Below are 72,089 nucleotides of genomic sequence, written 5' to 3' on the forward strand. Positions count from 1 at the left end.
TTTGTTTTTTATTTTATTTACACACAAAATAATTTTAACAAGCTGCTTTTAAATCCAATAAAAAAACAGATTGCATAATATTGTTTGAAAAAATGTAAAAATATTTTTAGTGAAATCATTGAAAATAGGTAAAAAAAATATTGTCAATTTTCACTTATCACCGTTTTTACAATTTTTCTGGAAGTATATCTACACTATAGTGTAGCAAATCAATTTTATTTTGATGTAATTCCTATTCTTTCCATACATTTTTCATTTCCTTACTTTAGCGTTTTCCTCAGTTTTACACTTTTTTTTCTTGTTTCCTTGAAAAACGTAAAAAGGGGTTTTACTGTATTTTTATTTTATTTATTTTTTAAAGAAGCGTTCTGATTCTATTGCACACACATAACTGTATTATCTATCAGCTTGGACACAGATATCTTTAGTACCTACATACGGAATGAAAAATATGTTTTATATTCATAAGAATTGATTCAGGTCCGAAGGGGTGTTAATTAAAAATTTAAACTCACATCATTAACCCTTTTCGTGTACTCTTTAAAAACATTGATGGCATAAAGATACGCTGCCTTTGTTTCTAACAATTCCTTAGCCGCAACAGCACTAGAATCTTCCTTCTCTTTCGGTGGCTCGTTAATTTTTTGTTTGGTATTGACAATGGGATCTAAAAGGGGAAAAAAGAAATACACATTTATAATTATTCAAGAAAATAAAACAAAAAGGAATGCAGCGGACCCTTATTTTACACAGCTTCAAAAAGTAAATTTTGTCCAAGGTATCTTGTTGATATAAATCAGCAAAAACAAAAAAATACTTTTCAAATTTATTCAAACAGTATTTCAAATTTCTGCAGAACCATTAGAGGCAAATTGATTGATTTCAAAGTAAGTGATTTTCTTTAAATTATTGAATGTAGGTGTCATAGGGCCATACTAATTATATTTCCCTACACCAGGTTTAAATGAAGAAATAACTATACCCGGTTTAACTATTTATAACCGATATAAAAAAAGCTTACTTATAAAAATATTTATTGCCTAGAATAACAATTCTCAGGTTATTTCATGCTTATTTTTTTTTAACAGTTAACACTGATGTGTGCGCGTTCGCAGTAACTTACAACATCAAACAAACGTCAAAGTCAAATCGACACTACGGTCAGTGTAATGGGAACATGGAAAAAACCGTTAAAAAAATAAATCAAAATTATAAAGAAGAGGAGAAGGTAAAAACGAGTTCTTTAGTTTATTTGTGTTTCTTTTTTTTATCACAATTAATTAAAACACATACAAACATAAAACATTTCAGATATTATTTAAACAAATAATTAAAAGTCACTTGAATCGCATTGAGAAGGTCGCGGGACTTCGATATTGTTTAAAATTGAAAGAAAAACTGATATACTATCCATTTTGATTACCGAAAAATATGACATTTGACAGATCACGTGCTTATTCCAGCATTATACTATATAATGTGCAGGTATAAGTTTCTATGGTCGCTATCCTAGATTTAAACCGAGTTTAACTCTATGCGAGGTTTATAAGTAATACTTTTTGCTATACCATCATTATTCTACCACTATTCTCAAGCTTAACTTTAAAGCCGTATAAGTAAGGCCCATATCAGTCAGTTCAGATCCCAACTAAAATCCCACTTCTTTAAACTATCATACCCTCAATTTTAAATCTGGAAATAATAATATATCACTTAAGTTTAGTTAGAATGTAAGTTTAGATATATAATTGTAAAGCGCCCTTGGGGTGATTTTTTACAAAAATGGCGCTATATAAATCAGCCAGATATTATTATTATTAATATTATCTTCTTTGAAGCTTTTGGGAAAAAAAAAATTACAAGCCCGCCTTACAACTACAAGATTCAGGTACATAATTCATATTGAACAATTTGCAAACAAATTTACATAGACAATTAGAAAATAACAAAATCAGTTACATTTTATATGAAACCTCTATGTAATAAGTGAGTACGAAAATATTAATATTATATTAAAAAAATAATAATAATCTGTTGGTGTTATAACTTACCTGGTTTTAAAGGTTCTTCAAATTCATTTTTTTTCTTGGCAGGATCTTCATTGCGTGGATAGGGAGTTCCCTGCATTTCGATAGGAGCTGTAGAATTAGATCGCAAAACGAGAAAGCTGTTAGTACTGAAAACATTTAGTTAATAAATCAATTACTTGATAAGCCTTTTTATGATTTGAACTATTCTATAATCTCGACTGCGATATATGGCAAAATGTTATTTCATTCGTCTCACGGTATGTTGTTCTCTTTATATGACATTAATGTTCCAATTTTTTCGTGAATTTGTATCCATTAACAAGAAAAAAAAGGGAATTCTGATTGAGCAGCTTAAAAGGAAAAACACTACTGTCCATGATCTGTTTTTGGGCAGTTAATCTAACTTCAATGTTCAAGTTCGCTGGGAGCTATATCGTCACGTCCTTCACTAGGGGCCAAACAACTCTATTTTTTCTCTACAAAATGAATGACCAGAATCTGATACAAACATCGAATGTTAAGGATCTAGGGGTTAGATTTGTGAGCACCCTGACATTTCATGAACACAATCAGTGGTAATCCATTGAAGAGGTTAGGATTTGTTCTGCGTACTGCCAGGGTTTTTGAAAATACCCGCGTACTGAGAACTCTTTACAACTCCTTGGTGCGAAGTAGACTCGAGAGTGGCTCGATGATTTGGTGGCCACATAAATTGAAGTACTCTCTTATGATAGAGAATCTATTGATCTGTTCCATGTACCCGAAGGGGTTTTCCGGAGCAGGATTCTCCTACTACTTTGACATAAGTCTCTTTCATAATTTTTTATCTTTTTTATATGTACGTATTGAATATATGTTTATAATGTATATGTTATATTTAAATAATTGATTTGAATATGGCAACTCATGTTTTACAGATACTGCTTTGTATCAAAATGATACCAGGGATTTTATCTACAGAAAACATCAACATTATTACTTTTATTTTATCAATTACGATAATGAATAAGTAAACAAATCAATTTCAGCGTGTGGAACTAAAATACAATAAAGATGTGATATGAATGAATATATTAGTGAAATATTTTGTAGAGATACAAAGCATTTTTAAAATAGTTTTTAATGTTTGATGATTGCGTCAAACTATGAATACTGATTATCTTAAAATACCTTGGATTGGTCCATCAGACTCAAAATGCATCTTGCTATGTTTGTTTTCAGGAGCGTTAGAAATATCATGTGAAACTGCAGAATTAGATAAGTTAAGATGTAAAAAAAGCTGTTAACAACCGAAAGATAAAACTTTTTGTTATCATTTGTGAAAATTGATTTAAAAATAAATCATATTAATAAAAATACTTTGAATGTTATTTGTAATAAAGATATGAGTCTCGAAGATGTCGTAAAAACGATGAAACCAGTGTGTGGTTAATATAAATTTGAAGATTAGAGTATTACTCGTCTTTTATTTTTATAATAAATTACAATTAACTTCAACCACGAATTTTTACTTAAAGATTTGTATTAGGTGTTAACAGAAGTTGTGTCTGTTTTTTTTCCAAATTTAAAAATGAGCACCAAAAGTAAAACAGAATACGTCATTCGAAAGAAAATTTTCCGCTCTACAAGATGTTGCGCTTGCTTTTACGTAACGTATATTATTTAAAAATGTTTATTTGTATTTTTGTATTTTGTAGTTTTTTTTTTTTTTTTGCACTACAACAGGCCAGGAAGCCCAATTACAGTGGTGAATTACATCACAGAACACCCAGGCTTGAGAAAAATCACATTTAATTTTTGTGTTCTCACCGGGAATCGAACCCGGAACCTTCCGTGTGTGAGTCAAGCGTCTTGACCACTACACCACGGAGGCCGCCCGCATTTGAAGCACTGACTTTGTGGTTACTCATTATAATAAAATAAATATAAATGAAACTGAATTCGCCAACCATCCGATAGAAAATAATCATAATTTCAATAGACACTGGATTAAAAGTTCTTCATTGTTGAAAATTAAATATCAAAATTAGACAACCTGGAAATCTTAGAAATTAAAAAAGCGATTCATAATAAGAAAATATTAATAAATAACTAAATAAACAATATTTCCTTTAGTCCACTCCAGTCTAGTTTCGAACATATCCATCTCACTTTACAATTCCCATCTTTACAACAGCAACATGATTTACAATTATATCTTCATTGCAGACCTGAAAACACCAGCAAAGCAATAGAATCGATGTCTAATACACTAAATTGCGTGTCAACATGGACAAAAGAGTATGGTTTACTAATAAACCCGTCTAAAACACAAATTATGTTTGCAGGTAGTCAAAGATTGCTTAGTAAGCTAGACATACCTTCACTTAATCCTCTTATTGTCAATGGTACCAATATTCAGTACAGGAAATCCGTAAAAAATCTAGGAGTACTAATGGATGAACATCTCTGCTGGCGAGCTCATACTAATGAATTAAGCCGCAAAATATTTTTCAGTCTACACTCACTTAGAAGGTTGCAAAAATTCTTACCCATTAGTACTAAATGCACTCTTGTACAAGCATTACTACTACCCATTCTAGATTACGCTGATGTTTCCATGACTGATTTAAGCTGTGAGCAACTCGATAAACTTGAACGACTTCAGAATACATGCATAAGGTACATTTTTGGTCTTAGGAAATATGACCACATTTCTGATTATCGTAGGCAACTGAAATGGCTCAAAATTAGACAGCGGAGAGACTATCACTCCCTCTCACTTCTGTTCAATGTACTTCATAGTCCTAACGCTCCTATATACCTGCGTGAAAAATTTCAACGCTTATCAGTTCATGGTTTACCTCTTCGTTCTCATTCTCAAGGCACTCTCTTAATACCCATACACAATTCCTCTTTCTTCTCTAACTCATATAGTGTCCATGCGGCTCGACTGTGGAATCATCTCCCATCCACCATCAAAGATGTTACTACATTATCTCTGTTTAAATCACGTCTGAAGAAACATCTCCTTTCTCTTCCTTAATCTCTCCTCCTTTCCTTTTTCCTCTTTCCGCTTTTTTCCTTTTTCCCATTGAGTAATAGTTTTGACTTAAGGTAATTTATAAACAAATACGTTTATTTCTATTTTTATATATTTTTCACTTTTTAATCTTTTTTTTTTTTTTTCTATTGAATATGTTCTGTAACTTGAATTATAAAAATAAAACTTTTATTTTATTGGTTGGTTGGAAGAAATTGCCATTTGGCAATAAGCCCGCCAATGTACAAATAACATTATGTACAAAAAGTTAAATAAATAAAAAAAAACATGACAAAAAGATTTGATTTATAGGCTCCATGTTTCGATGTATACTTATTCAATAATATTCAGTAATCACTGTTATAATATAATATGATAAGATTAATTAGTTAAATATAACTTTATTAAGAAGCTTGTGTAGCTTTGAAACCGGTCGGTAGAAAAAAAAAATATAAGGGATCATTTTCGAAACCACTTTTTGTTCGCGTTCAATTGAGAAAATAAAACTGCTAAAGCTACCCGCAATATTTGCACAGAGAACGGTTAAGATGCTATGAATTATTGACTAATTCATTATGAAACAGTTAAGAAAAATATATTATTGACTAATTTGTTGCAATTTTGCCTTTATTTGGAAAAAAACCGATGTAAATGTTAACACCCAATATTATTGCGTAGTATTTTTTGTATCCTTTACTTGATGTTATAAACACGTTACTGTTATCAAAAGTAACAAGTCCCATAGTAATTGCAAAAAGCGGATTTTTATTTGTTAAATTTGGAAACTCTCCATTACGCACACAGAAGTAAAGGCTATTAAAGATTTGGATGCACTGTACGTTAATATTCATAGTAATAGGTCTTACGTGGAATTGGTGCCAGGATATTGGAAGAGGACAGCTCCTTGCTGGGTTTGGACTCGCCGAATACCATGTCTGACGCTGAGGAAGCCATGTCCTTGACCTGCGTCACCCAGGATCCGAGGAACTTGTCCGGGTCCATAATGGCCAGGGCATCTTCAGTCCAGGGAATATACTCCTGAAGGAGTTTCCGGAATTCTGGATTGCTACTGCAAAGACCAAAAAACAGCTAAATAAATCAATTGAATTCTTACATCGTCAGAAATAATCGGAGCATGCGCATAAGATTATGCGCGAATATAAAGGTTTGTTTTTATTATTAATTTATTTTGCATATTTTCAGAATGTTCGCAAGTGAAAACTCCCATTATAAACATGCAATAAGTATTTTTTTGGGTGATCCACGCTTGTGATGAACGCTTCAGCTACCATTGCAGGAGCCATCTTCAGGGAAAACTGTGTGTTTTATAGAAAAAAATATGTGTTTACGTTCTAGTAATTTGTATAGTATTGCAATCGGCAGTAGGCACATTCCTTGTCATTTTTGTAGTGTGTAGTGCTGGGAACCATGTTTCTTTTAATTTAATTTAATTTATTTTTAGTTACATTGAGAACATTACAAAGTATCCAATTAATTTTTAACACATTACAAAATATACATTTCAGATTTATTAAATAGAAAAAAAAAGTCATGTAAAATTGACATACATATTACAATTTGAATTGAGGGGATGGCCATTCGATGGATAAGATAGCTAATTTTATAGCAGCAGGAGTGGTGTGGAGCAAGTCCAAGAGCTCAGCATAATTATTAGCTGTTCTGTGGATGCTCACCAGGGGAGGGGAGAATGGTGGGTAATATTTATACTTTACCATACATACTGGATAGCTAAAAAAATCTTATAAGCCTACATTGTAAACATTTTTTTTTCTTCGCCTTATGCTGACCGCTGGAATCGAGTACCTACTTGACAAAATACAAGGTGACGAGTTCTATGAACGGGTACCCTGTGTAAAATGTTTTCAATAATTATATACGCATAGTTATCATAGTTCTTACTGGGCATATGCGAGGGTTATTCCAGTCGTTCCTAATACTGCTAGGAGCAATTTGCTTCCAAGACCAGCCTGTCTAGGCTCTTCGTCAAAAGGCTGCTTGGGCGGTGGCGGAGGGGGTGTAGAAGTGGACGACTGTGACGCCAGCTGGCAGACATTGTTACTTCGGCACGCATTTAGCTGTAATAAAAATAAAACATTATTAACAAATAGATAGGTACCTTTTGGACATGTTCCTTTCTATAGATCCCATGGATCTGTTTGTGCCGCTGTTTCCTCTTGGGACGCTGATTGCCAGCTATCGCGCTACCTATTTTGGGGTCTGCCTGGGAGTCTTCTTCCTTCGGGGTTCTATTGAAGTGCGATACATGGACGTCTGTCCTCCCCCATTCTGTTGACATGTTCATTCTAGTACCGCCTTCGTTGTCTTCTCCATCTTACAATGAATTCCATACCGCACGTGCTCGAATATCAGTGTTTCTCATGCGGTCTTGTGGCATGTTTCCGGTTATGAATCAGAGAGTTCGCATCTCGGAACTTCTCAGCCGAGATTTTGTCTTGGAAATGTCTGCCCTTGCCTCTATTTCATAGGCGGCTATTGGTCTAACATCTTTCTTTATTTTGCTAACCATAGTGTTAAAACAGTACTTTGTTTATTTTGATTTTTATTAATATTGACGTTTTTTGTAGACCTTTCTTGATAAAACTCCACAGTTAATGATTTTGATAAAAATATCAATCAAATCATTTGGTCTATTTTTACTTTGCTTAATTTGACCAATGAGAACTTTCGAGTAGGTAGGCATCTTAGGGACTGGTAAATTGTTTACAACATTTTCAACTTTTACACTTCTTTTTTTACAAGACATTTTAATCAACATTGTTAGTTTTTTTATTGTTCACTTCTAATCAGAAACACTTGACAAACTTACTACTCTGCTCAGTGTTTATTTTTTTGTAAATTTATTGAAATAATTTTTAAGATGCTAAAATTCAACTCATCCACTCGCTTTGTAGCTGCAAGACGATTAATAATCTAGCTTCCACATGTAAATGTTATCAAATACCTAAATTTGGTAAATGGGGTCTATAATTCCAATCGTCCATGCGCTCAGTAGCTGCAGGACATGATGTAAACTAACTCCTACTTGTATAAACGATTTTTTCAATATTTTTTTACACTTTATAGTCAACAATATTTTGATTATGTCCAAATATTTAAAGACTGGCTGGATTTCCTCCCTAGGGAGTTATTAAGATCTAGATTTGTTGCAACAGGGAAAACATTTTTGAGAAGGGAATATGGAAGTTTAGTCATTTACAGGGCTAATGAACTGGTTGAACCGGATGAATCTCACCCTTATGATAAAGGTTTCAGCTCTTTTACTTCACAAATGTCAACAGAGCCGTTACCGTATTTTGTGACACAAAAAACTAAGTACTATAAGTGATTACTACTATAGTACACTTTTGACTTGTAATGATATATTTAAGAGACCTCTCCTCAGACGGTCATTGCATAAAGTGCTGAATGCTGAGTTATGACCAAAATAGATGAAAATATGTAATCAATATTTTAAATAAAAATACTGAGGAAGATATTTGGTGTTGTAAACAAAAATGGAGTGTGCAGGAGGCAATTTGATCATGAATTAGAGGCACTTTGTGTGGAATGCAAGATTGTACAATTCAACATTATGAGATTACAGTGGTTGGGCAAGGTCCATAAAATGAATGATGATTGTGCCCCCAATAAAATTCTAAACCTCCGTCTTCCAGTCTCATCTTTATTAAAATGTCTGTAACTTATTTACAAATAGATTAAATTAGTTTGTTTTTAAAAAAGACAAATTATGCAGGTAAATTGAATACGCATACTTTATAAATTAAAGCGGTGACAACGAGGCGTTGCACTTTGTGGTAGTGATTAAATATATATATAATATATTAAATATATTTTTGAGGGAACTTTTGAGGTTATGTTATTATGTAAGTGTATTACAAACTGGCAGTATTCGCAGGATAACCTTATAAATTGACTATATTGTTTACTGTGTTAATTAAAAATCATTCTAACTCATGTCATCCGTTCAATATTCGTTTATTTTTAGTGTTGACAGATGTACGAGATTCGAGAGCCGTGACATAATTGAGGGAAACTCTTGGGATATGAACCGGCAAGGGAAAACGTGGAATAATTAAAAAATAGATATTAGTTACCTTAATGACCTCTTTTGTTGTTAATTTCACTGGAATTCTAAACATTTCGCCTAATCAGACACTGCCGAAAGACGATTTATGATGTTCCTCGTCACTCCTTTTCCTCGATATTTTGAAAAGGTCTTAACCCCTAGCGGCAAACCGTGAAACTAACGATTACCTGTCACAATTTTGAATAGCAACACTAGAGAACAGAGCTAAAAAAATTAAAAATAAAATTGTACGGGGTATTTTGTAATAAGCCTTTTTGACTTTGGTGAAGTTCTTTTTATATCAATATTATTTATTTATGAGATAGACCAGCGGTCGGCAATTAGTTTTAGTGACAGACCGTATTATGTGTTATTTTTGAGGCCCACGCGACCGTCGATGTCGCTCGTGCGCGTGAGGGCAAAATACAACATAAAAAAAACCAATAAACCCAATATGCAGTTTAAGAATTGCTGTGATGAAATAATACAATTTAAAATGCCTTTTTTATACAAATCATGCCGGCTACAATATGCGTTACCCTGAACATTCTAATTTACGAAAAAATAAAGTGAAATCCTTGATTGGAAGCAGAAACTGAACAAGAACTCAAAAGCCAAAAATAAGCACTTTGCGGGCTGCCGATCGCCGAGATAGATCATCCTTTCGAATTTCATTGTCGACCGCTACGCTTGCAATAATATACTATACTAATACTAGTATTTATAATATTTTGAGTATGTCCAAATGTTTCTAGACTTATAAAAGAAATGAATTATCTTAGAATTTTATTTAAAGAGACCAATACCTCAACAAAGACGAAACAAATAACTTTTTGATAGATTTGAATTTATTTATTGGATACGTTTATGTATATTACAAAATATTATATTGCAAGGCATACATAGATAACACAAGAAAAATAAATTGGCAATAGAACTTAAATGTGAATGTGAAAAATGATAAAACGCTCAGTAATTATTAAATTTAAAAAAAAACAACTTTCTTTCTTTAAAGATATATTATGGTTGAGTAAAGACATTTTTCTTCCTAATGGCATTTCCATTGGCAGGCTGGTTTTGGAAAATAAGTTAAAACCACTTAAGCCGCCAATGTCTAAGGTAGTCATTAGGAACATACAGAGAAATACTCTGCGTACATCTAAGTTGATCATAATCCACAGATTAAATTAAAAAAAATACTTACGCAAATATGCAACAATATCTCAAACAAGATGTAAAATCTATTGGGGAATGGTGAACTTTAAATTTATTTCAACAGAGAGAGAAAACATTTTTGAGAGGGGAATATGGAAGTCTAGGCATTTACAGGGCGATTGACCTGTTATTGGCTGGTTTAAGTGGCCACTTTACGCACTGTGTAACATTCACCACTCTGCCCACGTTTGAGCATCCACATTTCCTCAAATCTTCTACCTGTTGACTTTTGTAAAGTAAAAGAGCTAAAACCTTTAATGCCAGCCAATGACAGGTCGTAAGCCCTGTAAATACCTTAACTTCCATATTCTCTTCTCAAAAATGTTTTCCCTCTCTGTTGAAATAAATTTAAATATGATTAGCTCTCTAGGGAGGAAATCCAGCAAGTCTGCAAGCATTTGGACATACTCAAACATTGTTGAATGTGGAACTTGATTAGATATACAAATGGTGAATGTTACACAGTGGTAATTATTTAAATTAGCCAATGACAATTCATAGACCCTGTAAATGCCTAAATTTACACATTCTCCAATTCTCAAAAATTATATCCTTTGTCTCTGTTGAGACCCCTGTCTATTTTGGTGAAACCCTAGGGTTAAATCTCAGTATTAGTCTAAACACATTTGGAAATACTCAAGATATTACATCAAGCAATCTTGAATGTAATTGTTTTTTTATCATCATCCGATGTCTGTTCCGTAATTAAAGCATTTGATGTCCACGAAGAGCCTCTAAGCATCTGTTGGCTGCCAGCTCCTGTACATCCTCCCAAATCTTCTTAATTATTCTCTACTCAGTATTTTGGGCCCCAGCGAGGTGCAAGGATTCGCATTCGTAGAGAATGTTATGCAGGCGTTCAATAGACAGCATTTACTTATTACTGAATGAATATCCGATCTCCAGACAAGCAAAGCTGCTATTTTCTGTAACATATACTCTCAGATACTTTAAACTCTTGAACTTTTCGATGACTTTGTTTCAAGGTACGAAGGACGTGGGTTTTTGTAAGATTAATTTTTGAACCCATGCATGCGGAGTAGCTATTTAGCCTTAAGAGTGACTTGAAGGCCCCTGTCGAAGAAGAATCTCAAATTATAACTGCATCATCGGCATACTCTAGATCGCAGAGTTTTCGGGAGGAGGATATGGATATTCCTCGATCTAGTGAAATCGACATCCCAATTGAGGTCCACAAGGATGAAAAAATAATAAAAAACCAAATTTTTACATAAATTATTTTATTCCTTAAATATTTTTACAGGTAAACATAAATTGCTATCCACGAGCATTATGGTATTTATTATAAATGACTGTTAGAATACATTGACAGATAAGGCAATGACTATTCAAAATAAATACATATTACATTATAATGGAATTATATGAAATACTAAATTTAATGAAGATTCCAGTCAACCATTACGATGGCACACTAATCAATATATCGAACGAAAAAGAATAACAAAATGTAACTCACGCCATTAACGATACTCAAAGATACACAAAAAATACACTGGAAAAAACAGGAATAAAAAAATTATAAAGAAGTTCATACAATAGAATATACTAAAACATTCTTGTGATAAAAGCATTTGTGACGAAGTTTTAGAGAATTATACAATATAAAACATTCATATCAGTTAAGTTCATGGTAGACTATATCTACTTTAATTTGCAGATTATATACCAGTTTTATCTCACTCATAACATTAGCAGATGCAAACTTGTATATATGTAATTTGTCAATCCGTCATTTAATTGTGTCAATTCGTTTTTAAACATTACACATGTTACTATTTGAATTGTTTACATTTAAATTCATTTTATTTTGCATATTCACACAAAATATTATATGCATGTCATCATTAGATGGATTCAATTAGACCCAGTGGTATTAAAAATTTTCATGATATAGAAAAACCCACAAAAAATGCAATTTTTAATATTGGGTCCAATCCGACCCACCACGGGCATATTTTTTCAACCCAGAGGGCTTTAAGAGTTAAAATAAACTCATAAATGCAAGTAAAACTAAGGCTGCCATGTGATGTAGATTAAAAATATTAAAAGCGGTACAGAGTTGTACAAACTGTAACTGTAACAAAACAGCAAAAATTTAAACTTCAACTAATTTTAATGCTAGCAACACCAATTTAGAAGTGGCTTGTTTTGTGATTGGTTACTGCAAGGTGAGAGTGGTCTATTTCTGAAGTGATGTTTTAAAGTGTTACCATGAAAAAGAAATCATAAGAACATAAGCGCCAGTATAGAAATATTTATTTTAGTTCTGAAAAAAACCTAAGAAAGTACTTACTCAGAATATTATTTCATAGAAAATAGTATTGTGATGTTACTAAGGTTAGGTGTGCATTTATATAAATAAATAAAACAAGTTATCCTTTTTGTCATTGTTGAATAGTTAAAATGAATTTAAAAAATTACAACTGCGAAATGAAAATAACTGTATTTCAATGAAGAAGAAAAAAATTTAAGAGAAAAGACTACATAATACTTATGTAAGGAATTCAGTCAGTGTAAATAAATCTCCCATCCACTTTCGATAAAATAAGTCGTGTTTCTTTAGTTTCAAGCAATCACAATTATTGGTAATTAGGAAAAAACTTATATACGTGTTAAATATTCAGTTGTGTACCACATTTTATTTTAAAATGTATAAAAAACAGTAGATAAAATACCATAAATATAGTAAATGTATCGACGGTTATAGTGCATCATCTCACAAAAGAATACAACAATTACTGAAAAGAATAGGCACTGTCTGGGAATTTTGATAAATAGGTATTTGACACGCCAATGGCAAAAAAAAGCTATAGTGCGTAAAATAATCACTGCTCTAGCATAATCCAGGGAGAAATTTTTAAAAGAGTTTGTATGAAGAAAAGCCAGACTGCCTTTCCTCTTAAGTATGCAGAAGAGCTTAGAAATGTATTCTTCGTGTACTGGCAAAATGTCGTAGCCCACAAAAAGCCTTTGACCTAAAAGAAATTTGTCATAAGACCAGTGCTCCAAAAATTAGAACACAATACGCATCTCCAGCATGGGCTGCCTTTGGTAAGCTCTCATATATCCTGAAATCTCCAAAGTACTAACATTACTTAAAGAAGAAACTTTTTGATGCTTGTGTTCTCCCTGAACTGACATATAGCTGTGCAATTTATGTGTTTTTACACAAATTATCAGTGACACAGAGAGCCATGGAAAGGAGAAGCGAGAACAAAGGTCACCGGTGTGGTCCACAGGGCTGACAACCAGAAATGGAGCAGGGCTGGTCATATGGCTAGAACCACAGACTCTAGATTGACGAAAAAAGTCCTGGAATGGCGACCCAGAACAGGTAGAAGAAGTGTCGGCAGGCCTCAGACAAGGTGGTCTGATGACATAAGACGAGTTGCAGGAAGTTGTTGGATGCGGTTGGCTCAGGGTAGGGAGATATGGAGACTAAAGGGGGAGGCCTATGTTCACCATTGGACAAGAGACGGTTGATGATGATGTATCTCCAATCTCACTTAAAAGCAATATGTCTACGTCGGTAATGGTAAATCCTTTTTTATTCAGTTATTATTAAAACAATGCTAACCAATGATTACAAGAATTGAATTAGGGTCATTTACTTATTAAGATAAGAGAGAAATCGTTTTTACCCTCTCCTGTAAAATTAGGTGAGTGTGGGTTGAGAAATATTGCACTACAACAGTCGATATAATGATTAATTAAAAAAATAAATTGAGTTTACTTTAATTCATGGATAAGTAATATTGAAGATTAAGTTCTAATTTCTAAACTGTAGCTAACTTAATACCCAATAGTCATAGAATGGTTTTCCTACATTTGGGCTCCTCTATAGCTTGGCGCATTATTACTCTGAGACTTTATTGGTGTTAACATGTATTGATGAGAAATAAATGGTCTTTTTTTATTTGAGTATTTCTGTATATTACGTATTATTTTTCACCGTTTGTAAACAAAATAAATAAATAATAAATACCCTCAATTTTAAATCAGAAAATACAATATGTAACTAAAGCTTAGTTACAATGTAAGTTTATGTATAAAATTGTAAAGCACCCTTGAGGTGATTTTTCACAAAAATGGCGCTATGTATATAAATTGCCAAATACTATTATTATTATTATTACTAAGCGAGGTCTGAATGCAAAAGTGATATGGCGTTCTATCCTCTCTGCCTTTCCCTATGGGAAAACTGCAGATTTTTTTAGCATTAGGCTAGATTTAAAATGGTAAATTTATGTTATCAAGAAATACTATTTTTGAAAATATTGAATTACATATATGTACAATTATGACGAAAAACAAAATGAAAAATTTTGAAATGGTATTAGAAGTAACAAAGAATTAATATATATTTTTAATATCTGCACTTGAGCTTAAGCTTAAACTAGAAAATCAAAAGCAATAATTTGAAAAATATTGCTCTACATACAAAAAATAAAAATAACACTCTTATGATTTACGTAAATGTTTAGATTTCTGGGCCATTTCCAGTCAGTTGGAAATTAGCCGGAAAATGGGAATCAAGTTGTGGTAGAGCAGGGTTTCAACCTTGGACTGATCGACTAGTCCGTGACACTACCATAGGGTCACAATTTGATTGTTGATGAAGAAAAGCATTACATTGAAAAACAAAATAAATGAAAATGGATTTTCAAAGAATTTTAGGGTTCATTTTTAAAAATATTTTTAAAGAATGATACTTGATAGTATAAAAAAACCTAGTGTCCAGGGGAATGACGAATACAGTTCTGCATGTGAAATAGAACCAGAATCCTAATGTTTTCAATGCGATGTAAAAATCAAGGTAAAAATCCTGAATAAGGAAATCGAGTAGAGGTAAGTTCGCCTCGTTGTGCAGTGGCTACTAATCATGAGGTCGAGGGTTAAATTCAAGGTAAGAATGATCAGCTCACCTTCATCCAACAGATGATCGAAATACACATCTGGTTTACTGATTCTGTGTCCAATTCACCACTGGGCATGGAGAGGGGGATGATGACGGTAAAAAAACCACATTGTGTTCTTCTTATTGTCATCATCCCATTTGACTACAAAGATTTCGGGTTCGATTCCTGACATGAAATCTTTTTTTATGTGGTATTTTTATCGGCAATTTTTCTTTCGCACTCTAACCGTAAGCCCGATCATCTAACCTTCATGTAACAAAAAATAAAAGATATGCGCCAATCGGAGGACACATGCAGGGCCCTATGCACCACTAGGCGCATACAATGATGATGATATTTTTCAAGTAAGGCCTAATGTAATGACAAAAAAATACATAAATCCAAATCATACAAAAAAAACCTCTACACACTTAAAACATTTCATTTCAATCATAAAAAAATATGTCATCACCCTAACTTGTAAAACTCGTAAATCCACAAATGGTCAACAATAATATTTTGGCAATTTCAGTTAGGACGTCAAATAATCTATATGTGTGTAAAACTTCTATATACGTAAAGAGTTACATTTTATTTTTATTATAGAAAAAAAACTTAGCTACTGAAATCTCCAAAATATGTTAAGAATAGTATAAAAACTGTAAATGTTGTAAACAATTCACCAGTCTTGAAGATGCCTACTTAGGCGAAAGCGCTCGTTGGTCAAAATAATAAAAAGTAAAACTAAACCAAGAAGTTTCATTGATAAGTTTATTTATAATTTTATGATAATCATTAACTATGGAGTTTATCAAGAAATATCAACAAAAAACATCAATATTATTAACTACTGAAGTAAAAACTGTTTTTACCTTAGAGTAATAACCTAATAGTCACCCATATGGAGAAAACCATTCTATGATTATTATATCTATGCAATAGAGCTTAAGGGATCCCAAGAGAATTATTATTGAGGGTTTTACTCTCCCCTGAAAAAAAGTAAGTTGAGGATTCACGAGTTTTACAAGTAAGCCTGACGATAGACGATTTACATATTAATCAATGGATTTTAGCAAAATACGAGCGATACAATAAATTGAGATAATTTTGTTCTGGATCAGTGAATAATTTTCAAATTTAAAAATTCACTCGTTTTAAAATTGGAATACCCTTTCCTTCGTTTGTTTTCTCAGCTGCAACTCTTTGTTTTCTTTTTTTAGTAAAATCTTTTTCTCGTTTTCTCCTGGTGCTTTTGATAAAATATAATTCCGATGACTACGCACGCTATTAACGCTATGGATCCCACAAGCAACAGAAGGAATATTTGGAAACCGGACATGGAAGATGGCTTCGTGTCTTCAACGTGGTCTCTTGGAGGCTCGAAGAGAGTCGCCGATGGGAGAATATGAGATCTGTCACCTTGGTTGAGAACCTGGAATATTAAAAAAAAAAAAAAAAATGTCATACATATAAAAGGAATATTTCAAATTAATTCATTGATAGATAGTGCGGCGAGATATGCGGAAGGTTCTGGCGATGAAAACCACGTTGCATCAAATGTGCGTACACAGGTGCATCTATTGTCTGAGAGTGGTAGTAAATCATCGTAACAAAACCTACATATTTTTTAACTAAATAAATTAACGATGTAATGAACAATAATTTAATATTGATATTCCAGGGCTTTAAGCTGGCTTCATTCATCTTTCAAATCATATGCGACTTCCGTAAATTGACGAGTGACAGCATTCTTGAACCACACATGCGACAAAAGTCGAGTGAAACCAGTTAACTTTATCTTAAGTGCCCTGAAGCACTCGACATTGACAGCCGAGTGTGACATCGTACCTTCAGCCATAAAACTTTTCTGTTCTATTCTTAGAGATAGGTTAAAAATTGTATAAGATTTAAATTTTATGTACTGCACCTACTGATGAACTGCAGATATGCAATTCAGTAGGATGTATACAAATACTCCCTAGTGGGTAAAATCCTGTACTTGTCTTATTGAAAAAATTGCTACCTAACAATAACTTACATCATGAGGCTCTTCCAATTCATACATCTTGATAGACAATATATCGTGGTTGTCACTCAAGTCTCCTGTAGTGGCCGACACCCCTAAGTAATAGCCGGTAGGCAGGAACACTCCTTGAACTGCGAAGCATTCTTTCCACGAGTTTTTACCTTCAAAATCTGTCGACACTGTAATCAAATGTTTAAAAATTTTAATTCCGACAAATGAGCGAGTTCAGTGCTATGGAAAATCGGATATAAAAATGCGGTAAAAAAAAAGAGCATTTAACTGTAGGGTGAAGTTTCTCGAGGTATCAAGAGGTCGAAGCTGTACGAGGCAATGGTTTAATTGGGGATTCCTAAAAAGATAAATCGATTTACAAAGATGACAATGTCTAAAATATAATGCTCGGTGAAGGTACAAAACAGCAAATCAGATCCATTCCAGACGTTCAACGGTCTAAGGCAAGGTGATGCACTGGCATGCCTGTTGTTTAATATTGCTCTTATAAAATCCATACGAGATGCAGGAGTAGAAACAACAGGCCTATGCAGATGACCTAGACTTAATCTCCAGAACTATCCCGGGATTAAGAGATGATTTCTTAAAGCTAGAGATGGCTGCAAGTGACATGGGTCTTAAAATAAATACATCTAAGACTAAACATATGTTAGCAAGAAAGTCACAAATAAATTACGAACAACAGGCAATTGACCTTGGGTCACACCACATAGACAATGTCAACTCCTTTAAAGATTTATGTACTGAAATGACTAAAGATAACAATTATAGTACCGAGATTAGAGCACGGCTATCAGCAGCAAATATATGTTATTATGGCTTGTTTAAACATCTGGGATCCCAATTGCTCACTAAAATAACTAAGACCATTATTTACAAAGCTCTCCCAAGACCGGTCATTGCATATTGTGCCGAATGCTGGGTTATGACCAAAAGAGATGAAAACATGGTATTAGTATTTGAAAGAAAAATATTAAGGAAGATATTTGGTGATGTCAACCAAAACGGAGTGTGGGGGAGACGGTTTAATCATGAATTAGAAGCACTGTACGGCGAACCCAACATTGCACAATTCATAAAAATAAGATTACAATGGTCGGGCCATGTGCACAGAATGAATGATAACCGTACCCTAAATTTTTTTCTTTATACCACTCCGGAAGGCAGACCAGCAGAGGCAGACCAAAATTAAGATTTATTTTATTTATTTATGTATGTATTTCACAGTTTTAAAATGTACAGAGTTTCTTTGTTTCAGGTCCCGACTAGCTAGGAAATTCCAGTGTTTAGGAAGGACTTTCTTTTTTACATGTGTTTTTTTATTTTATTTCATTAAATGATGCTTAATAAATTTAAAGAATAATAATAACATTAGAAAAAATCAATATAAATATAAATTAGAAAACATACAAATTGAATCATAAAAATAAATTAGCCATTAATAGTAAAGAAATGAGACGTAATTATTATAAATTAGAAAACATACCGATAACAATAAAAATTGAAGCATAAATACACATTATAAAATATATCATTAGTAATAAAGAAATTAAACAAAAATATAAATTGGAAAACATACTGATAATAATAAAAATTGAAGCATAAATATAAATTTGAAAATATATAGTTAATAATTAAAAATTGAAGAACAAAAATAAATTACAGAATATACCATTTATGATTGGAAAATTAAAGATACGTGAAAATACTAGTATTAAAAAGAAAAATAAAACATATGTAAATGAATAAACATAAAAAGTAAAAATAAAATATACATAAAAACAATAAGGAGATATTTGGCAATTAAAAGCAACACAATTTTTAGTCATGTAAATAATTACAGGATATAAAAAGGTCTACCCCTTATCCACTTGCTCACCTTCTTCTTATAAACATCGTAACTGACGGACGCCTTTATGTCAGGGTCCAACATGTTAAAAAACCTAGGGCCCAATACTGCAAAATGCCTCTGAAAAAAGGCAGTTCTACTTAGAGGTACCCCAAAGTTTATGCTCATTGCATATCTTGTTTTAATATTTTGTTATGTACTATTTTTTATTGAAGACCGGAACGACCAGAAGATGGCTGGATAATGTGGAAAGTGACATTAGAGCAATTGGCCTGACGAACTGGAGAAGAGCCGCGGGGTGCAGGGAGGAATGGAGACAGATTCTGGAGGAGGCCAGGGCCCACAACGGGCTGTAGTGCCACTGATGATGCTGAAGTTTCCCGAAAATGTATAAATTGAACTTTGAACTGGACTTTTGAAATAAACCATTGAACTTAAATAAATTTTTACAATTCACTTTCTAATGATCTAAAAAATATACACAACATGTACATACTTAAAAAACACCTAAATAATAACAGTTCTCACAGCCCGTGTGACGAGTGATATGTGATGTTATTTAATTGAATTTTTTTATTTAAACTATTGTGTTATTATATATAATATCCCCTCGTACCAGCAATTTTGCTGATTGGGAATATATCATACGAATAAAATATGTAATAAAATGTGATGTAATAATAATAACTTATTTATTGAAGTCACTGAAATTTAAATCACATTTTAATTGCAGAAGAACTCCGTTTATCCGAACTTCAGCCATCCAGATTGCCAAATATCTGTAAGAAAAGTAAAGGAAACAAAATTCTTCGTCAAAGCAATTAGCTTTGATGTTACATGTTTAGGTAAGTTTTTAATGTGATTCCAATTGGCTATATTATTTTGAAAGCAATAAAAAAGCGATTTTGGAGTAAATTTTGCACAATCTTTCAAAACATTGCTTTAATTTCATGGTTAATCAAACTATCCGATTTCTGCATATCCGTATAACGTCTGGCACTCACTAATCCCGTATTTGGAGTTTTATTGTACCCTTTTTTTAAAAATAAGTAAATGACGTTAATCACAATAAACTAAATGATTAATTTCTAGAAAACAAATAACATGGTTTTGTCATAACTGGTATACAAAAATTAGTGAAAGGAAAAACAAGACAGCGGAATTTGGATATTAGAATCGCGGATAATGTCATCAAACTTTGCCTAATGTATTAACAGGCGTTGCCTGTGAATTGGTTCAGCCGGAAAAATCTCACCCGTATGATAAAGGTTTCAGTTTTTTTTTTTCTTTTATTATTTATACTTTTACATTGTTTGTATTCTATTTTTTTATACAGAATAATGTTCCCTTACTGGGGTGTCCCGTGCCGAGGGAAACATTTTACAAAATGTGAAACATGCCTTAAATTAGTTATTTAACAAAGTTAACATAATAATAATAATAAAAATACGTAATTAATCTAATCAACCTAATTATCATTAACATAATAAACAATATAAACTAAAATAATCATAACAAACATAACCAATTTATACAGACCAATAGAACAAATTTCATAAACAGTACACACATTTTACCTATTTGGCTTGATCCACTCATCGATCTGTGCGCAACCCACCTCCACTATCCATTTCTTAATAGCAATTTTATATTGAGAGTACTTACTAATTGTCCTAATGGATAATGGAAGTAGATTGTATACTTTAACCGAGTAGTAGGCCAATCCTCTTTGACCGAAGGTTGTATTATTTATTTATTTTTTGCAGCATCAGGGTGGAGTATCTAGTAACTCTTGTATTTGTAACGGAAGGTGGAGAATAATTTTTACGTGCGTATAGTAACAGAGTTTTTACATAAATTTAAGATTTTCGAATATACCGAGGAAGCTAGTTCTGATTGGGACTCTTAAGATAATTTTTATTGAAGCTTTTTGTGCAATTATTATTTGTTTGATCAGTGTGTCATTTGCACATGGAAAAAAGGCAACAGATGGAAGAGTTGAGGAAATGTAGATGTTTAAACATAGGCAGAATGGTGAGTGTTAGACAGTGTGTAAAGTGGCCACTTAAACCAGCAAATGACAGGTCATAAGCCCTGTAAATGCCTAGACCCTCTCAAAAATGTATTCCCTCTCTGTTGCAACAAATTTAGATCTAAATACTCTCAAGGGAGAAAATCCAGCCTGTCTGCAAACATTTGGACATACTCAAAACATTGTTAAAATAATGATGAATTATTCTGGGAAATATTATTGTTAACGCATCGGTCAAGTCACTACATTGATTTTACCAATGTTTAAAAAAAAACGAAAGCACTTTAAAATACTTACCAGTAAGAACATCATTCTCGTACTTAACAGATAAATGTGTATCTTGGTCCAAATTACGGAATCTGGCTTCGCAGCCAGCCAGCTGAGTATGAGTACCGTCCCTATCATGGTCATAGTGAAGAGTTCCATTGTTCACCATCGCAGAAATGTATGGGTGTTGGTGCTGAAATATTAAACAAACATATTAATTTTATTAATAGGCATAATCCCCCAGTCTACACACGTGCGTTTCCAGAAATTCTCCAGCAGCCTAGTGGACCACATGGTGACGATATCTACCTACTGTCTACAAAAGATTCTCTTCGGACATCTATCTCCCTTTGTTAACCATGGAGTTGATACAGTGCTTTATTTATTTAGTTTTTTATTGCTTAGTTCTTGGCATGAACACTTGACAAACTTACTACTATGCTCTATTTTTTATAAATTTATTGACATCATTCTAACTTTGCTAGAATTCCACTCGTCCATGCGCTTTGTAGCTGCACGATGATTGGTTATCTAGCTTTTATATACCAACTTAAAAATACCTAAATTTTATAAATGGGGTCTAGAATTCCAATCGTCTATGCGCTTTGTAGCTGCACAATGATTGGTTATCTAGCTTTTATATACCAACTTAAAAATACCTAAATTTTATAAATGGGGTCTAGAATTCCAATCGTCTATGCGCTTAGTAGCTGCAAGACGTGTTGTAATCTTACTCATTTTTATTATTCATATTATTTTTATTTATTTTTTTAGTATCATTAATACACTAAATTTATTTGTCAATTTTTAAAATGTGTAAATGGGGGCTAAATTTCTAACTGTCTATGCGCTCTGTAGCTGCAAGACGTCCTGTAATCTAGCTCCTATCTGTTATAATTTTTTATTGATCTTAATTGAAAACGAGGAACTAGAATCCCAACCGTCCATGCGCTCTGTAGCTGCAAGACGTACTGGGATATTTATTAATTGTACAGCGCCCTTGAGGTGATTTTCACAAAAATGGCGCTATATAAATTATCCAACTATAGATATATATAAACCCAAATCCGCATCTGGTGGTGCACCGGGCACTGCATTGGAAAAATACACGCACTGTATATCGATCATGTGTTACAGGACGGTAAGGTGATCAGTCTTACACTTCAGGTGCCAATCCAGGGACAGTGAAATATTGCAGTGTAAAACCACCTTATAAATGAATATTTAGTGTTGATCCTCGCAGGAATCGAGCCCAGGACCTCAACCACAACCACTACCCCACGAGGTGGACTTTTCTCCATTTGATTTTTACTACGAATTGGCCGAGGCTGTTATTACTGAGTTACACAGTATATCTGTGGCTTGTGGTTTATTACTATGATTGTATGATTTTTTTCCATTGAAGTGGTATTTTTTGGTCTCTTGAAAAATGAGAATTGTGTCTTATAATTGATGGCATTGTAAAATCTAGGAAATGTGTGAAAATTGAACCTTTCCCTTACTGTCCTAAAAACATCCGCGCGTTACGGTGCTGTGTAGGCACTACACATGCAGAAAATGAGAGATTTTAAATCGTAAAAGTGTAATATTCATCGGCAATTACTTCAATTACTTATAGTTTGACATAAATTTGTTTTCTTATTTAAAGTTTCTTTAAAGATTCCTCTCATTGTTTCTTTTAATCCCTTAAAATATGTATGTGTATATATATGTTTTTCCTTTTTAAAAAAATGATATTATTTTATTTTATTTTTACATCTAAGCATGTTTTTCATTCTTTATTTTAATTCTTAACTTTTAATTTTTAAACAACCTCTATTTATCAACAAATTACAACAGGGATGGAGAATACCTTAAATAAGGGAATATGGAAGTCAAGGCATTTACAGGGCTTATGACCTGTCATTGGCTGGTTTAATGGCCACTTTACACACTGTGTAACATTCACCATTTTGCCTATGTTTGAACATCCATATTTCTTCAATTCTTCCATCTGTTGATTTTAGTGAAGTTAAAGAGCTGAAACCTTTATTGTTGTGAAGAGATTCATCTGACTGAATTATTTCACATACTAGGTAACGTCTGAAAACAATCTTCTTGGACCAGTTGGTTTCATTACAATATTTGAGTTTGTCCAAATGTTCATAAATAAAAGACTGGATTTCACCCCCTCGGGGGTCATTAAGATTAACAAATTACAACAGGGATGGAGAATACCTTAAATAAGGGAATATGGAAGTCAAGGCATTTTGTCTATGAGCATTTAGACAAACTCAAATATTGTAACTTCTATTTATGTTTATTTTCCTTCTCTTTTTTGTACTTTAATTAATAACCTTACATATAATTATTATATAATATGGAAACTTCACTGGTCCATTAGAGTTAAGTTTAACTGTGTAAAATATAAAACAATGTAACTGCATTGTATGTTAGTTGAAGTCAAAAGTGATGATATTTTTAATCTAATTGCTAAAAACATGTAAAAAAAACATTAACTCATGCTCTCAGTGCGTGCAAAGGAACCGCCCCCAACGAAAGCCGGGCAGCTACTGACGCATCTAACGCAACCTGACCGGCGTCTAGGAGTACAAGAAACTTTGCTGTTCGTGCAAGTGACGCATAAAAATTGGCTCTCTCGCTCCCAAATATACCGGTATTATCGAGAGTGAGACGTTAAGAGTGTGCAAGACAGTTATATATTAGGATTACTCTTTTACTATGAACGCAAGATGCGACACATTGGTAAACTTTCTATTGTATTGGTGATATCTCCGATTTTTGACACAACGCTTTTTATGTTCCCAATAAGCATTAATTTGTTAGTAAAAATAACATTTTTACCGCTACGTAAATGTATAACGAAGGAATACCGAAAATCTCAACCTATCATTTATTATATTTGTGGAGATATTAAAGTTATTAGATGCAATGTGTACTAGATTTGTGAAGATCAAGTGACGAAATTTAACTTTTTATTATAAAACAATTTCTGTATGATATAGTGCTACCTATTTATGTTCATTTAAAAATACAAATGATACCTTTTTTCCTGTATCACGTAAAATTACTCGAATATCAAAAGTAATACACAAGTTTATCTGACATCTTAATCAAAGTGAAATAATAACAAGTAGAAATTTTAGGCGGGAAACGTGCGTATAGTAATAACAAACAAAATTAAAAAGAAGCGGATATATTCCTTGGTACCTACACTCTACACTACGCAAACAGATGCGTTTCTACTATCATCTCCCAGGGAACAGCCAAATGTGAACCAAGTGTTTTTACAGCTATTTACTAGGAAAAATACAATAGATCCTGTTTACTGCATACCAAAATAAAATAGGGACGAGTTTTAGTTTGGGTATCGTCTATTGTCTTCTTAACCTTAATAATAAGTTAAGGAATGCTATCTTTGTTTACTTTTTTATATTTTACTTTTTGTGCTGTTACATGTTCACTTAATTGCCATACTTACTAGTTCTTTGCTCAATGTATTATTATTGCGTTTCTTAAAATAATTTTTTATTATTAACTTTTTAAAATCATTCTTATGTTGTTGAAATTCCATTTGTCGATGCGTTTTGAAGCTGCAAGACTTTTTGTGATGTTAGCTATCATATTATGTAAATGTTATCAACTATCAAATATCTAAATTTAGAAAATGGGGTCTAGAATTTCAACCGTCCATGCACTCAGTAGCTGCAAGACTTGTTATCTAAATTCTAATTTTATAAATTTGCTTTTTATTTCGTTTTTTAAAATATCACTTAAACTCTAAACTTCATTGTCAAATAAAAAAAAAAATTAAAAAAATGTAAATAGGGGCTAGATTTCTTATTGTCCATGCGCTCTGTAGCTGCAAGACGTTCTGTTATCTAGCTCATATATATCATAATTGGAGACGAGGAACTAGAATCCCAACCGTCCATGCGCTCCGTAGCTGCAAGACGTGTTGGGATATTTATTTATTGTACAGCGCCCTTGAGGTGATTTTCACAAAAATGACGCTATATAAATTATCCAAACATTATTATTATTATTATTATCACCGGAAGGGAGAGAATGATGATCTTACATTGTGTTTTCCATTGTGGTTACTGTAGGTGTCTAGGATGATGGCCAGTCCAACGAAGAAATCCACATTGCCAAACACCGGTCCCACTTGCATTCTATCTCTCGCGTACCACACTGCCATACCATCCCCGAAAAGGTCTTTCCCTTTGCCGTGGACTTTAAATTGTATCTGCACCTCCCAGTTCCTAGACATGCATGGCTGAAAACAGAATTACAAACATAATTTAACCATTTAAAAATGTATTGCTTAAAATATAATACCACGACCGGTTATATAGTTTTCACGACATTAAATATTGTATTTGTCATGCGCGGTCTGTCGATATAACAAAATATAGCCAATAAATTAATGTTTACAATATATTCAATAAATTGATTATAGATGTAGTACCTTATAAGTTAATAATTTGAAAATACTTGGTACACTTCCACTCATTTGTTTGACCAGTTAGCGCTTTCACCCTTTAATGGGTATCTTCAGACTGGTGAATATTACACAGAGTAAGAATAATTTATATAAAACTAAATATTATCTTAAGTGTAGGTACATTTAAAAAATATGTTGAAAGAGATACAATATGCAAAAAGAAATATTATCAGTCATAATACCTAACATATAATTTTCAATTTTTTAATTTTGTTTATTCATATATATGTACATTACAAAATGGAATATCTTAATTCATACATATAGGAATAATTAAAATAATAAGGTAAAATTAGTTATATTTAAAAATAACACATAATTATACATAATATCCAGAGAATAATATGTTAAAAAAGTAAGAGAATCTTGTAACGAAAACTCCCTTAGAGACATGAAAAATATCAATGTCCAAAGTAATATTGTTCAACATAAAGATAGCTCTTCCAACAGGCATAACCATTGGCAAATATAAATGACTCTTAAGAAATAATACAATAATAAGTTCACAAGGGAGTCCTGGTCCCGTCCCTGATGTATGGGAGCGAAGTATGGACTTGGAAAAACAGGGATGAAAGTAGGCTGAATGCTGTCGAAATGCGATCTCTCAGGCGAATGTGTGGTAAAACTATGTACGATAGATGCACAAATGTTGAGATCCGTACATTATGTAAGGCTGAGACAAGCATTATCGACAAAATCAAGAAAGGAGCTCTGCGCTGGTTTGGACATGTAGAACGAATGGACAGCGAGAGAACGGCTGAGAATATTTACAATGCGAATGTTGATGGATGCAGAAATAGAGGAAGACCGAGAAAGACATGGCATGACCAAATCCAACAAATACTTAAAGATGGACATGTCAAAAGTCGGAATAATCGGTGCGCGTGCATGAGAAGATGTATGAATGTAGAGGAAGCGAGATCTGTATGCAAAGATAGAGTGTTGTGGCGTTCTATCCTCTCTGCCTACCCTTACGGAGAGAAGGCGTGATGGTTTGTGGCGGCCTCCGTGGTGTAGTGGTCAAGACGCTTGACTCACGCACGGAAGGTTCCGGGTTCGATTCCCGGTGAGAACACAAAAAATTAAAACTGTGATTTTTCTCAAGCCTGGGTGCTCTGTGATGTAATTCACCACTGTAATTAGGCCTCCTGGCCTGTTGTGGTGCAAAAAAAAAAATGTAAAAAAAAAATGTAAAGAAATGTTTGTTTGTAATTCAGTGAATAAGCGCAATAGACTGCGGAGTCATAAAGGCAGAGAGTATCTTGTCATAGACGCCCTTCAGTTCTGTCTGCTTTTGACATGACCAGACTTAAGATTTTGATTTATCATGCCACGTCTTCCTTGGTCGTCCTCGTCTCGCATTACCATTCATTTTCGCTGTATATCCTTATTTTACCATTTTTTCGTCGTCTATTCATTCTACATAACAAAAACCATCCCAGGAGCTCAATCACAGATGGCTATCGACATGCTAAAAAACGTGCTAAGTATTTGAGCGATCACCACGAACAATCATGAACACGCTGAACTTATCGCGGTCGCGTTGCAAAACGCCATAGATAAGTTCCGTATCCGTAGTCCGTGGTCAAACGTCAAATCAAAAAAGTCAACACGCGTGTAATCTCGTGCCGGTTTGTTATTTCGTTTTCAAGTTACAAACAATTACTATGGCGACTGCTTTTCTTAACATTTGGCTTGCCGACCGCCGGCTAAATGCAATACGGCACTCGAGAAAAATTGAAAGAAGGCGTGTGCGAGATTCAACCAATCCTCTTGAACTGACCGAAGTTGAATTTCGTTTTGCAACGCGACCGCGATAACTTCAGCGTGTTCATGATTGTTCGTGGTGATCGCTCAAATACTTAGCACGTTTTTTAGCATGTCGATAGCCATCTGTGATTGAGCTCCAAAGGGCCTTTCCTTAATCTTATCAATTATACGTGACTCAGATTTACACTCTCGCCTGATTTCATCATTCGTAACCCTGTCATACATTGATTTCCCACACATTCGTCGAAGAGATTGCATTTCAACCGCGATCACTCGGCTTTCATCCTTCCTCTGCCAGTTCCATGTTTCGCTTCCATATATAAGTGTTGGGACTAAAACTCCGCTGTGCACTGCCAGTTTAGCTTCGATTGACATATTTTTATTAGCAATTACTGTGCTTAGCGCGCCATTCATTTTGCTGCCCGCATTCACTCTCCTTCCATCTCTTGAAAACATGGTTCCCAGATTCACAAATTCTTCTACTTGTCCGAGACATTCGTTGTTTACATTTATTACGCAGTCAGTAACCTCACTTCCCCTTTCGAATACCATCACTTCTGACTTACTTTCGTTCATCGCCAATTCGCTCTCCAGGCATACATCATACATTCCAGATACTATTTGTTGCAAATCCTCGTTGCTGCTTGCTAACAGAACTGCATCCTCAGCATACAACAAGCAGCTTACTGAAAAATTACAAATTTTTGCTCCAATACCCATACATTTTATCTCTTTCATACAGTTGTTTATATATAGATTAAACAACCATGGTGACATTACACATCCCTGTTTCACACTTTTTGAGATCGTAAACCAAGATGTGAATCCCCCATTAACTCCTAAACACGCTACTCAACTATCGAAAATTGTCAGTCATAAGATAATACTGATAATTTGAGCAAATAAAAATATCATTATTCTAGTCGATATTGTACTAACAATAACGTCAAATAAATGACTTATTTCTAAACAAATTATTTATTTAGCTATCTCAGAACAGGTCACTTTACTTTAAATATTTTTACATAAATAAATAGATTTAAAAAAAATAAAACGCAAAGAATTTACAAGAAATAACCTTCAATCCATCAAAAAATGAATGCTGAATTTGTTGGAGTAAAAAAAATTTGGAAAATATTTAATACATTTTTTACGTAAAAAATCAAAGAAACAAGCGTTGATCTTGAAGTAAAAGCTAGTCTATCGTTCATGGTAAAGTTGCTAATGATGTTTACAAGGAAATATCTATGAATAATGACTTACCACTGAATTCCAAATTGCGCCGCTTTTTGACTGCTCATCTGGCGTTAATCTAACTTGTTTGGGAGTCACCATTGTGCTTCCAACTAGATCCCAAAATGGGATAGTTAACCCAGTACCTTTAAACAGGCGAAATCGTATATTAGCAGATAAAAAAACACTTGACAAAAAAAGCCTAAATTACACCTTGTAATCAGAAAACACATAACCTTACCTTGATACGGTTTTATAAGAGAATGTTCTCGTTTTTGATAGTCCTTCGTATTCCATTGCGCTTCAATTCCGATAATGGATACTACTAAAGTGATATATTTAATAACGTTTTTACTAAAATTGAACATTTTGACAGCTAGACCACTAATTACAAAACACACGTCCTTTAGATAATTTTACAAATTTCTGGAATGCAAGAAGGCATCAGAAGAGTTTGAAAATCAGTTTAGCCAATTTAATTTAATTCGATCAAAACATAACTTCGCGTCTATTGGTAAAGCAGATTGAGTAATGGTAATGCAGAGATCTGCATTAAAGAAGTTCACCTACTGGTTAACAGATGACGGTATACTAAACAAATTTATATAATTATTGTTACATTATTGCTTATTTATAAGCAAAATAGAAAGATTTTCTATATTTTGTTAAATTAATTCTAAGTCGCCGCAATCAATAAACAATATAATTTCCTCAATACCCAAGTATAAAATAAAAAATAACTCTATTTGTCATTAAACGACTTTAATACAGAAAACTATGCTATTTACAATCTTGCGAGAATTAATTATTAAAAGGCATTTCATTGGCCAATGTGCGCATTTATCTTAGGTGCGCTTATTTCAAATTGTACGCTTATGTAAATTTAATGAAATTAAGATTTTTTATGTAAATATTTTTTAATTTGTGAAAAGCTTATTATTAAATTGACGACTTTGATCACAAATAAGTTGATAATGAAATAAAAAAACAATAAGAATGTAGGAAAATGCATAAATAAATATTTCAATCAAACAATTCGGAATTCACAAATTAAAAAGTTTTTCAAAATGCGAGCGATATTTTGTCTCGCAAACATTGCAAAAATGCAGGAACAGTAGAACTCCAATTATCCGAACTCCGACCATACAAATAGCTTATTATCCGAATCGCATTCAGAATTTCAGAAAAAACGTACTGCGATTGATTTAGGTATATAACTAGAGTGAGCACGAGCGTTCGAAATATGGTCCCTCAACCTGCAGCCAATTGTCATGTCCCCGGCTACTTTTGAACTTTTGTCTCCTCGCAATTACTAAAATCTATATGTACGCTAAGATACTGCACAAATCGACCTGGAAAAGCGATAGTATAACCTTTCACCGGTAAGTAATGTTCTTATCTCATTCAATACTTGTTTAAATAGCCATTTTAATGTCAAAAAACGTCTAATTCATATGTTACCAGTACTGATTATTTGTGATTTATTTTCTGTCTCTGTCCTGTTCAGTTAGTAGGGCAAATAGTGAAACGACAAACAATGGTGACGCGTATGCAGAAGAGAGCGACAAACTGAATATAATTTACAGTAGACCGATGTAAACAGAACGTCCTTTTTACTGTACTACGTGTTTTGCTTGCCAAAGTCGACGTGATATGAAGTGAGGATATTTGCTCCCTCCGCTGGTTATTCACTTTCCTTTGGGGACGACTTTTTAGCTCGGAGTGTCATCTTTATATGTTATATCTCAATGTTGCGATTCGCAAAATTATGATTCTATCTACGTGGGCTATTGTCCTTCTTTGACCGACATGTTCAGCAAGCAATGAGTTTCATTAACAGTACGGTAGGTACATACTATACCAATGTACAGCACTTGTAACTACGCTTAACATGAAAAAGTATTACCTTTTCAATTAATTAATTTAAAGCTGTTTTTCTTTAAAACTAGTTTTTTTCTCCCATTTTCACATGTAAACAGTAATTCATTAAAAAATACCCATTTTTTTGAAAAAATTCACCTCTAAATTTTCAATTATCCGAATAAAGTCCGGTCTTAATTGATTCGGATAGTTGGATTTCTACTGTATTCAAAATACTGAGTATTTTTTTTGCAATTTATAAGTAACAATTTTATTATTTCAGCATTGGTAGGCTGTAAGTCAAATGTTTAACCAGCCATAATGATTTCAAATGCATATTTTTTTTCGTTAAATCAAACGGCCGAACATGTGTTATGGTTTGCGGCATTGTCCCTTTCAGAATGAGGAAAGGGAAGTAATGTTGGACGGTCTGATGGATGTTACCAGACCAGTCTGGAATCCTGACTTAATTAAAAACAGAAGGAATTTCAGATTATTCACTCAGTTTGTTCACTCAGCTCATGGATTGAGGAATGGGAGATTCTTGGGACGCCTCATAATAATATATAGTGACCAATACTTGTAAAATGAGGAACTTCAGCCCTACGGGAAATTGGATACAATTTTTTTTTCTTGCACGTAAAAATGAGATCATCAAATTGTACTGCAAAGTTTCTTTAAAATGTACAAAAAAAATGTATAATTATTTTCATAAAAACGAATTATTTTGAACGAAGTCACTAGTTCATATGAATCAACCAATGATAAGAGAGTTGTGGAAGATTTCCAGTTTACGGTAATTAATTTATTTATTCATTTATTTAAAATTACGCGAATCAGTAAATGAGTTTAGAAGAAGAGAAAAAGAGGAACCAAGGAAAGAAAAAGGGATAAAAAAGCAGTAAAATCTCAGGGAGGTCAGGATTCTGGGGATATATAATAATGTTTCAGGCGTTTATAAAAGGTGACTAGAGAGCTAATGGACAGCGAAATAACGGCTTATAGGATCTACGAAGCGATTGTTGATGGATGCAGAAAACGAAGAAGACCGAGAAAGACGTGGCACGATCAAGTCCATTAAATCAAAGTTATCTCTATGTTGAACAATATTACTTTGGACATTGACATTTTTCACGTCTTTGAGGAAGTTTTTCGTTACATGATTCTCTTATTTTTTGAACATATTATTCTCTGGATATTATGAATACTATGTGTTATTTTTAAATATACTTAATTTTGCCTTATTATTTTAATTATTTCTATATGTATGAATTAAGATATTCCATTTTGTAATATACATACATATGAATAAATTAAATTGAAAATTGAAATAATAGTAGGAATAATCGGCGTGCGTGCATGAGAAGATGTATGAATGTAGAGGAAGCGAGGTCTGTATGCAAAGACAGAGTGATATGGCGATCTGTCCTCTTTGCCTATCCCTACGGGGAAACGGCGTGATGGTTTGTTTGTTATTCATAAATTAAATACAAACATAAATACGTAGTGTTTAAAACTGTCTGAATATTTTGTTATTTCTCTCTGTAAATATAATAACTTAACAAAGTTTCCTTTCTATATTCTCACTTTTTTCTCCTCGGCACGGGTAACCCCTGAGAGATAACATAATTTTTATTAATAATTGTTTATAATGTGAAAAAAAAATAAACGCAATGTGCAATAAAAACTGTCTACATAAATTCTGAGTTCATTATATTTTTTCAGGTACGTCTAATAATTATATTACATTATTATTACTATGGATAACTTATATAGCGCCATTTTCGTAAAATAATACCTAAAAGGCGCTTAACACAGTGATTATATAGATAAATAAATTTAATTAAAGCTTTTAAATTTGTAAATTGATTAAAACAATTTATTTTGTTATCACATGCTACGGATTTATTAAAATGATATAGAGAACAGTGGGTTTTAAGTTTTTTCCGAAACGTCACTTCACTCTCACAGCCTCGCACCTCTGCTGGGAGAGCATTCCATGCCGTAGAGCCTGCGACCGCAAATGCGCGTTCACTGAATTTAGTGCGCTGTTTGCGTAGAGGTATAATAACTTTTCCTCTAGCCGTAGACGTAGCTGATCTAAGCGTAAGACGCCTGTCAGCTAGTTCATCTGGAATGCATAGTTCCCTTAAATATTCTGGGGCAGAGTTGTGCAGTGATTTACACATAAGCCAATGGAGTTTGTATTCCACCCTCTATGGAATACGTAGCCAGTGTAATTGCCGAAGTAGTGGAGTGATATGACTAAACTTAGAGATTCTGATAATAACATATTCATTTGTATATATTAGTAGCTTAAGCTTTATGTACCCAGTGAAGTTATTAGGAATATTTCTTTGCAATTTTATACTTGCATTTATTTCAGTAAAAAAAAACCATGCTCTCTCCATGGTGTCGAATTGGTTTAATTACAAGAATTTATTATTTAATGAAAAAAACAACAAATGTATAAGATTTGTGACACATAATATCAAACAAACCATGTTTTATGTAATACAACAATGTTTTGAGTATGTCCAAATGTTTGCAGACTGGCTGGATTTTCTCCCTAGGGAGTTGTTCATATTTAAATTTGTTGCAATAGAGAGGGAAATTTTTTTTGAGAAGGGAATATGGGAGTCTAGGCATTTACAGGGCTTATGACCTGTCATTGGCTGGTTTAAGTGGCCACTTTACACACTGTGTAACATTCACCATTCTGCCCATGTTTGAAAATCCACATTTTCTCAACTCTTCAGTCTGTTGACTTTTGTGAAGAGCTGAAGTCAAGTCTCTAAACTGTTGTAGCCAAGCATACCCTGGAGAAACTCGGTCGGGTAGAGCCAAGGATAATACCCGCACTCTCTTATGTAGAGATATCTCAGAAACATCTTTTGGATTTTCTCTATCATAAGAGAGTACTTCAGTTCATGTGGTCCCCAAATCATCGAGCCACTCTCGAGTCTACTTCGCACCAAGGAGTTGTAAAGAGTTCTCAGTATGCGCGTATTTTCGAAAACTCTGGCAGCATATACACGGTTCGCCCCTGCAAGATAGACGTGTGTAACCCACCCTACGGAAAAATGTCGTGATGGTAGTAGTAGTAGTAGTAGGGTGACATTTTATATGTATATAGCAACTAATTGGATTAACGTGTCTCCCCGCCAATCCATATAAAAAAAAGTGAGTTTTGACATTTGGTCAATAACTTAAATCTACTGAATAAGATTCTCCATATAGAATTTAAGACCTTTCACCCCGCGACTAAGAAAACATACTTCCCTTTGCAATAAATGTCTCCGAAGATCACCTCTTCTTTGAGATCGTCGACCGGTCAGTCAAATTCGTTCACATCAACCGGCCACATCGGGAACATTCGAAACTAGATTCAAGCAGCTATAGAAAAAAATCGTCCAATGGCTTTATTACAAACACGTGTACAGCCACCCTAAGACAATATAACAGACTGGAACATTTTTTTCACAGGAGATACCTTCCAAACAGAACCGCATAAAAAATCCATTAAAAAAGAACAATGGTGGAGATTTATTGTACCATAGAGGAGAATAGGTGTTATGCAGGCGTTATATATGCGAAATTTGGTTTTCACTAAGTAAATATCCGATCTCCAGACAGCCTTCATACTGTTGAATGTGGCGCGTGCTATTCCTAGCCGCACTCCTAGTTTTTTTTAAAGCTGCCATTTTCCGTAACATATACTCCCGGGTATTTGAAACTCTCGACCATTTCGATGACTTGGTTTGTTAGTCAGGGGATTTTGGGCGTCAAGGCTTGAAATGTTAAACTACTGGGTGTTCATTTAGATTCAGATCTTTCTCTTCATTCTCAGGTCAATAAAACGGTAAGTGCTGGTTTCTTCCATCTCCGACAGATCAAATCCGTGCGGAGAAATATTCCTATAGATGCAACTAAAGCTCTTGTAAATGCTTATGTCGTTTCGCGTCTAGATTACTGCAATGGAATATACGCAAATTTCCCAAAATATCAAACTAATAATCTTCAATCTGTTTTCAATGCAGCAGCAAGGCTTATTACGGGAGTAAAAAAATATTCTCACATCTCACAACATCTTCGAGATTTGCACTGGTTAAAAAGCCCGGAGAGAATAAAATACAAGCTGTGCTGGACAGTATTCAAATCCCTCCATGAAATGGCTCCAAAATATCTATCACCCCTTTGTATTAGGGAAAATACATGTCAAAGAAAATCTACTCTTAGGTCAGCATTTGATTCAGGAAGAGGAAAACTTGTTGAAATCCGGCGCTCCCCAAACACTAGATTTGGAGATCGTGCTTTTGCTGCCGCCGGCCCCTCTTGATGGAACCAATTGCCTTCAAACTTACGAATCCTCGACAGTCCCAGTCAGTTCAGATCCCAACTAAAATCCCACTTCTTTAAACTATCATACCCTCAATTTTAAATCTGGAAATATAATGTATCATTTAAGTTTAGTTAGAATGTAAGTTTAGATATACAATTGTAAAACGCCCTTGAGGTGATTTTTTACAAAAATCAGCCAAATATTATTATTATTGTTACACCTCAGTGTAATTAAATGATATTTTCTGTTCATTTAAACAAATTGACGTGAACAATTGCTATTTCCACAAAACATCGTATTTTTAACAATGAATTTGAGATACCTATTATTTTTTTAGAAATATTTGGAAAGAACTGGGTACTGCGATGGCAAAATGTTATATCTATCACAGGCACTATTTTACAGGAGAGCAAAGAGAAAGTTTCAAAATCGGTTGGGCAGGGTATTATAAAGGATAATTCTATGTATCTTATATCTTTATACTTATTTTATTATTGCTATATCTTTTTGCCACATCAAAGAATATGCTATTTGGAACCATTGAATTAAAATTAGTCCGGAAGGAGCGTAGAATCATATTTGAATACATCGAATTGCGTCTGAAAATCCCTCTACTATGCCCCACTTTCGCCGCGCGCATTCATGATGTCGCCGCGTAATGTTGCACGATGGGAAAAAAATATAATCATAACACAAATGTAAGGTAAAAAAAAAGCAATCTGTTAATTTCTCTAAAATTTTATTGTGCACGCGGAAATATTGATTGACACAACAGAGTAGATAAGTAAAGGGTCATTTAATAAGAGTAATTGAATCAATGAACTTTGAACTTGATATGTAAAACAAATTTCGTTTTACGTAAAACGGATATTTTTATATTAGGTTAGATAATATTTGATGTTTTGAAGATAATGACGGTCAAATGTCCACTACAGAGTTGTTTAATCCGAGGTCCAATTTTCATTAGTTCTCTCATTAGATGAGCAAAGTAGAGTAAAAAATATACTACCCTGGCAACACGAACGAAGTGTCCAATTTCTTTTCTTCGATAATTTGACAGATGGAAAAATAATTTAATTTTTAAGTAATGTATTTGCTACTTACACATTCGTTTGCTAATTACAATGAAATGTGATCCCACTATGTTTCTTTAAGATCCTACCTGTATTTCTACACTTTAAAAGGACACAACACGGCATAGTTGAATTCAAATCAGGAGTTGCGCACTGAACGACGTCTACAAAGAAACTGATGGGTCAAAACGTAAAACTACTAATTTATGAGTAGTTTAATTGCCTTCTGTTTGATGCTCGCATGCGGTTTCTGTTAATTCTATGTTTGGGACATTTTTTTAAACAAATTTGAAAAATGACAAAAACAGCATCTATAACATTTTGCCATCGCAGTACTCCGTACCAAACTATTTTATGGACTCATAGACAGAGAATAATAAAATCCAATAATACCATTCAGGAAAATTTTGGACATTGGATGTTTTAAGAACGAGATCTTTAATTGGTTCAGCGCATCACAACTTATCTAAGTATAACCTGCTATTTTAGGATGTTCTTAATATTGGTTTGCACGATCTATTTCACGTCACATTACTGTAATTATTACGTCACGAATGGTTTCCTGTGCTCGTCAATCTGGGGCGCGCGTTCCTCTAAAAACTTCGAAATTTGAAGCGCAGTCTTTTATTCATTAATTTTTTTATTTACGCTCCAATGCCCAAAACTCATTTTTCTATCGTAGCTGCTCTAAATCAAACTTACTTTGTCACCATTTAGATATTTTTAATATTGAATTTTGTGATTAGAAAAAAAAAAAAAAAACGAAACATTTGTCAATGCTATAATAATAAAAATTGTGACCGGGTTTCGTCGTGACCGACATCGTCAGACTGGACTGTCGGTCATGACGAAACCCGGTCACTGGTAAAAAAAATATAAATAAAAGTGGAATAAAACTATATACGTATTTTTATTATTATATTTAAAATGCAGTTCCACCAAGAAATGTCAGTAGAAAAACTCAAATTTGTCAATGTGTAATTAATTTTTTTACCATTTAATATGTTAATGTTATTATCGTACGTAAATTTCGTATACAACACAAAACCACCTTGCCGTTTCTCCGTAAGGGTATGCAGAGATAGAACGCCACATCTCTCTATCTTTGCATACAGATCTCGCTTCCTCTTCATTTATGCATCATCTCATGCGCGCGCGCCGATTACTCGGACTTTTAACATTTCCATCTTTTAGTATTTTTTGGATTTGGTCATGCCATGTCTTTCTCGGTCTTTCTCTATTTCTGCGTCCATCAACATTCGCATTGTAAATATAGCCGTTCTTTCGATATTCATTCACTCTACATCTACAGAGCTCCTTTCTTAATTTTGTCGATAATGCCTATCTCAGCCTTACATAATGTACGGATCTCAAAATTTGCGCATCTATCGTACATAGTTTTACCACACATTCACCCAACAAATTGCATTTTGACAGCATTCAGCCTACTTCCACCCCTATTTTCAAGTCAATACTTCGCTCCTATACATCATAATTGGGACCGGGACTCCATTGTGAACTGCTATTTTTTCTCTTGCGACAAACACTTATTTGCTTAGGTTGATTTAAGCGTATTGTTCACTCTGTTCCCGGCACTCACCCTTCTTTAAATATCTTTTTCAGTCATCCCATCTTTAGTAAACATACTTCCCAGCTACATAAATTCCTCTACCTATTTGAGTATAACCCCATTCACAGTGATCTCCGTTTAGTTTTACATTCATTTAAAAAAAAAACCATCACATTCTATTTATCTCCTTTTAAATGTCAGGAAAACTTACCGGCTTGAACTTGTGGCGTCACTACGGTATACAGGTAAACGTCGTTTTACGCCGGGGTTTTGTTTCAAGAGACACCGGAGTAAAATAATCGGCTTCAAATGAACACAAATGTTTAAAAAGGCTATAAAAAAATGGATAGTGGAGCTAGGTAGAAGTAAAATGGATTGTCTCATTCGCCCATACCAATGCTGAATCAACTGCTCTACAACTGTATAGCTTATGTTAGGTTTTTGTTGTTTTCATTGTGTGTTTTGTAATATAAATAATATAGATGTACATAAATACCTTGTTTTTAAAACTGTCTGAATATTTGTTAATTATGTTTGTTTTTTAAGTTAGTCTTCTTTGTTTATTCTCAAATGTAATTAAAAAAAAACTAAATTGTTAAGTGTCCTCGGCACGGGAAACCCCAGTGAGGTCACATTATTTTTATTATTAATAATAGTTTTTAAGCGAAAAATATGAATAAATAAATAAAATTATAATGGAATATGGTTCCGTGTCAAAATTCTAAGAACAATCTAACATGTTTATTTAATACATATCCTATGCGTGTTTAAAATTAATAATAAATGGATTAAATACAGTTAAAATACATTAACAAAAAATAAAAAAATCTCTTGATTTTTTTATAATAAATACTTACCAGTTCGTCGGTATAAAATCAAATTCTCACACTTTTTTGAAAAAAGCATCTAATTTCATTTTCTTTGTTTGTTGCTTCCTTTCTTGCAGAACCATAGCATAAACCTTAAATATTCAAATATTCTTTCAATTACAATAAAAATAAAATAAAAAATATAATAATACCTTTTTATTTTTCTTAAAAACAAAACGAAAACTAACTCGGAAACAATTTCACACACTCAATAGACTGCTTGCGTACACAGTAATATAATAAAATAACGTGTAAAAGTGTGTCTGCCAATCGAATCGCGGCGCCTACTGTCGTCTAGTGTCGGCTGAACCGGGGGATCCCACGCCGCACAACCGGCGTAATTGTAAATCGGCGTAAATCGAACCGGCGCAAAACGACATTTACCTGTTATTTCAAAATGACAAAACTTAAAAAAATCATAGCGATGATAAAACGATACACAAAAAATGGGTTCGTTTTATAGTTTATTTACAAATAAAAAACACCGAACTTTCTCATTGTCTGTAACCTTTCTTTTTTTCTAGAACTATTCAATCAAAAAGCTTGAGTAGCGATGGTATGCATCGTCACATTTATGTCGTCTATTAGACTTGATTTGAAAAACACGTTTGGCGATATTTTTTGTCCGTATCGTGTCAGCTGTGAGGTTGTCGAATTATAAATCATTGTCAAATTATAAACCTGTCAAGACTCATCGATGTAATTACTAAAATATCAATTTGAAAATACAGTCCGTAATACCAACGTACTGCCATGTCGGCGTTATGAAAGAATGATGTTTTTTTTGTTAGGGAGAGCGTGTATTTTATTAATAATTTCATATATCATCATTAACATCATTCCATGTTCACTTCTAGCTGGAGCATGTATACATGTACATATAATCTTCTTATCTTTCCTCTCTCCGTAGCAATTCTCACTTTGTTGGCAACTGCCCTGAACTGGGTGTCCCGCAAGGCTTTAACCTGGGTCCATTGTTGTTCTCAATTTTCATTAATAATATTAAATATGTAATTTTGAACTCGCGTTTTCTAGTGTTTGCGGATGACTTAAAACTATTCTTAAAGGTGACAACTTCTGACGATTTTTGTCTTCTCCAAGCGGATATATCTAATATATCTGAATGGGGAAGGCGAAACAAACTTAGGTTTAATGTTTCCAAGTGTTCGGTCACGTCCTTCACTAGGGCCCAAAAAACTCTTTTTTTTCGCTACAAAATGAATGACCAGAATCTGATACGAACATCGAATGTTAAGGATCTGGGCGTTAGATTTGTGAGCACTCTGACATTTCATGAACACATAGAGACAATCAGTGGTAATGAAGATGTTAGGACTTGTTTTGCGTACTGCCAAGGTTTTCGAAAATACCGGTGTACTGAGAACTCTATACAACTCCTCGGTGCGAAGTAGACTCGAGAGTGGCTCGATGATTTCGGGGCCACATGAACTGAAGTACTTTCTTACGATTGAGAAAATCCAAAAGAAGTTTCTGAGATATCTCTATATGAGAGAGTGCGGGTATTATCCTTGGCTCTACCCAACCGAGTTTCTCCAGGGTATGCATGGCTACAACAGTTTAGAGACTAGAAGGAATGTGTATTTGACTACACATTTTTATAGATTGTTGCGCGGTATGATCGATAATTTTGAAATTATGTTGAGCATTGGTTTGTATGTTCCTGATAATTACCTAAGACAGCGTCAGCATAGATTGTTACATGTTCCGATATTCAGGACCAACCTGCCTATGGTTATGCCTGTTGGAAGGGCTACTGCTATGCTGAACAACATCGCTCTGGATATTGATCTGTTCCATGTATCCGAAGGGGATTTCCGGAGCAGGATTCTCTTACTACTTTGACATGAGTCTCTTTCGTGGATTTTTTATTTTATTTTTTATAATATGTACGTATTGAATATATTTTTGTAATGTTTATGTTATATTTAAAATAAATGAATTGAATTGAATTGAAACAAGGACTTGGGTGCTGAAATGGAAACACAATAAAAGGACAACTCCCGACTTTGCCGAGTTATCTCTTAGTTTTACTAAATGAGAAATTAGAAGTAGGACTGTGCAACTCTGGAATAAACCACAGGACGGAATTCTGAAATATTCTTCCTTTTTTTTTATGTCTTTGATTTCAGGAAAAAGCAACGCATGAGATTTGAACTCACACACGTTCTCATGGGTCGTGGCTGGTTTATGAGCTATCTGAGCCATTTTTAATTTTTTTTTATCAATAATAAAACATAAAATACGTATAGTACACATTATACTCTCTTACTTATTTAAAAAAAACTAATTTGGGACCGAACATATAAAGATTTTTTTTGTGACAATACATAATATTATACACCCGAAATAGTAATAAAACATAATATATATATTTATATATATGTTTAGATAATTTAAATTAATTAATTTAATTTAATTTCATCCTTTCTCTGCCAGTTCCATGTTTTGCTTCCATACATAAGTGTTGAGACTAAAACTCCGGTGTGCACTGCCAGTTTAGCTTCGATTGACATATTCTTATTAGCAATTACTGTGCTTAGTGCTCCGTTCATTTTGCTGCCCGCATTCACTCTCCTTTCAACATCGTTTTCTATACTTCCATCTCTTGAAAACATGCTTCCCATATACACAAATTCGTTCGTCGTAATATGTTCGTAATATGTCCTTCAAAATGTCCATTGGGCGTATACATATATAAAAAAATCAAATTTAGTAAAGTGGCCACTTAAGCCAGCCAATGACAGATCGTAAGCCCTGTAAATGCCTTCACTTCCATATTTACTTCTCTAAAAAAACTCAAAATGTTGTACATTAAATAAATTTTTATCTTACATGTAAACTCTTTTGAACAAATAAATCGCTTGTAACATCTATCCGATAGATATGTCAAGTATCATGCAAGTTGCAGTCCTGCCAACTAACGCGTAGGGTATACGAGTCTATATTATGTATTTCCATAACATACATCCAATATCTCTGTCACTAGTGATGTGAACACCCGATTTATGGTAATAATCGAACGCTTTATATTCGAATAAATTAACATTTTGAGCGCCGGCCGAATACACATGGAATTTACCCTGTGCCCGGCCCATTTTTGTGAAATTTTACGCTTTGTGAAGGGTTTCTTAACACTTTGTATCCCGGAGCCGTGTAAACACGTGATTATATGACCACGCGTTGCGTCCCAGTCCCGTGTTTTAAAGTGGTTTACCAGCTGTCTATAAAGATGCATTTTATTGATATCTAGTGACTTTTATAAGTATTGTTTTGCTGCTGGTAAACCACGTGAAAACATTGGACCGGGACACAACACGTGGTTATTAAAATCACATGTTTACACGGCTCCGGGATACAAAGCACAAAAAAGGAGTGAGACGCTGTAGGTATATGTACGAGCATTGCAATGTGGCTCTCCATAAAGGCCAATGTTGGCAAACTATCATACAAAAATGACTAATTTAATTGTTTCAAATAAATAAAAGAAGTTTCAATTGATTAAACCCAGTGTTTTCATAATTATTACACTTTAAGAAACCCTTCACAAAGCATCGAATTTCACAAAAATGGGCCGGCGTGCCCGGCCCATTTTTGTGAAATTCCGATTGCTTTGTGAAGGGTTTCTTAAAGTGTATAATTATGAAAACACTGGGTTTAATCAATTGAAACTTCTTTATTTATTTGAAACAATTAAATAGTCATTTTTGTATGATATTTTGCCAACATTGGCCTTTATGGAGAGCCACATTGCAATGCTCGTACATATACCTACAGCGTCTCACTCCTTTTTTGTGCTTTGTATCTCGGAGCCGTGTAAACAAGTGATTATAATAACCACGCGTTGTGTCCCGGTCCCGTGTTTTCACTTACTTTACCAGCAGCAAAAAAGTACTAATAAAGTCACCAGATGTCAAAAAAATGCACTTTTTTGAACAGCTAGAATACCACGTGTTTACACGGCTCCGGGATATAAAGTGTTAAAAATTACAGATCGATTTACTGATCAACTGTGGTTAGAAAATTCCATAAAAATGTTAATAATATCTGGTTATAAAAGGGTTTTTTCCTCTAAAATTATTAAGAAAGTTTCTGTACAAAAAGACAAACAAATAAACCGTCATACCGTTTCCCCGTAAGGGTAAATAGAGCGGACAGAACGCTATATAACTTTGTCTCAACGTGCAGATCTCGCTTCCTCTAAATTCACACATCTTATGAACGCCCACCAACTATTCTGACTTTTGGCATGTCCATCCTTAAGTATTCGTAACATTTGGTGATGTCATGTCTTAGTCTTCTTCTACTACTACTACTACTACCATCACGCCATTTCCCCGTAGGGGGAGGCAGAGAGAATGGACCGCCACACACGTCTATCCTGGCATACAATCCTAGCCTCTTCCACATTCATACATCTCGTCATACATGCCCTTCGGTTCTGTCTGCTTTTGACATGACCAGACTTTAGATTTTGGTTTATCTGATCATGCCACGTTTTCCTTGGTCGTCCTCGTTGCCGTTCATTTTTGCCATATATACTTGTTTTACCATTCTCTCGTCGTCTATTCGTTCCACGTGACCAAACCATCTCAGAGACCCTTTCTTAATCTTATCAATTATACTTGTATCAGATTTACACTCTCGCCTGATTTCATCATTCGTAACCCTGTCATACATTGATTTCCCACACATTCGTCTAAGAGATCGCATTTCAACCGCGTTCACTCGGTTTTCATCCTTCCTCTGCCAGTTCCATGTTTCACTTCCATACATAAGTGTTGGGACTAAAACTCCGTTGTGCACTGCCAGTTTAGCTTCGATTGACATATTTTTATTAGAAATTACTGTGCTTAGTGCTCCGTTCATTTTGTTGCCCGCATTCACTCTTCTTTCAATATCTTTTTCTACTCTTCCATCTCTTGAAAACATGCTTCCCAGATACACAAATTCTTCTACTTGCTCGAGACATTCTTTTGCATTCATCAACATTCACATCGTATTTATTTCTCCAATCTTTCGCTGTCCATTCGCTCTACATATCTAAACCAAGGCCGAAGTCCTTTCTTGATTTAGTAAAAAAAAATTTTTTTGGTCCGCAGCAGGCCAGAAAGAGGCACAATTATATAATGATGAATTACAGCACAGTACACCCCGGCTTAAAAAAAATCACAATTAATATTTGTGCTCTCCCCGGGAATCGAACCTGGAACCTTCCATGTGTGAGTCAAGAATCTTAACCACTACACTACGGAGGCCGTTAATTATCTCAACCTTACGTAATATACCGGGTCTTGATATCGGTACATGGTTTTACCACACAGATATCGCATTTTGACAGCGTTCAGCATATTTTCAACCTTGTTTTTCCGTAATTTGCTTCTATAAATAAGGGTTGACTTTATTTATCTGTCAAGGTTAGCAGAGAGATAATCTTCGCTCTTTTGATCAAAAGTTCAACTTCAAATCTGTCAGCAAAATGCTTCGAGCATTTTGTTTTTATATAAGGTACCTATGAAATTGCCGTTATGTACAGAAAAAATCAAACTGTTTGTTTGTATGGCCATTACAATATTATTTTTTTTATTAAAATGTTAGTTCTCACATAATCTAAGCAGTTTTTATATTATACTGGTAGTTAAAATTTATATTCCTTCAATTCTTTCATCTGTTGATGTTTGTAAAGTTAAATAGCTGAAGCCTCTATTTATGTGTGTGAGATTCATCTAATTGAATTATTTCACCTACATACTAGGGAGTTGAATCCAGTCTTTGTCTACAAAAAATTCGGACAAACTCAAAATATTCTCAAAAAAAGTTTTATTATCGAAACATGATTGTGGATAGGCAATTGAATAATTGGGTTATTTGAATAACCGAACTATTCGATGTTCTTAACCTGTACGCGCATTCCTACTGGCGGTGTATCAAGACAACTCGGGTCATTGGACCCAAGGGATAATAAGGCGATCGATTTCAAGTATCAGCTGATTATTGACGAGTTAGGTTATGTTGGTAAACAGAACTTGGAGCCAATTTTCAAGAAACCGGTCGGTTGTACAGAGAAACGCATCAATTTACGTTTATTTCGCGCTTTACCACTTTTTCAGGGCGAGTGTCAACGAAGCAATTGATATTGACAATATTTTGAGTAACTCTAGTTGTTTGCAGACAAGGCTGGATTTCGCTATCTAGAGAGTTATTAAGATTAAAATTTATCGCAACTGAGAGGCAAATTTTTTTGAGAAAGGAATATGAAGTCTAGGGTCATGACCTGTCATTAGCCGGTTTACGTGGCACATTCTGCCTATTTTTAAACATCCGCTTTTCTTCAATTCTACCATCCACTGGCATTAATAATCATTCCCGCTTTTAAAGAAAGATAGGCCGGAGGTTGGGATTAACCAGAGACCAATATAATGAGTTAACAGAAGCACAACTGACTTCGAAAATATCATTACTCTTAAAACTGTCTTCTGTTACCTAGTTCGCCCGCACCCAGAGTATTCCTCTGTTATCTGGTCTCCATATTATAATGTTTACATCAAGAATATGAATCAGTTCAACATCGATTTTTGAGAAAGATAGGCTGGAGGTTGGGCTTATCCACAAACCAATATACGTATAATGAGTTAGAAACTAGCTTAAATATATCTTCTTTTCATGATTTTCGAAATAAATCCGACCTCAGAAGGTAGGACCAGAGTCCTATTTAAAATTCTCAACTCAATTTTTAATGCGCCTGAACTACTGAGCTTAGTAAAATAAAATATCCCAACTAGAAACTTCAGACAAAACTTACTATTTCATACCGATAACCATAGAACAAACTATGGTTTTCATTCCCCTATGCCCAGAATTCTTAGGTCTGCCAACAAACATACCAGTCTTGATTTCTTTGATAACAAGTTGTCTTCTTTCAAACAATCACTGAATCAAATTCAATTATAAACACCCCTCTCCCACTTCCACTTCCACCAAGTCTACTATCTACCATTGTGTTTTTCTATTTTCCATCATAATAATTTTCTATGTATAAATATTTCCTTAATAATAACTATTGGGTGTATATATAAATAAATTCCCTTTCCTTACCTAATGCTGCATAGGGCACTGCATTGGTACACCAATCGCAGTGTATCTTGATCATTTTTGTTACATGTAGGTAAGATGATCATTTTTACGCTTTAGGTGCCAGTCCAGGGACTATGAAATATTCTGGTGTAAAAACCCCCTTTAAATTAATATTTTATTTCGACCATCTAGAGAATCGAACCCGAGAGCTCTTGCACGGTAGGCGAACGCCCTTACCACTACGCCACGAGGCCGATATTTGTGAAGTAAAATAGCTAAAATCTTCATTGATGTGGGCGTAATTCATCCGGCTGAATTATTTTATCTACTTTTTATGTTGCAGTGTGTAAAGTGGCCAATTAAACCAGCCCATGAGAGGTCATAAGCCCTGCAAATGTCGAACTTCCAAATATGCTTGATTAAAAAAAAATATTTGCGTTCTTATAACTTTTTTAATTTTCATTTTTTTTTTTTATTAATAAATTTCATAAAAAGTACATGCTTTTGTAAAATTCCAAACATATTTACTTTTACACATCTAGTAAATGTTATCACTGTAACTCTCCAAAAAAAGAGACCAACTCTTGTGATCGGAGAGTGACTTACACTGTTTTATTTGTTTATTTTTAGGAGTTTATATAATGTCAAATACGAGTACTTGAAAAAGAAAAATAAAAACATATGATATATAAAGAAAAAACATAAAACAATAATACATTTATACTAATTTAAATTAAATGTTGTTTTACACGTGTTCAAAAAATTTCTTTAGATTAACTTTAAAATTATTTATTAATATATTATTTTTAATAGTTTTTAGTTCATTGGGAAGATTATTATAATTTTTACACCTTTAAACTTACTCAAACATTTAATTTTGAGCGCCGTTTTCAACGAGTTGTAAATGACTCACTATTAGAAAATGAGAATCAAGTTGGGGTAGAGTGGGATTCGTCCCACGGACCTTTGATCCGTGAGTCCGAGATACTAGCCACGGGACCACAACCCGATTCAAAATTTATTCTTCATGCAATTAAAATTGATTTAAAACTTTACACTCCGGGCGACTTTTTTTGAATTATTCTTCATTGAATATTCTACATAAATATTATTAAGGCCTCTTCCATACGCTTCTATTCCTTCATTGCATCCGCTTTTATCGTCCATGTTTTACCGGCTATCGAGGCAATGTCGTCGACCCATCTTTTTTGTGGCCTTCGAACACTCCGATTGATAATGATGATTTTGTCTAATGCGAATTGCGCTCCTAGTGATTTGAACCTTTCAATCTCGGGATCTAGGACACAGGAAGTAGGATTCCACCTCTATGACTCATTGGGGCTTAAAACGAGTCGGGGCATGTTTACATTGAGTTGTGTCTGTGTACTTAACAAATGTAAATATAAAAATATATTAAGTGTTAATTTAAAAATAAGCGTCAAAAATAAAAAGGTTCGTCATTCGAATGAAAATTTTCTGCTTTTCAAGATTATTTTGTTTGCTTTTACGTTACATATATTTTTTTTTTTATTAAAAAACCTTCAAAACAAAATATCAAGAGGACGAATTTGACCATTTTCGACACCTCCGCTAGCGTCCAATCGAGGTAATAAAGCTGCTCGCGATGTTTGCGCAGTGTACGATGAACATAATATGAACTTTGAACCTTCTTTTGAAAACACGCACTATCCTGGATTCAAACTAAAGATATTAACTCTTTTTTTCTTTGATATATTTTTTTACCCTTTAAAATAATAAGGATTATTTTTATGTTTTTTTACATTTATTATTTCCTTTTTTAAATACTATAAAATAAAAAAGTACTTGCTATTCTTTTACAGAATATTTTCTTTTCTCTTTCTTATATTACTCAAAAATATTATACTTGTCTATTTATTATAGGAGCAAAAATTTATAAACATTTCCTGTATATCCACGAACAGGCCACACCTTTGTTGTTTTTTTTTATTTATTATTTTTACTGTTAATATATAATTCATTGCTTTGTAATTATCCTTTATTTTTTATTCCTTGTTTTACCTGTTACCTGTTATGTAAATTGTAAAAAAAGCAAAATAAATACAACAATTAATAAAAAAATATATTTAAAAAAAAATACTAATTTGTTGTGAAATAATGAAGCAGAATACATTATTGACTGATTTGTGTAATTTTTTTTTGTCGTGTCCTTTAGTTCCCTATATTTGGAAAAAATGGACACAAATATTAAATAATTAAAAAAATACACAAAGAAAGCCAAGATGCCCATAAAGTGTTAATATATATAAATTTTATTTGTACAGCGATTTCTCTAAACTACCCTTTTTTTTAATAATACCAATTATATTAAAGCGGGGATGAAGAACATTTAAAAGAAGTACAGGCATTTATAGGTCTTATGACCTCTCATTGATGCGTTTGAGTAGCCACTTTACACACAGTGTAACATTCACAATTCTGCCTATGTTTAAACATTCTTATTTATTTACTTCAATTTATCAATTTCTTATGTTAAATACGTACCTAAATTTATATATGCGAGAGGGATTCGTCCTAATGAATAATTATTCCTCGTACTTTTTTATACTTTTCCTTGGACCTGTTGTAATAAGTAAATCTTTATAAATCTGTCAGGGTGAAATCCAATAGAGAAAAATCACGTTTTTTTTACATTTTTAAAGTAATAAAGGTCTATGAAATATTGTTGCTAATTATTAGTAGCATAAAAAATACTTTAAAATTTGTAATTTTGAATTCCCGCAAAAACAGTGATTACATTGGCCACTCCCCAATACGTCACGATTCATGTTTATTTGTTTCTGTCATTGAAATTTGTCTAGGACAATTTCACGAATCTTGACGTCACAACAAAGAAGGCCAAACGCGTCGCGCTTTTCTACGAACGTAATTTTATTGAATTTCTTTTTTACGTTTATGCATGAAAACATTTCTCGATAATATCCATGTTGATTTTGAAAATACAATTAATTATTCTAAATTCATTTTAAATATTTTTATCGGTATTTGTAGTATGTGATATTTCCTTATTCTAGTCTGCAAAAATATTGACAGAATAACAATATTTTTTTTTTTTTTTATCATATTTATTTATTGAAATCTACAGTCATATATACAATAATATGGTTATAATATAAAATATACTTAAAACTAGACTAAAAATGAGTTCAAACTTATAGTTAACAATATACATAATGTGTCGTACATTAATAAAGTTATATTATACAAGAATAGAATTTGGAAAACCATAAATGAAATGTTTGTACAAAAATAAATAAATATTGTATTTACTCATCACTACTCCCCCACGACGACAATGCTTGCATGCTATTGCTGATTTACCTGTTGAATTTATTATTATTCATGTTGAATATATCACTCGCATTTCCAATAATATTATTATACAAGTTGCAAATTCTATGCATGCATGAATTTTTTGCTGCATTAGTGTTTACATCAGTGCAGTAAAATAATTTGGTGTAACGGGTACGTATAAAAGTAACATGGAAATTAATTTATCTAAGTACATTGGGGCAGTCAGTAATGCCATTTAAAAGCTTAAATAGAAACATTTAGTCCTTTCAAAATGTATGTGAATAAAGAATGTACTAAACATTTATGATATTCAAGTGAGACTGTACCGGATAGCATAATCCGTGAGGTGAAACATATGGGCTAAAGTGTTCATTTTTTATTTTTTAATATTTTATTTTTTATTTTATTTTATTTATTTTTGTTTTAATTTTGTAATGTCCTGCCGGTAAAACAACTTTGTGACTACAAATTGATTGTAGATCACTTTGTTAATCCGGAATATAAAAAAAGAGTTTTCCACACTCACAACATTAGATTAAAAACTAAGGGCTCCCCGATCGTTCCCCGAATTACAAATTACTTCGAAAAACGAACATAAAATTGCGTTATTTCAAGGTTGGTCAATGATCTCCCAGAAACCATCATTTACATGAAAGATCTTCAAATGAAAAAAAAAGTTCATTTTTTTAGAAAAAAAAGAACCGAAGAAATATCTTCTAAATGCTTTAAAGTGCCTGTTAATAAATAAATTAATATACTATAAATATAATAATGTAAAATCAACCTGTCATTAAAAAAAATGTGTCCCACTGAAAAGTCTTTAGACTTAGTGGGTATAAAATTGTTATATTTTATATTTTATTTTTATTTTTATTTATTAAGGAAAAACAACAGTTGTTATATAAGAATAAAAAATATAAAAAGTAGTACATACATGCAGTTAAAGTTTTTCACAAATATAATGAAAGAACATGTTACTCAGTAAAGAGAAAAATAATATATTTTGTAAGACATGAGAAAAAAGAGCTCGTAAGAAGGTTAAGGGATGAGGAAATAGGGTGGAAGAGTGGAGGAGAGGGATTTTCATAATATAGTTGACCAATCCAAAATTTTGATATTATAATAAAATAAACATATTTAAAGGAACATAAACACAAAACACACTGACAAATGTTTCATTTTACACTGTTTCAAAAAAAAAAATTTTTAAGTCACAAAATTTTATATTAAAAATATCTAAATGGGGGCAAAGTAAATTTGGAGCAGCTACGATAAATAAACGAGTTTTGAACACATTTTTTTTGGTCAATGAATTTAAAAAAAAATGAACCTGTCGTGTTGACTTTACGGGACAATTGATTGAAATACGTTCCAAGAGATATGGACTATCGATAAAAAAAAATAAAATTTTGAAGAGGAAAGACAGATCAGAAATGCTTCTACGTTTAGTAAGGGAAGTTAAACTATGAAAGGAAGAAGAGTCTTCATACGAGTCAAAATATGTAAGAGATTTACGAACAAGAAGTTTAAGAATCTATTTTGTATTTTATCTAGTTGTGATATGTAAATTTTATATCGAGAATTCCAAACAACAGATGCAAACTCAAGATGGCTATATGTATTTAAAATTATTACATAAACGCTGCTCTCCAACTCTGAAACTCAAACAGCAAATATTTTAACATAAATTAATATTTCGACACTTAATTGTCTTTAAATGGAAAGGTGAAGTAAAAGAAATGGAGAAATGAGTGTTAGTGGTAAGATAGAAAATGAGACGGGTAGGCTCAGTAGATGCCACGTACAGGCCATAACGCCTACAGTTGATTTAGCGCGGCTAGGAAATCACACTGATTTCAGTGAGAACGCGATTTGGAAGTCATATGCGTCATACAACCGATAGCTTTTATATGCTAGGTACAAACTTTACTGCTTATAGTATCTACGTATAATATATGCAACCAGGAAATGGGAATAATTCAACATGAGCGCGATTTGGGTGTTCATATATGCGACAAATAGCTGACAGCACATATGATATGCAGCCTACGCCCACAGTAAGTATAATACTGCAGTCATACGCCAAAAGGCAGAATTTTTACAAAAATCATAAAATTAGTTAAATACAAACTAATGCTCTTAAATAAATTTCAAATCATTCGATATATTATAGCAATGAGCAGCAAAAATAAATTCAGTGTGTAAAACGATATAATGTTTTTTAAGACATTACACAATATCTAGAGATTCATGAGCATAGATATGACACACACATGTTTTATGCTTTAGAAACAATTGACATACTGTGTTTTTACTTTCGAGTGGATAAAGTTTTTTTTTAATTTGCATAAAAAAATAAAATCTAAAGGTTAGATAGATATTTTAATTTCAAAACACATTCTCAATATGTAACAAAAAAAATAAATTGTTGGAAGATTGCGAAATGTAATAGATGTAAAGAGTAGTGTTCTTATATTCAAAACAATCATTTGTAAACACACAAATAATTGAACTTCTGTTCTTTTTTTATGTAATGAAAGAGACATTAAAAGAAAAAGGAATAAGTTTAATAGTAGAATGTAATAGAGAAAAAAAGAAAAAACAATTTATCATTTATTAAATTAAATAAATAAATGAAAATATGAAAATGCACTATTTTCATATCGCTTAATTTTGTTTTATTTCATTTTTTAAAAATATATTTTTAGTTTGTATTAGGAAAATTTTCACAATAGTATTGAATCTAACCATATTTCTGTATACGAGATGTTAACTACGGTTACTCCAAAAATTATGAAATTGAGTTATTAGGAATATTAATAATATTATAATGATGAAGAATTGTGGATGGGTACTAAGAGAGTGCTTTGAGAATTACAACGAAGAGGTAAACCATGAACTGATAAGCGTTGAAAGTCTTCACAAAGACATCGTTAGGACTATTTAGGTGTGATTTGGGAGTTCCTATTCCTATGCGAGTAAAGCCACAGCATATGTGAGTTAGAGCCTATAATGCCTGCAGTGGGTATAATATATGCAACCAAGAAATTACAGCGATTTCAATATAAGCGCGATTTAGGAGTTCCTATTCCTATGCGAGATATAGCCACAGCACATGCGTAGTACCTATTGCATACAAAAGGTATAATATATGCGACCAGGAAATTACTAAACTAGAAACTAAACAAAAGACTCAGACAGCCTTTACAAAAGATGTTAAAAATATTATTATTAACAGTAGAATGTGAATTAAAAAAAATATTTGGTTAAATGTATGTAACCCGCAAGGGTTAATCAATGAAATTTAAATAAAAAAATTGAGAGTTCCTATTCCTATGCAAGTAAATCAACAGCATATGCGAGCTAAAGCCTATAGTATATGCAGTGGGTATAATATATGCAACCAGGAAACTACAGCGATTTCAATATATGCGCGATTTGGGAGTTCCTATTCCTATGCAAGAAAATCAACAGCATATGCGGGCTAGAGCCTATAATGCCTGTAATGGATATAATATATGCAACCAGGAAACTACAGCGATTTTAATATAAGTGCGATTTGGGAGTTCCTATTCCTATGCAAGAAAATCAACAGCATATGCGGGCTAGAGCCTATAATGCCTGTAATGGATATAATATATGCAACCAGGAAACTACAGCGATTTTAATATAAGTGCGATTTGGGAGTTCCTATTCCTATGCAAGAAAATCAACAGCATATGCGGGCTAGACCCTATAATGCCTGCAGTGGATATAATATAGGCAACCAGGAAACTACAGCGATTTTAATATAAGTGCAATTTGGGAGTTCCTATTCCTATGCAAGAAAATCAACAGCATATGCGAGCTAGAGCCTGCCTGCAGTGGGTATAATAAATGCAACTAGGAAACTACAGCGATTTCAATATAAACGCGATTTGGGAGTTCCTATTCCTATGCAAGTAAATCAACAGCATATGCGAGCTAGAGCCTATAATGCCTGCAGTGGGTATTATATATGCAACCAGGAAACTACAGCAATTTCAAATAAGCGTGATTTGGGAGTTCCTATTCCTATGCGAGATATAGCCACAGCACATGCGTAGTACCTATTGAATACATTAGGTATAATATATGCGACCAGGAAATTACAGTGATTTCAGCATGAGCGCGATTTGGGGGTCCAACTCGAAGTGATTCGTATTTTTATTTAAATATTTAATTACAATACATCCGGTTAATGTAATATTGTAACTGGTTGCCGGTAGGTTTGGGACTAATGACCTCTCATCGGTAAACTGGGTCTCATAACTTCTCAAATTAACTGGGTGTAGGTACTGAACATTTTCCAATTTGACTTTGTGTCAAATTTGCGGTCGTATTACCGACCAACATGCGAAGTGATCACTTAAGCCTGCAGATGACAAACCATAAGTCGCGTAAATGCCTAGACTTATCATAATTGGGTGTTAACATAAGTTGAGTCAGTTTTTTTCAAAATTTAAAAATGAGTACAAAAGTAAAACCAAATGATAAAGTAACTTTTATCTTAATATTAGTTTTTTTTTTAAAAATAAATTTCATAAATGGTACATGTTTTTAAAAAATTCTATACAAATCTACTTTTATACATTTAGTAAATGTTGTCTCTGTAACTCTAAAAAAAAGAGACTAACTCTTGTGCTTGGAGAGTGACTTACACTGTTGTAATTATTTATTTATTGGAGTTTATACAATTTTGAATAAGACGTAGGTACATGAGAAAAAAAATAAAAACATAGGATATACGATTATAAAGAAAAACAGAAAATAATAATACATTCATACCAAATAAAAAATAATAAAAATTTTAAGCAGTTTTTACAATTCTTTAAAAAATTTCTTTAGATTTACTCTAAATTTATTTATTGATACATTATTTTTAGCAATTAAAAATACTTGGTACACTTCCACATACTTATTTGACTAATAAGTGCTTTCACCTCTAATGAGCATCTTCGGACTTGTCTGAATCTGCTAACGAGTGTAATTAAGAATAAGTCAATATTTTAATATATTGCAACATAGATGAAGAACATTTTATTAAAGGTAATATAGAAGTCAGACTTCTTCATCTTTGTTGTAAGATGTTAATATTAACAGCTCCCCGGGAAGTTGAATCCAGCCCTGGTCTACAAATATTTTGTCAAACTCAAAATATTGTTGATAAATCCACGTGGTTCATGAAGAAGTTTAGAAATTGAAAAAATAAAAAAACTCGGCGTTGGTATATAGGTTAAATAATTATTTTAGGTGAATCTCACCCGCATGAATAAAGGTTTTAGCTCTTTAACTTCACAAACATCAACAGATGAAAAAAATTAAGGAATATAGATATTCAAATATGGAGAAAATGGAGAATGTTACACAGTGTATGAAATTGCCACTTAAACCAGCCAATGACAGGTCATAAGTTATGTATATGCCTAGACTTCCATATTACATTCTCTAAAATATTCTTCATCTCTGTTGTAATATGTTTATATTAACAGCTCCTCAGGGTGTTGAATCCAGTCCACGTATACAAACATTTGGACCGACTCAAAATATTGTTGATCAATGAATATTTTCATTTGGATTAAAAAATTTAATAAAAAGTATTGAATTATAAGTATTGAATTGAACCTGACATATTTTTCTTCGAGCGGTCAAATACTCACTGTGTATTGGGTCGCTTATCAAAGGTTTACCTGTAGTTAGGGCTGAAAAATATGTCGTAAAATGATATGTCCGCTTGGATAAGAACCGAACCCGATAAAACAAATATGCGGGCAGAATTCGTTATTAGATAATGTACGAAAACGTAAAATTAACCGCTGTTTTTTGTACATGTAAGTTAAAAAAAATATGTCCCCAGGTCGACGAAGAACACAGTTATGTGTGTAAAATACAACCAGGACCCTGGAAAAGTGTTTTCGACTCGATGGCTGCTTTCAGGTAAACATATTTAATACGAACATTGAGTAAAGATAAGTCCGTGTCGTTTTATAGTAGTTACTGCGTTCATCTACCGTTTTTGAGGTCTTGGGTTTGATTTCTGGTAGGGTGGACTTGAAATATTGTTTTAAACAAAACTTTGTTTGTTCTTGAGCTGACACCCGAAGTGAAGGACGGATCTCCTTATCTTAACGTAACAGATAAATTTGATCTAAATATGCAATGCCCAATGCACCACTGGGTGCTGCAAGAGAGGATGATGTATGATGATAATGAAGAATTATTAGCTCATTATCAATTATTAGCTCATTTTATATAAAAATGTATTTAGTTAGTGTTTACATGTAATTGATGAAATATAAATAGTGTCTGTTTTTTTTTATTTGTTTCAATTTTTGTGTTTTATGTATTATTTTTTAATTGTTTGTAAACCAAAACAATTATTTATTTATTTTCAAGTACAAAGAATAAGTACTTTGGTGGACTTGTAGCTAAAAACAATATCTTCCAGCCAATCAAAGAACAGACTGGTCAAAAAAAGAGTTGGCAAAAAATTTGAACTAAAAAACTAAATATATATCAAAGGATACGTACACGAAAAAACCTAGTGAATTAAAAATAACAGCAGTTTTTCAATAGAGAGATAAGGCTTGCACATATTAACTTAAATAAATGTACACTACACATATTACAGGATTAGGAATGTGGAATCGAGTAGTTTTGGGAGGAGAGAGAAAGTGGAAGGAAAAATAGTTTTTTTAAAACAATAAAATGAAGGGTGATTAGGGTTCTAAGGATATATAGTAATGTCAGGCGTTTTTGAAGGTAGCTATAGTAGATGCATTTTATAAAATCTTCTTCTTTTCAGCCTTGTTCTCTCCGCTGCTGGATAAAGGTCTCTTCCAAACGTCTGGAGGCAATGTAGTCCACTCATTTTTTCTGTGGCTTTCCAACACTTCTTTTGTTTGCCCATGTTCTCCACTTTATTATTCTGGGTGTCCACCTGCCATCATTTTGTATAGCCAAGTGTCCTGCCCACTGCCATTTCAATTTCGCTGCACGATCCATGATATCCACGACTCCGGTTCGGCGCCTTATTTCTTCATTTCTTACTCTGTCTCTTAGACATACACCGAGCATCTGTCTTTCCATGGATCGTTGCGTGCATTTGAATTTTTGGCTACTTTTTTGTGTTACAGACATAGTTTCTAGTCCGTAAGTTGTCACTGGCAATATGCACGATTCATATACTCGTCTTTTCAAGCATATAAAGACTTCTTTATTATCAAAAATAGATTTTAGTTTGTCGAAAGTAGCCCAATTTATTACAAATTAGTATCAATACTCACATGCACGCATAAAATAAAATACAACTCAGTCAATAGCAAGTCCATAGTGAATGACTAACGAAAATTGTAATGATTTTTTAAAAATAAAACAAAATTTTTAACATAAAAATGTAAAGAAAATGGAATGAAAGAATATGGGTATATGAAAAACAAAACATAATTTAAGTAAACCATCTTCATGAAAACGATTACGAGTTTTCAAAGATGTAAACATGTCTCGTAGTATCTAATACATTGTAATTATTTTATATAAAAGGTTTTGCATATAAAGTGGTATTTAAAATAAATATATGAAGTTTTCATTGATTTATGAATTTAGCAACACATACAAATACACAGTACTAAAAAATATAAGACAACAACATTTTGAGTTTGTCCAAATTTTTGTAGACAAGGACTGGATTCAACTCCCCGGGGAACTGTTTATATTAACATATTACAACAGAGATGAAGAACATTTAAGAGAAAATAATATAGAAGTCCAGGCATCTACAGGGCTTATGACCTGTCAATGGCTGGTTTAAGTGGCCACTTTACACACTGTGTAACATTCATTATTCTGCCCATATTAAAACATCTTTATTCCTTCAATTCTTTCATCTCTTGATGTTTGTGAAGTTAAAGAGCTAAAACCTTTATTTATGCGGGTGAGATTCATCTAATTGAATTATTTCACCTACATACTAGGCAACGCCTGAAAATGTTATTTTTTCAATTTCTATACTTCTTCATGGTTCAATAAATAGGGGTTTCAGCTCTTTAACTTCACAAACATCAACAGATGAAAGAATTGAAAGAATATAGATGTTCTAATATGGGCAGAATGGTGAATGTTACACAGTGTGTAAAGTGGCCACTTAAACCAGCCATTGACAGGTCATAAGCCCTGTAGATGCCTGGACTTCCATATTGCCTTCTCTTAAATGTTCTTCATCTCTGTTGTAATATGTAAATATAAGACAGTAATTAAATACTCTTTTATACAGTCTCAAATGAGAATGCTCAGTGCCACGTGAAATTGGATATGAAAAAGTGTTTTTTACACGCGATAAAAATTAGACCAATGAATTACAACACAGAAAACCAAGCTTTTAAAAAATTGCACAGTTTTTTGTGTTCTCATCGGGAGTCGAACCCGGAATCTTCCATGTGTGAGTCTCAGCAATTACACCATGGAGGCCGCCAATAAAATAAAATCACTCATTTTTTTCCGATCCGTATAGCGTAGTCACAAGTTTATCGTCCCAAAGCCTTGTACGTGGAGCGCGCTAAGGCAGGGCCTGTATTACAAAGAGAAGTTAACAATCTTCAATATTATCTACGAAGTAAGATTACACTTTCTGTATGAAAAAAAGAATATGCGTACAATTTTATTTCTATTAAAGGATGGGAGAGCGTGAGTTGATTTGAGGTTAAATGAGAAAGATTGAAATTAATTTGAAAATTAATGATATACAATGCTTTTATACTTCCACACTTTGTATATGGATTAATAATATGGTCGTAATGTGGTAAACAGATGCAAAAATCAATACAAATAACAATGAATTAAGCACTTAAAGTAACATCAAATTTTAATAAATATACTAGAACCACAGATTTATATAGTATAACAAAATTGCTCAATCTAGCGGAATTAATCAACACAGAAAAAATAAAAATGATATTTAAGATGAAAAAGAATCAAATAAAGCAAAATATTACATTTGATTTAAACTACAACATACATAAAATAAATACAAAAGCATCAAATAATTTAACTTGCGAATAACCCAGGACCAACAGAAAAAGAAACAGCTTTTTGTATACAGCTATAAATTTTTACCATTTATTTTCAAATGACCTAAAAAATATACAAAACATATATGCACTTAAAAAACACCTAAATTAAACAGTTCTTACAGCCCGTGTGACGAGTGATATGTGGTGTTATTTTATTGACTTTTTATTTAAACTATTGTGTTATTATATATAATATCCCCTCATACCATCACTTTTGCTGATTGGGAATATTTCGTACAAATAAAATATGAAATGTAATGTAATATGTAAAGTGAAAAAAAAAAGAATCTTGTATTTTGTCATAAATAAATAAATCTAAATCTAAGATGGATTACAATTGGAGTTATTTATTAACACACGAGTTACACCCTATTATCTTGTAAAGAAGGAATTTACAATAGCGCACTGGCGGAGAGCTGGTGGCCGGACGACACGAAATGCCAAGTTGAAATGTAATGAGTTCTTCCAATGCACGGCGTTTAAAATCTTGTTCGAGCTGATGTTGCAGCGGACTACGCGTTGCGGGCCAAAGCGTAGTCCGGACCTGTCAACCTTACGGCTGTTGGTGTTGCCCTCCACACTACACATGTTTAATTATAGGTTTTCGACAAAAATACGATTATAATTAAGATTGCTATATAAAGTAATTTTCTATTCAAAATAAAACTGATAAAATAAATATTAATGTTTAGTTTCGTAGTCTGACAGACGAAGTGTTAGTTGTTACATCGTTACCGAATATAAGGTTAGTATGGTAGGATAATTTACATAGCGTTATTTTTGTGAAAATCACCTCAAGAGCGCTGTACGGTAAATAAATATCCCAGCACATCTTTTAGGTACAGAGCGTATGGACGATTTGGATTCTAGTTCCTCATTTATAATTAAGACACAATTACGCTATAACAGATAGGAGCTAGATAACAGCGTGTCTTGCAGCTACAGAGCGCATGGACGGTAAGAAATCTAGCTCACATTAACATTTTTATTTTAATTTGACAATAAAGTTTAGTGTTTTAGTTTTTAGTGATACTAAAATAAATAAATTGAACCCATTTAAAAAATAAAGGTAAGATTAAAACACGTCTTGCAGCTACTGAGCGCATGGACGGTGGAAATTCCAGACCCCGTTTACAAAATTTAGGTATTTGATAGTTGATAATATTTACATGTTGAAACTAGATTACCAATCGTCTTGAAGTTACAAAGGTAAGCGAGCTAGATTTTAACTCCGCAGCGAAAAAAGCATTATACATTTGTAATGTAAATAAATATTTACAAAAATAAATATAAAACTAGAATTTTTTTACATGTTTTTTTTTATTCGTTCGTATAAATACACATATATTACAAAAAAAATAATAACGTATCCCAAACTCTATGAGGCCAAGACCCCTGTGTTGAGTTGAGATACAACAAAATAAATGGAAAGTGGAAGCATGCACATTAATAAATAAAAGCAAATATAAAAATGAAATATTATTACTTAAACATACACATATTTTAATAAAAATCTTGACAACACGCTTAATAGTATATAAATCTATGCAATATCTCACCGCAGTCTCCTGGAATGGTCTCTTATAATAATCAAAATCCTAAAATATTAAAAAATTACAACAGAGATGGAAAATACCTTAAATAAGGGAATATGGAAGTCTAGGCATTTACAGGGCTTATGACCTGTCATTGGCTCGTTTAAGTAGCCACTTTGCACACTTTGTAACATTCACCATTTGCCTATGTTTTGACATCCATATTTCTTAAATTCTTCCATTTGTTGAGTTTAGTGAAGTTAAAGAGCTGAAACCTTTATTGCTGTGAAGAGATTCATCTGACTAAATTATTTCACGTACTAGGCAACGCCTGAAAATAATTTTCCAATTTTTAAACTTCTTCTTGGACCAGTTAGTTTCATTACAATATTTGAGTTTACAAAAAGTAGACAGAAGACTGGATTCCATATTCCCTTATTTAAGGTATTCTCCATATCTGTTGTAATTTGTTAATCTTAATGTCTCCCGAGGGGGTGAAATCTAGTATTTTGTCTTTAAACATTTGGACAAACTCAAATATTGTACTAAAATATTGCAAAAAAAAACTTTCCTACCACCATAATTACAATATTGAAGTTTGTAATGGAGTAGTACAAACCGGTGACAAAAAGCTCTACGCAAAATCAATTTCCAAGAGTCATTTTTTGAAACTAATTACTTTAAAATGACCGAAACTTCTCAAAAAACGTCCAAATGTGTACCGGCAGTGATAAGTTACATCAAATACAAAATCATATAATAGATATATGAGTTATTTTACATAAGGGTTGCGATTACAATGGGAAGTTAAAGACGCCATACCTTCACCATGACGGTATGGATGAAGATAAATTTTCCCGACCTTCAAATTTTGAGGGAAGTACATCGTTGTTTAGCGACGGATATATGGTACATATATCAATTCATTAAAAGTGACTCAAATTTAGTTCAACCGAGCAGTTTTTGCTTAAATTAAAATTTATTTAATTTTTTAATCGATCGAGGTGGTTAGTTTTTTTCTTAAAAGCCTATTTAAAACATGACAGAAAAAAAAAACAAAGTCAAATTAAATTCTGACATAAATGTCAATTTTGAAAACGAACGGCTAGATGCAGTGACTAGACTAGCTAGATTCTGCTCTATTAACATATAAGACCATCTAGGCCTAAAGACGTTCCACCATGAAAAACATATTGAATTTTACCATCTGTTTTACTATCTTCCTGGGCGTATGAATCGAGATGTCAAAACCCGGCTATGTAATACCAAGGTAGATAAATAATGACAAAAGTTACCCTTCCGTCGGGGTAATTGTCAAGAGTTGTACAAAAATCATGTTCAAGCGAGTATTTTTTTATAGAATTGGGATTCATCGGAGTTTATAATCGCTTTGAAGTGCACAATTTTTATATTTAAAATATAAATGAGTACTATTTTTAATTTTAATTAAGTTAGGAACGCGAACTAAATTTTCGGGGTCTTTCATGGGTTGGATTCGATCAAATGACGTCGAGGTGACATGCCGCTAGAACATACCGAGAGTGCAGAAGTTAAGTATTCCGTCTCGGTATGTAACGAGTCTTTATAATCGCGGCCCAGGGTACGTATTCTGATGAAAAGTTTAAATGTATCTTCAATTTTATCTACAAAGGAAAATTAAGTTTTTTGTATGAAAAATAGAATATACTAACAATTTTTTTTCTAACCATGTTCAATTACTGGCTACCAACAAAGATACTTTGAAGTTTTATACAAATATATACATTTTATTTATTTATTTATTTATCAACGGACACTGTCCATGTATACAATTTATAAGGTTTAAATATTACAATAAAAAAATAGTTTAAAACATTTAAAAAAAAAGAAAGAAGCATTGACAAACATAAGGGACATCAAGACAAGATCCGGACTATTTATTTAGCGCTCGTTTAAATCGTTGTAAACTTAAACCAAAAAAGTCCAGATCTTGTCTTGAGTTAACAATACGACAAAGACGGGTCATTGGAGAATTTAGGCCATAGTTTGTTCTATGCTGATCGATGAAAAGTACTTCATTGTTTCACAATCTACGAGTCGGAATATTGAATTTTACTTGTCCCAGTAATGATGGAACATCGATTGTACCATTTAGTATGCCGAACATATATATGGAGTCAATATTAGTTCTACGTTTTTGTAGACTAGAAATATTTAACATTGACTCTATTTCAGCATAAGAATAATTATCTCTCTCTAGTCTGAGCATCCACGCTATTTTTCGAAGCAAGCGATTATTTTGTACATAAATATTAATATTAGTTTGTACCACGTTTATACCGTATCAGTATACACCAATGAAGAAAGCCGTTCATAATCGCGGCTTAGGGCCCGTATTATAATGAGAAGTTTAATGTTTATCTGGACATAAAAAAAAATTCTGTAGGACTTTGACTTTGTGAGGAATGAAGTAATAAGAGAACGGACGCAGCAAACTCTGGTGACAACTGTCACCAAGCGGAGGCGATACGGTTGGCTTGGCCATGTGCTGCGGATGCCTCCTGAGAGCCTTAACCACGCTTGCCTACTTTACAAGGCATCAGGTTCTCGACTTCCTGGACGTCCACTGCTGACTGTTCGTCGGCAGCTCATATCAGAACTACGGGACGCAAATCTGACTTGGGAGGATGCGCAGAAGCTGGCTACTTGGAGGATCTTTGTGGACACCATATGCTCCAACTAGGTAGCGGACATGGAATAATAATATAATGGATGAAAAATAGAACATGAATACAATATTTTTTTCTACACATGTTCAGCCATAGGTTACTGACGAAGATACCTTAAGTTATCATAAAAATATTCACATTTTCGTACATAAATATTGACTCTGCTTCATACCATACATACTCTGGTTATATGGTCACCATATTATAAAATACATATGAATAATATTGAAAGAGTTCAACATACATTTTTACATTTTGTTAATATTAAATTAGGTATTTCAGTTGAACATATTAATTACTCATACTTAAATAAATATTCAAATTTATTTTTGTAAATATTAAGATTTAATAAACTATTATATGTAAATGTATCTACAAAAAATTACAGAGCACACTCGCCAATAAGGAGAATTCATACATTTGCAAATGAATACGCAAATGACGTAGATATATTTAATATAACATTTTTACATTTTAAAAGGCAGTGTATCAATTTACTATTTTCAAATTGTAATACCTAAATAATACTTTGTTGATTTCAATTTTATTGACTTATATCTGTATTCTATATTAGTTTTTTTCTAACTTCTAATTTTAAGATTTTTTTAATATAACTTTTACGAAAAAATGTACTCCTGTTCTTCACTGCAATATATGTATGTATTATTAATATGTAATGATGATTATTATTTTTTTTTTTTGTTTTTCTTGCTCTTCTTCTTCTTTTAGTGCCTTGCCGGGTTTCCCCGACGTTGGCGATCATAGCATATGTATCTGTCCTGCGCTAATTTTACATTTCGCAGCCAGGACGACTGCTTATTGATGTACTCGCCGTAGTGATTCCTGGAAAAAGATGACCAGAGTGGTTTCCCGTTGCCTTCTCTGGTGGATTTTCTGTCGGGGTTACCTTCCCTTAGCTGGTCGGTTCTGGATTGGAGGCGCCAGAAACTCGCCTTTCATCCTCTCGTTATCTGGTGTGATCACACCGGTATGAGTGTGATCCCATTGCCCAGGGTTCGCGACGTGGACGCTTACGAGTAGGACTAGTCAGTAGTGTTGCCGGTGGAATGCAACTGGGCGTTCGCAGCATTTTATAGAATCACATACTCCAGCAAGATGTGACTCACTGCAACTGTAAATGCATTTCTGTCTTCATATTTAAAAATGCACTTCTGTTCTTCGCACTTTGATACTAATATGTAAAGATGATATTTTAAATATTTTTCCATTTCTTCTAAATATCTTTTTATATATTATTCCTCTGAACGTGTGATGTCACTGAACTTCTTTTAAACGGCTTAACCTATTTACGTGCGGTTTTTAGAGAAATGTAGATTTTTGCGCTCTGCGTGTTTTTAAATATTAAAATCTTCAATCTAATGTGTAAAAAAGAAGTAAAGAGCATAAATGAGCATAAAAATTTTATTCATCGATCTACCAGGGTTGCATTCGAGTAGAATGCATTGACAAAAAATTGAAAGAATTTGTTTTCAAAAAAAGTTTGTTTTTTGTGGATCTCAATCAGATTCTTTCCTTAAATTCCTTATAATTTCTAACCATTTATTTCTTTTTACTGGATTTTGGTAATACTAAAATAATATAAAGTTCAATACATTTTTAAAAATCGTATTCCCACATAAGTACACTCCTCTGTTTATGAGAAAACCGGAGTTTGACGTTTGCAAAAAGAATGCCATATTTGAACAAATATTTATGTTATGTTTTGGAATTCAACCATAAACAAGTACCTAAGACTGGGAGGAAAAAAATATTTGATATTTTACTTATGTTTTTATAACCTTTCCAATTCATTTAGCTCAATTTTTTTCTTTTACAAATTGTTTATTGTTCAATTCTGTTTATATTTTTTTAAGTACAAACTGTTCCTATTATGATTTGTAATAATTGTGTCATTGAAATAATTATTTTTAAATTAATTCTTTATTTTTTTACAATAAATTTATCTTACATTTTTAGGTTTATGTAACATATTTTGTCATTATTACTTCCGAAGTTTAATTTTAAATTTTAATTTTAATAGTTATAATTTATTATTAATATAAGATTAAGTTTGTTCATACTTTTATAATTCTGTTGTAATTTTTCTAGTTATTAAGTTCTATCTTCCTTCTAATTTTACAGTAAGTTTCTATTTTCTGTTAAATAGGCACTATCAGGTTTTAGTGGGTTCTTCTGTTAGTGCCTATTTCAATTTATGTTGAAATTTTTATTGGTTTGGATATGTGTTTATTATTACAATTGATATTTTGATTTTATTCTTGTACTTATATTTTTCTTGTCTTTTGTTTGTATGTATATTGTTATTCCTGTCTGTTTATGTTTTTCTTGTGTTTATTTACTTGTTTTCGGCCGATGTTATCAAGTTTTGGTAGTAGGCCCTAATAAAGAAAAAAAAATAAACAAGTACCTACTTACATTTAATATTTGAATATTGACAAATTTTAGTTTTGGAATTCGTTCACAAACAAGTACCCAGGTACCAACTTATTAATAAAAAAGTTTTTTTCCAGGGCAAGCCAACGTTCGGGCAGGACAAGGTCTGTCGGGTCAGCTAGTCATTTATATATTTTTTTGCTACTTCTGTGTAAAATACATGTCTGTCTTATTTTGTATATATGTATGTAAGACTTTTTAAAGCGTAAACGGCGTTTAAATAAATAAATAAAATAAAATAATACAATCTCGATACGTACCGATAAAGATAGCGTTTGTAATCGCGGCCCGGTCGGCCAGTGCCTCGTCGTCTTGTGTCCCGCGCGCAGTGTACTATGTACACTTGTACACTGCCTACCCGAGTAGCATCACCGTCGATTCGGTGTCGTTCACCCTTTAGCCTAGTAAACTTGCCCGAGGTCATTCACCTACTGCGGCTGCGCTGGAGCGATGACCCCGCGCGGAGACCGAACAACGGGGGACTTGACATTGCACGGAAATTATTAAGAGGACCGTTTTTCTGTCGCTCTCTCGCAAACACCTCACGAATTCTGCGCAAAAAAGACAACTGCACGTCGGACTGATTATGCCTAGCTAAAATCGACGTTTTGCTGTCTCGTTTTCCGCACCTCAAAACTAAACGGATTTAGTTGTTTTTTTTTAGAAAAAGTATCAGAATAAATTATCTGTATCAGAATCTTTTGTGTTTTTTAAAAATAGTAATTTTATTGATATACCGTACGCCTGAAGTCAGCTGATGAAACTGTGCACTTTGAAGGTTTTTTAATGGTTAAAAGTATTTAAAAATAAAACAATTTTAACACGCCAATAATGAAATTCTGTAGTCTGTAAAAAAAAAAATTCTCTTGTACCATAATAAAGGGAGAAAATACGGGAATACGTTTACATTTTCATTATTATATATTATAAAACTTCAAATTTTGATTAAATTATAATTCAGAACACCAATGAATAATACTAGTACAGAAAATACTTTATAGTTTTAGTTAAGTTAAATATGTTAAAAATAAGTAACAGAATCTCCTGCAAGTATTAACCACTATACCGACCATTCAGATATAATTTAAAGAGAAAACACCCCATACAAATTCGACCTAAAAAGTCGTCCCTAAAGAAAAGGGAATGACCAACAGAGGGAGCAAGTATCGTCACGTCATATCACGTCGATTTTAACAAGCAAAACACGTAGTACGGTAAAGAGCACGGAATGTTTACATCGGTCTACTGTAAGTTCTATTCAGTATGTCGCTCCTTTCTACATAAGCGTCACCTTTGTTTATCATTTCACTATACGCATGACTAACTGAGCAGGACAGAGACAGGAGATAGCTCACGACTTGTAACATATTAACAAAACGTTTTTAACATTAAAATAGCTATTTTAAACAAATATTGATTAATTGATTGATTTGGTGTTTATTTTGTAGAACTCCATATTTAAACTTATAATATTAGAAATCAAACACTGATTTGAGTCTACTGAACACTTTATTTTATTTTTACAAATATAAAAAATATAAAAAAACAAACATTTTTATATTTCTACAAAGAAAACAAAGTGTTAAGTAGACTCAAATCAGTGTTTGATTTATAATATTATAAGTTTAACATTGATTAAGATAAAAAACATTGCTTACCGATGAAAGGTTATACCATCGCCTTTTCCGTATTTTTCATATCGATTTGTGCAGTATTTTAGCGCACATACTGCCATTTTAGTAATTGCGAGGAGAAAAGTAGCCGGGGAATGCTCGCAACAGACAAAAGTCTGTTCTATCAAACATATGGCCAATTGGCCAAGTATGTAACAATACTTACCGTTGATTAAAAAAAAATATTTTTGAAATTTTATATTATTTTTAATAGCGTTAGTTTGGCATACAACTTTCTAAAGCATAATAGTGACGTAGATAAGATCGATTTCGAGCTGATTTTTGTTTTCATACGCTTTTTTACATCTTATATTTTTTTAAGAAATAATTTTTAAAAAGTAAAAAATATCTAAACAAATTTTAGGCTGCGATTTATAGTCTTACAAGACCACGTTGCACCAAAATATGATTTAAAAAATCAAATAAAAGTTAATTGCAGTTCATTACAGATTAAAAAAATCTTTGCGTGTGTGTGCACGACCGAACGTTTTCACATAAAATATTTAAGTGTACCTACTAATACAAAGGAAATTTGCATGTTTACTTGGTTCACTGAAAAGCACGAACACATTTACATGGGCTTATTACACATTCGAACGCACTGTTGTTGTTAAACCACACTCTTTGCGTTTGAATCAAAATGCACAAAATTTTAAGAATGAAAAACATATTAACAACTAATTTTCCCCATTTTTACAGGTATGCATAAATTATTTTACTTTTAACTTTTTTGATACAACTTTTCATTCAAATTTATTACAGCAGAGCGAGAAAAGTCAGCATGTTAGTCTACCATACAAGAGATCTCTGGTTCGATTCCCAACATAGACATGAAATATTTATTCAAAAAGTTTTAAAGTAGAATATTTCATAGCCGTCTGGCCCCTTAAGTGTAAGAATTCATACCTTGTTTTTTATTATTATTATGGAAATAAAAGACCAGTGATGCTTAAATACAGAAATTTGGAACGCCCGGTGATCGATTTCATCGCTTTCGCGACATCTTTGGGAGTGCTTTCTTATAATTTTTACAAGGTGTTACATGTAGCACCTTTATTATCCTTTAGATACACAAAACTTTAATTCAACCGTTTTAATAAAATTTTGAATTCATTATTCTAATCGTTTTTCAATAAACATTTATAGTAAATTAGCGCACCCGACAGACGTTGTCTTGCCCGACCGTTGGTAAAATATTTTTCATTGATAAGTAGGTACCTAGGTACTTGTTTGTGATTAAAGTCTAAAACTAAAAATAGTTGACGTTCAAATATTGAATTCAAGTAGGTACCTTTGTACTTGTTTATGGTTGAATTCCAAAACATTAAGTAAATATTTTTTCAAAAATTGCATTCTTTTTGCAAACGTCAAACTTCGGTCTTCTCACCAACGGAGGGGTGTACTTATATAGGAATACGATTTATATAAATGTATTGAATAAAATGTTATTTTAGTATTACCAAAAATCCAGTAAAAAGAAATAAATGGGCAGAAATTATAAGGAATTTAAGGAAAGGAAAAAACAAAAACTTTTTTTTATACACAAAAAAACAAAAAATCTTTCCATTTTTTTGTAAATGCATTCTCCTCGAATGCAACCCTGGTAGATCGATGAATAAAACATTTATGCTCCTTACTTATTTTTTACATATTAGAGTGAAGATTTTAATATCTGCGAACACGCACAGCGGAAAGATCTATATTTCTCTGAAAACCACACGTAAATCTGTTAAATGGTTTAGGAGGAGTACGGTGACATCACACGTGCAGACGAATTATATATTTAAAGATATATCAGTCTCGAAGATGTCGCAAGAGCGATGAATCCGGTTACTGGTTATTCCAGATTTGTGGATTTAAGTATTATTTGACTTTTATTTCTTTAATTAATTACAAAAAACCCCCACCAAGGATTTTCACTCATAATCATAAATGTTTTTTAAATGTTTTTTTTCACCGTTTTCACAATGTACAGAGGTTAATTGATTTAAGTCCGACTTGCTAAAAATTTTATGTGTTTAGAAAAAAATTCTTTTTTAAATGTGTTTTTTCATTGCATGATGCTAAAACAACAAAATTAAATCAATACTACTAATTATAAAAAAAAGAAATATGCAAATATAAAAAAGTTAATGAAGATGTAGCTAAAATTAAAACAGACAAAATATTACGTCAAAGAAACTATATATAGAATATTAAAAGGTCTACAGTTAATGCACTGGCTCATTATTTTGTTATATTTCTTATTTGTATTGCAACCAACAGACATCTTTCTCCGAATCCTGGGGCTCAATACCGTGAAATGCCTCCGTAAAAAAGCAGTTCTTCTTTGAGATACTCTAAAGTTAATGCTCGTTGCATGTCGTGTTTTATTATTTTGATGGATACTATTCTCTATTGAAAACCACAAGTTAGTTAAAACCGAGCTGTCTAATAATTAGCATATTAGTTTAACTTTCTTTTTAAGATCCACTCCTAAAAGAAGCATGTGGACATCACTAATTGCCTCCAGGAGACCCTATTGCCAGCCAGCACTCTCGCCTCCTTCCACGTCATTCCAGTGGTTCTTAGTTCCGCCAAATAAAGTCAAAAGATCGTCATCGACGGCCTTCCAGGATAGCGTGAGCCTGCAGGCTTAGAGAAGAGGAAACTTGGATTTAGGTTCTCTTAAGGCGTACGCATCCTCAAGACGCTCGTTATAGGAGGCTGCTGCGTCCGTTCTCAGAATTCAATGTTAGTTATAAAATCAAACCACCTATGCCTAGTATTTTTCTCAAGCACTTACTCTCAAAACTCAGAAGCTTGGTGGTTTGAGCTTTGGTAAGGTGCCAAGATTCGTACATATACTGGCATTATACAAGAGTTTATTAATCGGCATTTTGTTTAGACTAGAGGTTCCAGATAACATGCATCATGTTAAAAGTGACTCTAGCAATTTCTAGGCGGGTTGCGAGCTCTTTGTGCATGCTTCCATCCTCCGTTATGTGAACTCCCAAATATTTGAAGCTGTCAACTTCAACGTAGTAAAAACTATCGGTCTCGTGGTGTAGTGGTCTGCACATTTGTCTACCGTGCAAGAGGTCTCGGGTTTGATTCCCAACATGATTGACGTGAAATATTGATTTGAAAAGGTGTTTTTACACTAGAATATTTCATTATCCCCACACTGGTAGCTAAAGCATAAGACTGATCATCTTACCTTCGTGTTACAAAAATGATCAAGAAACACTGCGATTAGTATATCAATACGGTGCACTATGCACCATTAGGTGCGGAACGGGAACGATAATGATGATGAATAAAAAATATCTGGATACGCTGAGGTCGGTGAACCGAGGCAGTCGATTAGATTTATAGACAAATTAAAAATAAACGGGAATTTCTGAGTGAAATGCCCAAGTTGCACCAATTAGTATTTTTTTATAGCCACGTTGACAGCACTATTCTTGACAATCTGTCCAAGTTTGACGGTGATTGGATGCTCAGTATTTTGTCAGCGTCTGTTTGAGTGAGTCGAAAAATTGCTGTGTGGTGATTTTCACAATGGATAAAAAATTGGCACAACGAGCGTGCCTTAAAATTTGTTTTGTTAATGAAAATTCGTGTGCTGAATCATTAAAAATGATGAATAACGTCTTTATTTGAATTATTTTGACGTGTTATACTTGTAATTAAATTAATGTAACCTTGTAAATTAACAAACTAAATAAATAAATACATGTATATAACATTTTCTTTTCATACTTTATGATTTTTATGTAATTTACACTAAGTATTTCGATCAAAAATAGATGCTCCAGCTTCTTTGAGACTTTTTGCTAACTCATTATATATTTTTTAACCTTTATAGTATTTTTTTTTTGATTTTACGTCTGTTCACCTGAAGAAGCCTGAAATCACCTCCACTCCTCGTTCCATGCGTGTGGAAATCCTAACTGTATCGTATCCCCTGTAACATGTATCCAGGAAGCAGTCGTTTTTCAACTGTTGCTGATGATGAAGTGAAAAAGCCGAGAGCTTTGTCGATCATGTACTCATTACTTGAGTTTATGTTCACACTGCGAAGAGCTCTAGCGGCAGTATAGCGAAGCTGGTCTGTTGCTAGCAGCTAGAGAAAAATCGAAAGAAACCTATTTTCACGGGCGGATTCGTGCTTTTTTCGACGGACACGCTTTGCGATGCCATTGGATGGCGATGCCAATGGAGATTTTTTCTCCATAGAGAGATTTTTAGATGGTTCCAATTTAGCACTTCACAATTTCGCTGAAAAAAGCACAAAAGAAATATAATTTCTTTCAGCGGATTGGAATTTTTAATGCTCCCGAATGTCTTTTGGCAGAACGACGGAAGCTGAGTTCGAATTATTTTTAACACTTTGTTTCCCGGAGCCGTGTAAACACGTGATTATATTGACACACGTTGTGTCCCGGTCTCGTGTTTTCACGTGGTTTACCAGCTGTCTAAAAAAGTGCATTTTATTGACGTCTAGTGACTTTTATTAGTACTTTTTTGCTGTTGGTAGACCACGTAAAAAACACGGGACCGGGACACAACGCGTGGTTATTATAATCACGTGTTTACACGGCTCCGGAATACAAAGCCTTATAAAAGGAGTGAGACCCTGTATATGGTCCCCTCAGTATAATGCATATATTAATCAAATTGAAAACATTTAAAAGAAATTTATAAGGATCCTGGAATATCGTTTTGACAACATTGAACATGATTACAACGCATCTTTGATCAATTTAAATATATGTGTTTTCTGAATAAAATAAAATTTAAAAAATGTGTGAACATTGCAATGTGGCTCTCCATAAATGTTGGCAAAAATTATCATACAAAAATGATATATAAAATTGTTTCAAATAAACATGAGAAGTTCAATTGATTTAACCTAGTATTTTCATAATTATAACACATTTAAGAAACCCTTCACAAAGCATAAAATTTTACAAAAATGGGCCGGGCACAGGGTAAATTCTATGTGTATTCGGCCGGGGATCAAAGTGTTAAACGTGTCATAATTATGAAAATACTAAGTGAAATAAATTCTTACTTCCCATATTTATTTGAGACAATTTAAAAAGCCCTTTTTGTATGATAATTTTGCCAACATTGGCCTTTATGGAGAGACGCATTGCAATGTTCGCACATATACCTACAGAGTCTCACTCTTTTTTTGTGCTTTGTATCTCGGAGCCGTGTAAACAAGTGTTTAGGTCATTTATTTTTTATTTGTTCATTTTATTTATTAAGTATAGAAGACACTCATCATCCCTCGCGCACTGCATAAGTAAACCAAATGTAGCGAATTTTTATCAACTGTTATATGAACGTAGGTATATAGGTTCTAAACATTAAATGCCAGTCCAGAAACAATAAATTAATATGTTTAAACAAATTTTAAAATCAGAATTTCACATCTCAATTTCTTGCAACAGAGAGAAAGCATTTTTGAGAAGGGAAAATGGAAGTCAAGGCATTTAAATGGCTGATGA

The 72,089-nt window shown here is 33.0% G+C and overlaps 1 protein-coding gene across 1 annotated transcript; it reads right to left on the bottom strand.

The window, feature by feature from the left end:
• Nucleotides 1-15,524: 15,524 nt before the first annotated feature.
• Nucleotides 15,525-29,445, bottom strand: LOC148273174 (vesicular integral-membrane protein VIP36). The gene is made up of 6 exons (XM_088239060.1): nucleotides 29,235-29,445; nucleotides 29,024-29,139; nucleotides 25,565-25,762; nucleotides 21,514-21,676; nucleotides 17,336-17,502; nucleotides 15,525-16,729 (listed from the first exon to the last, which is right to left on the bottom strand). Exons 1-6 carry the CDS (start codon nucleotides 29,359-29,361, stop codon nucleotides 16,514-16,516), a joined length of 987 nt encoding a protein of 328 aa, XP_088095186.1. The 5' UTR covers nucleotides 29,362-29,445; the 3' UTR covers nucleotides 15,525-16,513.
• Between the last annotated feature and the right edge of the window lie 42,644 nt (nucleotides 29,446-72,089).

Source organism: Micrasema longulum, unplaced genomic scaffold (genome assembly GCF_059751315.1).
Source record: "Micrasema longulum isolate JH-2025_06_02 unplaced genomic scaffold, ASM5975131v1 h1tg002054l, whole genome shotgun sequence".
Taxonomy (NCBI): Eukaryota; Metazoa; Arthropoda; class Insecta; order Trichoptera; family Brachycentridae; genus Micrasema; species Micrasema longulum.

Coding starts and splice junctions, on each gene's coding strand:
- LOC148273174 (XM_088239060.1), bottom strand. CDS start 29,361: ATGTTCAATTTTAGTAAAAACGTTATTAAATATATCACTTTAGTAGTA. Junction 29,140..29,234: donor TCTTATAAAACCGTATCAAG/GTAAGGTTATGT, acceptor GCCTGTTTAAAG/GTACTGGGTTAACTATCCCA. Junction 17,503..21,513: donor CGAGAATGATGTTCTTACTG/GTAAGTATTTTA, acceptor ATTTGATTACAG/TGTCGACAGATTTTGAAGGT.